The sequence below is a fragment of the Grus americana genome, chromosome Z (assembly GCF_028858705.1).
Source record: "Grus americana isolate bGruAme1 chromosome Z, bGruAme1.mat, whole genome shotgun sequence".
NCBI classification, from domain to species: Eukaryota; Metazoa; Chordata; class Aves; order Gruiformes; family Gruidae; genus Grus; species Grus americana.
Genome location: NC_072891.1, coordinates 40,557,079 through 40,618,026, shown reverse-complemented (window position 1 = coordinate 40,618,026; position 60,948 = coordinate 40,557,079). Strand labels below are relative to the sequence as shown.

General features: G+C 36.8%; 1 protein-coding gene across 2 annotated transcripts; it reads right to left on the bottom strand.

The window, feature by feature from the left end:
• Positions 1–1,805: 1,805 nt before the first annotated feature.
• On the bottom strand, positions 1,806–38,517 carry ALDH1A1 (aldehyde dehydrogenase 1 family member A1). 2 transcript variants are annotated; one of them, XM_054809565.1, is made up of 14 exons: positions 38,397–38,517; positions 38,012–38,130; positions 28,149–28,253; positions 23,783–23,923; positions 20,220–20,349; positions 19,096–19,157; positions 16,964–17,092; positions 14,037–14,150; positions 12,274–12,376; positions 11,535–11,719; positions 8,372–8,536; positions 6,318–6,475; positions 4,722–4,796; positions 1,806–2,423 (listed from the first exon to the last, which is right to left on the bottom strand). In XM_054809565.1, the coding sequence occupies exons 2-14, from the start codon at positions 38,099–38,101 to the stop codon at positions 2,351–2,353; spliced, it is 1,530 nt and encodes a 509-aa protein (XP_054665540.1). In that variant the 5' UTR covers positions 38,102–38,130; positions 38,397–38,517; the 3' UTR covers positions 1,806–2,350. The 2 variants fall into 2 exon arrangements, with proteins under 2 accessions (XP_054665540.1, XP_054665539.1); XM_054809564.1 differs by lacking the exon at positions 38,397–38,517 and having other exon boundaries at positions 38,012–38,200.
• Between the last annotated feature and the right edge of the window lie 22,431 nt (positions 38,518–60,948).

The window sequence follows — 60,948 nt, the reverse complement described above, 5'->3', positions numbered from 1 at the left end:
TACGCTTGCAGGCAGCATAGGCTAGTAGGACTGGATTTGCCAAAGGACAGGGTGGTGAGATGAGAACCAACCACCCACACAGTACACATTCAGAGAGAAGCTGCTTCGGACTAGTCCTAGTCTGCTTCTAAGAGCTGAGTGGTTATTAGTGGTTGGATTATAGCAGACACAGGCCAAGTGTGTGTCTTCTGGCTTAGTATCATCAAAAAGGCACCCAATTTTGCTGCCCTATATCACACTTCCATGTGAACCAAAGAAGGTAAGTGAGGATGATCACGAATATCATTTCAGAAGCGCGCTCCTGATCAAAAGCAAAATGCAAATGTAGACTTACTGCCATTTGGCTTTTCTATCCTCCTTTAAGACTTCTACAATTGACTTCAGCAAAACCAGAATTTGGACAGCAGAGATTTATGAAGACTCCTGCCTGCTCTGCAAACTGCTTTTTATCTCTTTTTAAATATTTTATCTTTCATTGTATCCAGGTTTTCTCTAATACTATGTTCATTACCAATTTAAAAGGCTTTCTGAGTGTTTTCCATTCTTTTCTTCTCTGTAGCTTATTTCTTTATGATTATTTCCTTTATTTGGCATTTATTTTAATTTTTGTGCTTTCTTCAGCACACTTTTCTCTGCTGAACAATCTTTCCTAATTATTGCCACAATACATTTTTATTTTTGTTTCACTCTTCTTTCTTTTCCTTCTCTTATTTTCTTACTTGTTTCTTGATATGGGATCAAGACTGGGTTTGTCTGACAACTGTGGCTAATGAAATTATTTCAGAAGGCAAATGCATGGCATTTGGAATTGACACATTTCAAGAACAGATAATGTAGAGGCCTGTGCCACAAATCTTATGTGCAGTTTTTAACTTCATGAAAAAAGGCATCCAGAGAAGAGTCATAAGGTGAAAGCCTGATCTTTGTTTTGTTTTAACCATCTTAAAAATAAATATATAAATAAATTGTCGAGCATATCCAAATGAACAAAACCTCTTTCAATACTGTGCAAATTCTCCACACTTACTGCTTAAAAATTTGTGGTGTGCTATGTTCTTACTAATGGGCAGAGCTTGTACATAAGGTTGTATGTAAGGCTGACCCTCTCTAACAAGAAATTAATTGTGGCTCTGAATTCAGCCCAGAGAAAATATGACCCTGTCAGTAGCAGGCTACGTAACCACTGTCCCAGAGCTTATCTGGTGGCTGCTGACGGTGAGCGGCCGTCAGGGGTGCTGATAGCTGCCCTGGCAGAGAATGGTGAAACACCGGAGCTGCACAGACTGAGACCCCTTAGAGGTTATGATCAGCCTGGGACACGTGTATCTGCAGAGACCCTTTATGAGAATAAACAACTATATAAGAAAGAGAGGTTTAGGAAAAAGGATGAAGGGAAATAATGGACTAGAGGAGGAAAGAGGGAGGAAAACTTGCAAGTTACAGGCATATGAGTACAGGAAAAACGGAGCAGGTATAAATCATAAAGATTGCTTTCCCTCACCTCCCTTCTTTCCTTTCAATATTTCATGCTTGTTATCTGTTAAGACTTTTTTATATACTGATCACTACAAAGCCAAGAGCTGGCTCTTTCCAACTTGTCCAGTGTTCTATGTGTTCATATTTTTTCATTTATAATAGTGTGAAAGTATTAGGGACTTTAGTCTCCACATAGCTGATACAGTATTCTTTTGATTATCTAAACACACCATTGAGACAGTAGTGCCTCTTTAAGGATATAAAATATGTGCTACATAGCGCTCAGGGTTAAACCAGTGTAATAGAAAAGACTAATGAAAGGAGAAATATTAGGTTTTGAAGGTGGATTTTAATATTGTTTAATATTAACCAGATTACATTTGTGTAGTATGATGAACAAATTCAGTAGTCTAAGACATATATCTCGAAGAAGTCTACTATTTTTGAAAGAGAAAAGTATCTATCTGCTAATTACTCATAAGTGCTTTTGTTAAGGCCACAAAGAATAACAAATGCAAAGACAGCTTGCCATCTAACATTTAGAAGAGCACACAAATTCAAACAGTACCTGTATGATATATTGAAAGAAGAACATTTTCATAGCACTACACAGACCTTCCACTGATAATAACACAGTTACTTCTGAACACGAATTTCACAATTAGTTAACTATGTACCAGACATTAAAGTTTCTTTTTCTCAGTCACATTAAATTTTCTATGTTATTCTTTATATTGTTAATGTAAGCAAGTACCTCTTATACAATCAGAAAGCAAAAAAGGTTAATGAATAATTTGGGACATAGAACTTTTCAGAATTCAGATAGCCTTTTCTGATTCATTTGAAGATGCTTAATTCTGCACCTCAAGCAGCATTACGAGTTCTTCTGTGGGATTTTGATTGTGACAGTCTTAACTTCTGTGTATTCATGAAGGCCATATTCTCCCCTAGATAAAAGAGAACCAAGAACAATATTTATGCTAATGCTTTTTATATGAGTTATGTCCTGGATGGGATTTTCGGTGGTGCTGTGCAATTGGCCAGATGTATAACAAATACACTGGACATATTCGGAAGACATCTGTGCAGCTAGACTACTGCTGGAAGCCTTTTGAAAAGCTATAGCAACTGTCTCCTAAGAAAAGTGGGGGAGAGAGCAATTTCATTTCTGTGCAAAAGAATGACATTTAATCTGTTTAGTGCATTTCCAAACTGGCTTTCTGTGCAGCACATCAGACACATGTTAGGTCTTCACAAGCATGCCCAAGTTATTTGCAAAGGCCTTCCTCTGATGTCAAGAGTTTTCTCCAAAGAATAGATGCTTCATCTCAAGTAAATGGGACACATAATGAAATCTCCCAGACAGTGAAAAACACTTAAATCTTACTGACATTTTATTAGCATGATTCCACCTTTTTATTTTACATGATGAGATGAAGGGTGCTTGTGTGTCTAGATGTTTGACATCTGACTCAGTCAAACTATTTAGACATAGTTGATCGTTTTACAGAACAAGGGTTTGCTACAGTATAATGTTATCCAGTTCTCACTGCCATCTTACTAGATATGTATTTAAGCAAAACAGAAATCTGTGCTTAGGACCCTCATGCTGATTCTCTTTGTTTTTGAAGAGGCATGCTGTTAGTAAGTGACATTCAGTAGCTTAATTCATAATGATATTATCATTCCAAGTATTATGCAGGGAATATTATTCTGGCATTCAAGGAGCTTAATGGCTTGACACATTGATTTCCTGATTATTTCAGTGCAGTTGTTTCACACATATTTCTGCCTCTCCTAAAACTGATTGCCACATGTTTACAAAACTTTTTTCCATGGCGGACATCTATCTGGTGCCGATTCCTTCCTTGCCCTTTAACAGGAATATTTTTATTGGTCCACTAATTGTGATTTTGAACGAAGCATTAGGAAAAACTTCATTTGCACAAAAATTTAACTCCTTCAAAATTCACTGTTCTAGAGAATATTAATCTTTATGATGGCCTATTATTGTTTTCCTGCAATTTCCAGCAACTAAATCCCCAAAATATTTCTGCAAAAGGCTGTAATTCAGAATTGATGATCTCCCAATTTTTGGCACTCAGCAAATGTAGAACAGTCCTTGATAGTAATGGCCTAAATAATTGGGGTTTTTTCATTTTGACATTTTCTAAAGCTCTCAGTATTGGCATAACTCTGTTTCCTTTGAAGTCAGTGGGAGCTTTGCCATCAGGAGCAGATTGAGTCCAGTGATGAGCAAGCATGAAAACCCTAGCCTATGCCTCTGAAAAAGAAAAAGAAAAATAAGCTCTGAAGCACTTCACCTGCACACATATTTTTAATTAATTCCATTATTCATTAAAAGTACTATGTGTTTGGCTTAATAAAAGAGAAAACATACATATTTTTATTTTTATTCATTGCTTTAAAAATAATTTGTTGTTCCCAGATAGATGGCATTTTTAATGGAGGAGTGCTTGTGATTTACATTTTTTAAAAAAAAAAACCAACAAAAACCCCAAACCCAAACCAGAAGACATAATTCTATATAATCTAATGAACATGTACGATATAAAATGTTTCATGATGTAACACATTACATTATTCTCTTGCTAATACGAAGATCAGGATGATACAGGTAAGACAGGACATAGTTCAAATTGAAACTGGACTAAATCTTAGAAGATTGGAAGAATTTGATTGGCTTATGATTTCTGTATACTCTCCCACTTCTAGTTTGGGAGAAGACCAAAGGTCTGAAGACTACAGAGGACTACTTTTGTCATAAATTTTGATTAAGCTGGAACGTACTGTAAAAACATTGTTGTCACAAGACTTTTAAACTGAAAACTCTTGTCTAAATCACGTTTGTGTTTTCAAAAACCTAGCATTTTAAATGGACTCCACAAACTATACACATATATATCTTCATGCAAATGACACTTTCTACATATATGCAAAAGCTGTAATCCATAAACCTAATAATCAGTTTTGCATATCAGTATACTGCAAGCTACTAAAAATGGTGATTTTTGAAAAAGTGTGTATCAGTAATTTTCTTATTTATTTTATAGAGGAATTCTTTACTTGACATTGTTTCTTACAACATGAAGCCTCTATACACTATATAAACTAATTTGACAAAATCTCCAACTGGTCATGCTAGTTATGAATGTTTAAAGTTAGGTTTTAGAATTTCATTTTGCAGTTCCTGTGAATCTGTATTTTCAAAAGTATTTACTTACATTTCTCGTCCATTTCCTGACATCTTAAATCCTCCAAAGGGACATTGAGCAGACATTGCACTATAACAATTAACCCTGGAAGAACAGGAAAATTACTTTTAACAGTATGAAACAACTTTTTCCACTTCTGAAAAATCAATGCTTTTCTGTTGACTGTAAAAAGTCCATGGTGATGTTCACAAACTGTATCTGAGTAATATATTTGCAAAAAATATGTGCAGTTCAAGGTTTAGAGAAACAAAAAGTTACCAGAAACTACACTTATGGTCAGGGTTCTAACACTCATCAAGGGTCTTCAAGCAGAGTGACAGTCTTTCTCTGATAGTTATGACAAAATTCTTTCCTAACTAGTGCATAAGCTCTCAAACCAAAGGCTAGTCACAGTTAAGTCTTCTGCAGGTATACTTCCAATAGTTAAATTTAGGATCACTTCAGTATATATTTAGGAAATTTTGTATGGTTCTACTCTATGTTATATATTCTGTGTTGTGGTTGAGAACAAAAATACAATAATGAGTAAGAAAGGAATTTCACAGGGGAATTCGTAGCATGAAGATTTTTGGCAGAATGTGCATCTTGCTCCCTAGATGAGAAGCTCTTTTTTGTCTTGCAACATTGTCAAATCACATATTCTCCACTTTGATATCTTATAATTTCTCCGGCTGCCAGTGTACTGGTTTCAACAAAAGAGGTTCTACTCTTACTTAAGGATTCCTAGACAGACCAGCTATCACATAAGAGTAAAAACTAAATATTCCACTTTTATTTTAAGCTTTCTTCCATTTTAAGAATATAGCCTGCTAAGTCAAATCTGTTAACTTATTTTTAGGAAACGTATGTTTTTATGTCACAGGACCTGGGCAGGAATTTGTGCTGGTTGCAAGTTCTTTCACATAAAATGTACATTGGACACAGGTTTTGTGTTCAAGTAAATTTATTTTTCTCTTTCCGAGGCACTGTGATAACTGTAGGGAGATACAGGTCTCTGTCAGTGATAGTTATTAGACTCAGTCTGCTATTCCTCCAAGCTTTCACTCTTGTGTCTCTCAGCCTTTGCCTTTTCAGCTCCATGAAAGGTGCCTCTTTGTTTTCCATCTCTGGAAAAATTTGTCTTTGTACTTGTAGTAGTTGTCCCCCACTTGTGTTTCCTTCCTTTCTTCAACCACATTTTATCAATCTTTTCCACCACAGGTGGATGTTCTGCCCAGGTTAATGGCCACAGAACTTCAGATAATTAATTTCTTTACACAATACAGAAAACAATCCCCACAAATTATGTATTGAGCTATCCCCAGACCCTAAATGGAAAATGGCATTCTCACTGTATTTCCTTTTTAGTAAGTCAATTTCCTTTTTCAGACTAAGTTTACAGGACAATTGTGTGAAGACTTACAAGAAGTATTTATTTAATAGCACTTTAAGTACGGAAAAGTGAGAGGAAGAGAGATACAGGAGGATGGCATTAATCTACCTCACTAAAGATGGCAAGGAATTGAAATATAAAAGCATACACCCAAAGAAGTGTTAAAATGTCCTACAGTTACTGCCATTGGCACCTGCAGTTCTAAAGAAAGAATTAAAAAAGCCATTACTTACCACACCGTTCCAGCCTGAAGAGCAGCTGCAAACGTCAGTGCCTTATCAATGTCTTTGGTAAAAACTGCTGCTGCTAAGCCATAGGTAGTATTGTTTGCCCTCTTGATAACCTCATCTATAGTTTTAAACTTCATGATTTGTTGAACAGGTCCAAATATCTGTTTCAGACACATGTAAACATATGAAGTGGACTAATGTAGCTTACTATTGTAATTAATTTATATTTTAAAAATTTATTTCTCTCAGATGGCCTCATTCCTGAATTAATTTAATCAAGAGTGTACATCTCAGAACAGAGTTCTAAAAATGAGTGTAAAGAGAAATGAGTAAAAATGAGTACAAAGAGAAGATTTTTGTAGTATGAAGTTGTGCTGGTTTTGGCTGGGATAGAGTTAACTTTCTTCATACTAGCTAGTACAGGGCTATGTTTTGGATTTGTGCTGAAAACAGTGCTGATAATACAGGGATGTTTTAGTTACTGATGAGCAGTGCTTGCACAGAGTCAAGGTCTTTTCTGCTTCTTGTGCACTCCCAGCCTACACTCTGGTGGGGTGATGTGAGAAGCAGAAGAGGCCTTGAATCTCTGCAAGCACTGCTCAGCAGTACTGCGCAGTGAAACAGCTCACTCTGCTTTCCACACGGGCGTTACGCGAGATAGAAGTCCCTCAGGCTCGGCTTTCCCACTACCCCTGCTCTGTTCTCAGCTAGAGGTGCCTGTGCCCACCACACAGTGCCAAGGCTGTGTAGGGCAAGGTGGGGGGCTTTACCACATCTAATTACTTCTAATTACATAGATCCTGAGCTTTCCACTTTAACTGTACAGTGTTTAGTGCTAGTTTCTAACTAGAGTTGCAGGGGTTGGTTTACATAGATCGGAAAATGACTGAAGGCTACCCCACTATTCAAGCTGTGAGATTCAGAACCTGGATATTCTTTAATTGCCTTGGCTCTCTGCGGTTTCGTTATTCAATACACTCAAAATAGCGTGAGAGAAGCAGTTCTTGCGCTGCTGACCCAAAGGAAACTAACAGATCTGTGAATAAACATACCTCTTTGCAGTTTCCTACCTGCCTCCCAGGCAGGCAGAAACAAACCAGATGATTATTTCTCATACAGCTCTCTCCTGTTTTACAGGTCTCTCCCCTTCACCATTACTCTAGATGATCTGGTATTCATTTTAAGTCAGCCCGTTGACTCTTGCTGAATGTACTAGGTATGTTCAGCAGACTGCATCAGCAGTATGCTGGATATATAAAGCAACATCTAGATTTGTAACAATTTTGAAGAAGCTTTCTAGTATGAAGAAGTATAATGGACACCAATTGCAGCAGTTGCTAATCAAGATGAACATAAAAACCACAGAGAAGAGGTCATGACTGAACTTTGAGGTTGTGTTTATAGAACTGATTTTCCTTAATGACATAGCTGGTCTGCATTCCTAACTCTTTCCCTTTCCTCGCAGATGAACACTGCTGCACAGCGCTGCCACCTTAGTTGGGTCAGTAAAAGCTCCTTCAGTGCTGTGTAGACACTTCTGCAAAATGATCTAGGTTAAGTAACCCTGCAGAGGCAAAACTCTGCTTTGCTGTAATTGCCACCACAAAACGCCTGTGGACACACAATCTATTTTCTCTTATTGCAAAATAGGTCCTTGGTGCATATTTTGTCCAAATCCCAACTTAAGTGGCTCCTTAGGCAGTGCAAAGAGTTCATAAACTGTGCTTTCAATGTTACAGGTTACCGTGACTCTGGTTATGTGAGACATGGGCAGTATGTGGCGATGTAAACAGTCTGAACCTCAACATTCCTTATCTACTGCCAGCTTAAAATGGAGCCCTTGTTGGCAGGCCAGCCTCATACTCCCTTCCCTCACCTCCACTGAGTTGGTGAAATGGGCATCAGAAACCAAGAAAAGCATTTTAACCACCACCAGGATGGAACACCAGATTTACTGAGAGCATTTTTATGTAGTCACTTGACCTTCTAAATGGATATTTTGTACCGACATTTAAGCAGACAATCTCCGGTGAGAGCACTGCCAAGAATTTATTTACCTCTTCTTTGGCGATGCGCATATCATCTGTAACATTAGAAAAAACTGTGGGCTGGATGAAGTAACCTTTGTCTCCCCATGGACCTCCTCCACATTCCAGTTTGGCTCCTTCTTTTTTCCCACTCTCAATTAGCTCCAGGATTTTTTGAAACTGCTCCTTATCAATCTAAATGAAAAGATATTACAAGGATGAAAACAGCACACACTGATAACAATTGCTCTTCTAACTCATTAACCAAAACCTAACAATGTTCCAGCTTTGTTCAATCACATGTGTTGAAGCAGAACAGCTGGGTAGCCCTGAAAATATTCTTGTCGCTAACTTCTCAAAACTTTGCAGGCTTTTCTCAAATAGACCAGTAATCAGAAATTTTGACATAGGGGAATCAGCTGTAGAGGGACCGATATCCTGTTTTTCCTTAGTAAAAAAAGAAAAAAAAATCTATAAAATGAATGTGTTTTATACTTTTCTTGGTACTTTTGCCACCTACAAGTGGTTCATCAAAATGAAAATTGCTGAGCTTGATTCTGAAAAAATAAAAATAACAGATGGCTTGATCTAGCCAGGAAGACTCTTCTGTACTTCACTAGGTCTGGTAGATTGGCCATACTGTTTTTCTAAACCATTAAAGACAGTTAAAAAGCAAAACAAAAATATAACTGAAATTTAATGCTGTTTTCAGTTCATTCTGATTTATCATGGGAATAAAGACATTTACAGTTGTGGTTTGAAACATAGATGGCAGATTGTTTGCAATATGAAGCCAATCTCTGCCCCTCCACTCGCCCAAGCCTACCAACAAATTCAACCAAGCATATTGCACTATGACTCTATACTATAGCAACATGTATGGTCTTTGGCTGGAAAAGGAGTTTATGGTGGCAGTACAATAGGGGATTGTATTTCTCTAACCCCTTCCAATTTTCAGTGAAGAAGTAGATAAAGGAAATAGTATAAATGGGCACTAGAAACAGATCACACATCAGGCCTGAAGGGAAGTTGTGCACAAGATAATGCTTATTTCAAGAAAAACTCAATGGTAAAGCTTGTTTGGTAGAGGCCACTACCACGCTCTTTTTTGTTTGTTTGTTTGTTTGTTTTTGGTTTTGTTCCATTTTCCTGATTCTTTCCTTCACTCTTTCGGAGTTCAGCCCTTCAAGCACTGGCTCAATAAGATACTGAGATTATTTCTAGGGGGATTCTTGCAGAGAAGCTTCTTCTCTGTGACCATACTTGTCAGTCAGCAGAATAGGTGTGTATGTCATTCTCTTACTTGTGCAATAAAAAGCTTGCATTTCAGTTTAAGCAACAAGTATTACCATGGTCACAGAACACAACATTATTTTCAAAGGTTCTGGGGAATCCTGGATGCATGTTAGACTAAACAGCTATTCAGCTAAACCTGTGATAAAAGCTTATATTTATGAGGATATGAATTTATAAGGATGTGATTTTTAGTTTGCTGTGCTCCCTTGGTCATTTTTCTTTCAAACAATTGCCATACTGCGTGCTGAAGACATAAAATTTCTGCTACCTTGGTGGCCAAGTACCTCTTGTGCATAAACATTTTGAAGAGAAGACAAGGTTTAAATGATACAGCTCACATTGTTGTCAGTCTTTCTTTTGTTATTATTATCATCATTATTTTTCTTAATAATGTGTGAATTAGCATATATATGATCTTTTGCATTCCTGGAGGACCTTTGGCTCTTCTTTGGTGCCCACTGTGCAAAGCATTACCCAACCTTGCTGCCTGAGGCACGTGCTGTGCCAGAAAGGCTGTGAACTGGAGGACAAATACCGCTTTCAAGAAGTCCCTATCACAAGACAGCACAGCGCGTATGCCTGATACAGGTTATAATTTTTTGTTTCTAGAAAGAATTAGTCAAAACGCAGCAAGGAATTTGAAGAGAAATATTTAACAATTACCACAAAATGCACCTAAAACACATGTTTACAATTTTCCATTAAATTGGGGTCATACCAGTTCTAAAAGAAAAAATGTTGCTAACCTGTGAAAAAAATTAAGATTTCTGCTAAAGCATGCTGAGAAGAAAAAGAGGTCAAGAAAGGCAAATGAAGACACCGAACGAGAAGAGAGTCTTCATGCTCCTCCAAATGTTTTCAGTAATGCTTTTTTTTCACTTGTTTAACCTTCCTTTTTTTCAGTAAAAGTTTACTTTCATCTTTCATTTAAATTGTTAGCATGAATTTCAAACTCAGCAAAGCCACAATAACATAAGAGTGGATTCCTGTTAGTTTTGTATTAGGTGTACACCAGACACCTGAAGTTTATTTGTTTCAATCTTCCTGTCCTCTGACATTTAAATTTATTCAGCTGAACATATTAGTTTGTTAGCAGGATATCAAAATAGCATCCTTAGTGTTTTTAAATTCTCCAACGCTTGTGTGTCTTGGAATGCAGTTTTGCAATTTACTTGGTGTCTTTGGTTATATAAAATGATTATGATAACCAATGAAGAACATGTTACATTATCAAATATGTAGGAGTTGCTTTGTGTCCAGCTTTTGCTTTGTCTCTAATACAGTTCATTTTTTCTATGACAATCAAATATGTATGTAATAGCTCTGCCAAGAATATAACCTGTAGAACAAGCTAACATGGGAATAAGACTCTAGGTGAAATGCATTCATTTAATGGGAAAGCTATTGGCATAACCTTTAACATAAACAGGAAAAAGTATAAGATGATGCATTTTTATTTTGCAATATTCTAAAACTGAGAGCAGCATAATGAAACACTAACTCCACTTGAAAAAGTGGAAAAGACACTATTAAGTTTTATTTCTTCTAGCTACTCACTCACAGTGGCACTATTTGAAAATAATGTTAGCAATCTCTGACATGGGTGATCATACTTGCACTCTTACAGCAGTTGCATTGGAGCTTTCTCAAAGTGTTTCATTTCTGTATAATTGTTCCCATTCCATAATACAAGGAATAGAAAAGGGAAAGAAATCTCATCCTTAGGCCTATGATAGTGGCACAAGCAACCATCACTCCAGTTTCTTCCTCTTGATACTCCAGACTAACCACTAGACAACTGTACTTTGCCTTGACACTAATGCAACAATAGGTTTAGAAGTATATTAAAGTGTGATGTCATGTCACAATTACATTGGAAACACATAACATTACTTACCTGAGGGCCTTGCTGTACATCAGGCAACAGAGGATTCCCAAGAGTATACTTCTTTGCCCGCTCAATGCTCCGGCGAACAAACTCGTCATAAATAGGTTCTTCCACAAAAATCCTAGATCCTGCAATACAACACTGTCCCTGGTGGTAGAACAGACCAATATGTGCAAATTCCACAGCAGCATCCACTGCAAAGAAATGAGTTCATCAGATCATAAACTTGAACAATCATGTCATAAATTCTTTACAAACCTTTGTTGCTGCATCGTATTTCCCTTTTTAGCACTTTTTGCATTTATGGACCTTTAAAACACAGATATTAATCCCTTTACTATGTCCAACTCTACTCTTTCAAGAGTAGCATGGTACACCCAGACAAACACACATTCAGATGTTCTATGTGAAATATAGATTCAACATTATTTGCCCTATCAGCAGTACCAAGAGGAGTATTCAGCTAGAAAGTTAATAAACCTGCACAAGGTCCATCTAGTATCTGGTTCTGCATCAATGTTGCATAAGTATGATCCTTAAGTACAGTAAGGGTGGACAGGTTGTCAGAGGTTCATACCTGTTCAGGAGCCACCAATTTTTGATGGCAATCTAACTTAAAACTATGGCATGACCAGAAAACATTAAAAACTAGTCCTTCATTAAATGGGGACAAATAATTTACTGACAAAGAACAAAGAACATGGGACTTGCAAAAGTAGTAGGTTTATATAGTAAAAATGCTACTAACAGTCTGCATCCGCAAATATAATGTTAGGACTTTTTCCTCCAAGTTCCAATGTAACTCTCTTCAGATTGCTCTTCCCTGCTGCTTCTTTGATCAGTTTGCCAACCTAAAATGTAGGGAGAAGACAGCTTAATCTCAAAAAATTGATTATGACCTCAATAACATTTTTCTGAGTTTCTCAAAAGTGAAAATCAGTTCACAGTTGTCTACTATCCTAGTAATTATAGAAATGAAAAATAAATTTAAAAAAAAGAAATTTGAAGAGTCAGGGTACAGGGGACTTGCAGTTTACAAACCAGGAATTCTTTCCAGAAGAATTTCCCCCTGGACACACTCATGTTAACTGCCAAAAATTCTGGTGCTTTTTTAGTTACCACCACTCTACTTGCTTGTATCTGTAATTTAAAGTGGATGCTGATTTCTGCTCTGCCAGTTACTTCCATTAAGTGGAAATTCCTCTCTTTTATACATGAGAAAAACTTTTGATGCACAAAGTGTATGAAAGAAAAAGTAGATATCTAAACTGCCTGCATGGCCAGGCCTTCCTCATTCCAGTTTCTCCCTGAGAAGAAAGAAGACGAAATGGACACTGTGAGGCAGAACCCCTACCCTGCTTCTTTTCCTTGATGGCATAATTAAAGGAACTACTTAATATGAATTTTCCTGGAAGAACTGTGAAGGGAAAACCTGCTTGTAGCCCTTATGGCTTTGGTCTGTAACTGTTCATGTGTAGCAATCATCAGGTAGCTTCCTTCCTCTGCCAGCCTTCCTGCCTTCGTTTCTCGCTGCTAAATTACACTACCAGAAGAAGAGGACTGTCACCAAAGTCTATGAATACACCCTCTGGTCCACCTGCCTTTGGAGGGACATGGGGCACTGGGAATCGTAGCTGTTCATGTCCATTGGGAACATCTGTGAGATATTTTTCAGATGTCAGATTTTTGGGTTGTTTTCTTTTCCCGTTACTTTAGAGATAAAGATTTCTAAGAGTAAACACAGCTCTTGCACTCTGTGTGTACCAATCCTTGACATGAGGCAATGATATTTATCTTTGGAGTGTACATCCAAGAAGTTAAGAGATGATTTGGCAGCTCTTCCATGTAGCATGCATACAGACAGATAGTACAATGTCCCGTGTTAAGGTTATAGTTATGTAATGCCTGCACCGAGTAATCTTCAATCATATCACTCTCAGTTCTTCAGAGTGAAAGTTAGGGAAAATTAACAGTGACCTTCCTTTCAATTATTAAACTGATACATATTCAAATGTATCTCTTCTAAGACCACCCACCAAATACCAAAAAGCCATCACCGCACCTCAGTGTGTGCAGAACAAGAATGAGATTTCTGAAGTACCTTCCTAGCACCCTGTTGTTGTTAAAATTAAAGAGAATGCAGCACAGCCTGTTTGATTTTTTTTGCATTTTTCAAAATCATTATTCTTAAAAACAAGACACGAACAAAAAGTTATGAAAATGTTTTCTTTTTAAAGGACAAGACTTAAAATCGCTTTGATATACTAGAACCTATTGTATCTCATGGAGTGCCTTTGTTTGAAGGGCTTTCCTGCAATACAAACATTGTTTAAATATGTTTAAAGTTAATAATAACCAACAAATCATTAAACAGACTTTGTTTAACAAACCAGCAGCCAAAAGAAAGAAAAAAGTTAAAATAGTTACATAGAACAAGTTAGACATTAAATCATTACTGGGAATCAGAGGGGCACAGTTCCTGCTTATATTTTCTTGCATTCATTATAGTACCTCTGTAGAGCCTGTGAAAGCTACTTTATCTACATCCATGTGGTGGGAAATTGCTGCTCCAGCGGTGGGTCCAAAGCCTGGCACAATGTTCACAACTCCAGGTGGAATTCCTGCCTGAATTGGAAGAGAGACCCTTGTAAATTTGGGGAAGGATAATGACTAGAAGAACATGTGTCATACAGTCTTACTTCCTTTTTCGATTCTTGAGCCACCTTTTCTCAGTCATTCAGTTATTCTCAGCCCTAGAGCCCCAAATGTGTTTATTCTCACGTGATTTATGTCCTTTTTCCCTCACCTGTCTTTTAGGCTATTGAACTGGGTCTTTGTTTTTTTTAAAAAAGAACATTTGATTTTAGTTTTTTAGTTCTTTTTCAGTGCCTTTGACAAGGAATAAATTTATTTTTCTTTTGTCCCCCAGTCAGATGTGTAGAGATTGCTTAATTTCGTGTCTGCTTCGTTAAAGCAGTTTGAATCATCCTGTGTGCTTGCTGACTTCTGCTCATTATCCCTCACACTAGATAAACGTAATTAATGATCTGCTGACTTACATTGAAATTCTGTAAAGAAAAATGATGGAAATAGTACTTCAAACTCAGTATCTTTGCTTCCTCCTCTGGACTGGGTTGAAAGTAGAGAGTAGGCAAGATGAGAGTTTACAGCACAAAAGAGGCAAATCAGCTACCAAGCATGAAAAAGCTGGCTACCTGAGATATGCACTGTTCCAGTACCTTGCAAATTTTCTATTTAAAGAGGCTTTTCCTGTGGGCCAAATCAAACCTATTGTTATGTTCCATTCATAGGCAAAATAAGTTATTTTCTTCCAACAGATTGATAGGTAAACTTCCATGGATGTGTGAAGTGCGGCTGGATTTCCTGTCGGCTTATCAAGCAGCTATGAGATCTCAATGGCACTTACGAAGCACAGCAAGCATACAATTAAAAGACCAAAAAGATGCATATTGTGTATTATCACTTAAATGAGTCTATTTTTAGCATTAAACAGGGCTTTGGAATTACATGCAAAAGTTCCCATTTAATTTGGAAAATGGTGAATTTCAGCTGATGAGTTACAGCTTCTAAACCTCATCCTGCATTATGGACGCCAGACAATTACTTTTGTTCAAGCAAGTTTAGTTCCTCACGAGTTCATGCTCAGATATATTCCATCAATGCATTTTATGCTCATTTAATATTCTAGATTAATATTTACCCCAGAACTGATGAGATAATGAGGTTTCTTCAATTTGCTTAGCATTGTTTTTCATACTCAATTTGTAGAGAAAAGTAAGAATATATTTATGGGACTAATCCACACGGTCTTAGATGGCATTTAATTTCCATGTCTGTATTAAAAGCTATACTCTACATATTAGCAAAGGAGCCTTGTGAGGGCTATTGAGAAGGACAGTGAGGATTACCAAAAGTGACTTTTTTTTAAAAATGTGGTCACTTGAGAAGTAGAAAGTTAAATTAGATCTTCAGATAGTTTCACAACAAGTCTAAAGCAGCCTCTGAAGTGATCACTGAGGTTTTGATCACTATCAGGAATTTGGGCTCCAACTTTATTTGAGTAATCCGGGTGTAAATTAAAACAGCTAGATTTAGGTGAATCAATCTTGAAGGACTTGATAAGATAAATATTTGTCTTTTTTAAAGCTCCACAATATCTACCAGATAATACACCAAAGATATTTAACAATTATATACTTAAGCTTCTTATTCACTTGAACACTGAATGAATAGGTAAAATGAGAATTGCCTTTCCTTTTACTAAAAACGCTCTAGTTTTGTACCAGTCATTATCACTCTGTGTGCATACAAAGTGGGCTGCTGATCACATTCCCACTTATAAGCTCTCCTTTCAGGAAATCAGCGTAACAGAACAGATATTTCATGAGCAGATCTGAGTTACTTTCTCTCTAAAGTTGTTTTTTTTCAGAGAACTATACTTTCTGATACTTATTGTTAAAAATTAATAAAGAAGGTATCTCCGATATTTTTTAAAAAGAAATTCCTCCTCTTCAATATTATCTAATAGCATTTACTATGTGATGCAATAAGAGCAGGACTTGGCTTCTTACTGATAGTCATTTAGTTTCTGTGAAATATTAACGCATAACCAGTCAGTATGCTCTGCTGAATCATTGTTTAGAAAGCAGAATAATAAAATGTGCCAAGTCATTTCCGTTAACACTCTGCAAGGTTTCTGCACTGGTGATTATTGACTTCTGTGCCAACTCTTCAAACATGATACATTACATTTGTTGATTTTATTGGGAAGCAAGATAGCTAAACTATTTAACTGTTCTTCTTTGGGTGTTTGCTGGGCTGGGCACAATAGTAAAGGTAACTTTGGAGACACTGGAGAAAGTACCACACTCCTTGTGTTCAAGAGCACAAAGTGCGTTCTCCCAGTTTCTGTGCGTATAGAGTTCACAAGTTTGGCAGCAGTCGCCAGTTCAATTTTACAGCTCTCTGTTAATAATAAACACAGGTGGATGAAAAGTTTGTTCAATTAAGAAATAGTAGTAACTAGTGGTACAAACAGGTCATTTTCTGTGATAACTCTGTTAATAAAGTATTTGCCAGTGAACTCTTAAGTACTTTGCTCTTGACTCCTTGTTTGCTTTTGACTTTGAAAGGTACTGTGCTTTTGTAATACAAAGATGTTTGCCAAGGAATGAAGTTTACTAAATTGCTATTGTGGGGTAGGTTTTTTTATTGTTTGTGGACTAGGCTGAAAGATATGCATGCTTTTGCCCTGGATTTGCTTCACTGGTTTACAGTAAGTTCCATAGTACAAGGCTAGACATGCAATGAGAAGTACTTGCAGAGGACAGCCTGGCTTGTATTACCTCTGTGGCACTTCAGCTGCAGTATACTCTTAAATTTCTGAGAAGGGCAAAAAACTGCTGTTGCTGACTTACCTCTTTAATTAAGGATCCCATGTAAAGGGCAGTCAGTGGAGTTTGTTCTGCTGGTTTGACAACCACTGTATTTCCACAACAAAGGGCAGGGGCGATCTTCCAGATGAACATAACCAATGGGAAGTTCCACTGAAAGACAGACGAGAAGGTGTATACTATTTCTAATACATCACCAAATGCCTTTGCTTTTTCTATGATAATAGCGCAAATTGCCAACTGGGTGGTTGAACTCTTTGTCGAACTCTTTCAAGAATGAAGATATTTCAAAAAAGTAACTGGCAAGCTGTGTTATACAAAGACCAGTGATTTGGGTATATGTGAGTCCAAGGTTTTACTTAAAAGCTCAAGAGACACTAAGGGTACTCCTTCAACAAAGCCTTACAGAAAGTTACTGGATTAGTGGTGAAACTGGGAGTTTTGCTATCCTAAATGATCACATCCATCATCAATTCAGTTTTCTAAGGAAGACAAGGTAATAACATGCAACACTGCCCCTGCCCTTTTCCCTGGAGGTTTCACTGGCAGATCTCTATTGCAGTCAGTCCAGCCAGACTGCAGGGCAGCTGACTCCTTTAGACCCCACATTCAGCAGTTTGAGGGACAACGTGGCTGGGGAAAATTGGGTTGCCCCTTTGTGAATATATCTAATGGTTTTGGAAGCATTGAGTCCATAAGCCTCAGCACAGAAGATGCAGTGTGCCTTACCTTTATGAAAGTGAGGAAAAAGGCTATTAACAGTTATCTATTATGTCAGAAAGGCTTGGAGGAGTATATACGCAACTGTTCTTTATCTTTCTCCTGATCTCATTTCAAACTCATCCCATCCCCAAAAATAACAGGAGCACAAATAACGCAAAGTAAGGCATTACAGGGTTTTCTGGATTTTCATCATTAAAGTGGACTGTGTGAGTAGAAGGGAAATAGAAATGCTGAGCTAGCACAAGTGTTTTGCAGCATTCATATAGTCCTCAAAGTTTTTTGTTTGTGTAAAACCCTCCAAATTGGTGGCTTCACATTTCAATGGAGAGAAAATAAAGATATACTCAGAAGTCCTTAAACAATTTTTAAGAGAAGCCAGTGTTTGTAAGTGCTTATAATTCCAGGATGCAATGTTATTTAAAGTGGCCACATCTAGGGTGTCTAGTTCTTTAGCATATCTTGACTCTGAGTGCTTTACTTGAAATATTTCGCACTGACCTACAAGAGAATCTAAACCAGCAGATTCCCAAGCTCTTCTAGAGGCTGGATTCATACTCCAGTGATGTTCTCTAAATCAATGTGGTGGTATAAAGAGATAGCAAATCTGCAAGCTCAACTGGAACACATCAGAAACATGTGTGGGACCCACATGTCTGAGCAAACCTGATAGACAAGCTATATCTATTTCAGAATCCGGTAAGCTGTCGAGCAGGTCAGGTCATGCTGCCCACACCTACCATGTTCAAAGATGTGGGTGGATTAGGAGTGTCTAGTGCATATAACCATTTTCACAGCAACCCATGAAGCTGTGTAGACTGCACAAGTAAGTTTAAAAGTTGAGCTCCTCAATGTTTTGCATGTTCAGACTCAGGCAGATCTTTTGAATCTTCACTTAAAATAAGTAACTTTATAACTGGGAATTTAGACACCAAGCAGGAGCTTGGGAAAATACGGGTCAGTATCACTGTGCTTGTTGGACATGTTCTTTTTGTTGTTACTTGCACCATCAACCATGGTGAATGACACTTTGTCATAAAGAAAGATCCAGTTGTCAGGATGCTGTGTGGAGCAGAACAGATATTCCAGGTCCTAAGGAGATTATTGCGTATAGGCTGTAACTATTACCCTCTCCTACTTGTTTATTTCTAATTCTTTCAGTTCCAAGAAAACACAGTTCTGTCTTTCAAACTAATCCATCAGTCAATATTTTGAAATTTATTTTCCCTCCTTATACAGGGAGGAGATAGACAAGGCTGTACTGGACTGACTCATCAAAAACTCCCTGTTGGAGAATTTGATGAGTACTCAGGATAGTATCTGTCTTTCAGGACCTGAAATTTTCTGATTGGTAATATTTCACAAATGTGCTTGTATAGACACAATTTCAAAAGCATTTCCATTTGTAACAAGAATATTTGTGTTTTACAACTTACCGGAATAATTTGGCCACACACACCAATAGGCTCATGTCTTGTAAATGTAAAAAAGTTTCCATCTAAGGGAAGAAGAAATAAATTAGACATTCAGACAAAGTATTTGTGAGAAACAGTTAAATCAGAAAGAAGATAAAGTTGGATACTAAACTTATCTGGATACAATTTTACTTATAAATGATATTTTCAAAATCTTAACTATGCAAAAAACCAACCATAAAGTACATCTGGATTCAATATCTACTTTCTTCATAGCTCCAAGATTTCATTCTGCCAGTCTGACTGACTTTTTGTAGTGATAACCCTGCTTCTCATTATGGTACGCACAACACACCAATAAGCATTCCTCATTTCTTTTTTCTTTTATCACTTTTTTTTTTTTTTTGAAAGTGCTCTTTTAAAAGCTACTTGCAATCCTAGGTACATATCAGACATTTTTAAATATTGGATCTTAGCTTAAATCAAATCCATTAAGTATAAACTTCTCTTTGATTCAAATAAACATGTGTTCCATTAAGCCTAGTATAGAGATCTACATGACGCAAAAAGTTGGAAGTATTTATCACTCTAGTTTTCCTTAATTCCTTCTTTATTACCATTCTTTTCTTTGTCCTGAGAGAAGGCATCTAGAAACAATGTTTACATAGAGCTGCTTAATGGGAGAGGGAAAGGAATGAAATTTCAGCAAAATAGAGGAATGTTTCCTCATTCCTATCTTAGTAGTCTTCCTAATACATTATCCAATAACTGAAACAAATATTACTGTTTGTGCTAATCTTAGCTTTAATAAGCAAATGCCTGGTTTACATTACTGTACCTTAGCATAAATTATATATTACTATGCAAAAGTAACCTACTACACTTAGATGTACATACAGGCTAAAATCTTTTGGTCAATAAATAGTACTTACTAGTAGTGTATAGAACAAGAAATAAATGTGAATAATGGCACTAAATGTTTAATCCAAGCACTATGATAAATCTTAAATAACTTATATTAAGAACTATCCAAATTATTTTCCATTTGAGATATTTTTCGTATTGCATAACTTTTAGAAAAAGGCATTTTTTTACAGATCACATTGGCTTCAGTTCTGTACTTTTGTTATCTCAAAACTACTCACCCATCGGAACAGTACGCCCATGGATTTTATCAGCCCAGCCTGCACAGTAGCGTAACGTTTTGATACAGGCACCTAAATCCATTAGGTAAGCAGTGGAAAAGAGTTTCCCCCCATTAATGGCTTCCATTGTCTGCAGACAACAGCAATTAAAAAGTTAATATCAAATATTGATAATGGTTCTCATGCTTGTACTTTGTCATTTAGCTTTTGGCTGTTCAGTTCAGAGGTTTTCAAATTTAGTACAAATATTTAGATTAATTCCACTCTGAAAGACACTTAGCATTTGAAAAAAAAACAAGGTAGCAATTTACAAATGAGAAATTTTTGTGATGGTTTATTCACAGTGAGCTATGCAGTATGATGATCACGGGCCCATTTGCAATGGTGAGATATTCTGAAAAAACAATAGCATTTCTCCCATCTGAATCAGTTACACTGTTCAGGTTTATAGTAGATATTCTACCAGTGTAGATGAAAAGATCAGCTGGGAGTCTGCACTAATAACTGATGCAAACAAAATGAGTAGCCTCCCTCAGCCACTAACACCGAAGGTAGGCAGTAGTTTCCTGGAAATAACTGTCACATTAACATAGGACCCTGCGATTTTTAGTTATTATAGAACATCTTTCTAGGTGGTTAATAAATGCATGATTAGCAACTGATATGTGCAAGAAGACTCAAAGCATGGAATAAAATACCCCAAATATACCTTAAGTGTTTGATGTGCAAAGGAAAGATCTGAGCTATCAAGAAGTCTTAACTGAAAAAAATCACTATGAAAAATAAATATTTATAGAGAAGATACTCTCTTTTACTGGCTGACTACTAACTGAGTGAACTAACTGGTCTTATTTGAAGCCAGGCCTGACTCTCCATACCATGGATCTCCATGCCAGGCAGATACAAACCTTGAGAATAAAAATCAGCAAATATTCATTCAACATCTATTACTTTTCAGATGACCAATTCTGTTCCACCCACAGTGCTTTAATGATCCCACAGAGACACCAACACTAAGCAGGGTTGATTTCCAGCCAAATCTAGGGAGTGTGGTTTGGATTAATGCCATTTTAATACCTCTAATTGTTGGAACATCTAGTTAAAGACCATGTGCAATTCTTAAATAGTGTCACCATCTTCTTGAGACTAGTAGAATTTTTTTCTCAAGTTTTCCAGCACAGAGACACTGTGGACCTTCAGCTTTGTCAACAATCCTGCTAGGATGCTGAGTAGAAAAACCTCAAACTATAGTTTCAAGATCTAGTCAGATCTTAGAAATATTATTTTCTTTTCTAAATTTGTAATTTTGTATGTCCAAGGTTCTTTAGCATTTCAGGCTGAGTCTACAGACTGATCCTGCAAGTATAGGGTTTCACCAGCAACAGCCCTGTGAGGTCCGCAGTTTTAGTTAACTGGACACATTGCAGATATACTTGGGAAGAGAACAGAACGGAGAAGCCAGCAATGCTTGATGGCTTTCATCAAGAAGGAACTGATTAAATGAGATATGCCCTTGTCATTCCAGGCAGCATATCCAGCACTGTGTTGTTCTGTTTGGACATGGGAGAAAATTCTTCCCTGGCCTCAAACTTATGAACTCTGTAGCTCTGAACATCACAACAGACTAAAACCTAAGAAACAGAATTCTTAGTGGCTCTTTCAGTACCTTGCTTTGACTTTTTCTTCCAGTAGTCTACATATATGGCTGTTGAGCCTCTGGAGCTTCAGCAGAGGCATCTTATCATTATATGAAACACTGAAATAGTATAATTTTGATCCTAGCCAAGATGCATGAACACAGGAAAATGCATTTGCAATGAGCTTTGGGGGTCTATTTTGATGTCTAGTGTTTACAAGGTTATTTGCTATTCTATAGTACTAGTTCTGCAGTTAGGATACGCTGTGAGTGAAGAAAATCTCTCTTAATTTTAATGAAGACTGGAAAGCACTTCATTCAAACACACCTCATCTAAAAGGGAAAAGTAGTTAATAATGGGAGTAAGGTGTAGGAAATAAAAACAAAGTAAAATAGAAACTTGGGAGGGGCCCCAGAGAAAAGCAATACTTTCATATTATGAAAATGGCAAGTAGGAACAGAAACTAACTTAATACTTCAGCTTTCCTGTGGAAAAAAGATTATTTCTCCATCCTCCTTGCATGTGTAATGCCTTAGGCTGTACAATAGAGAAGCAAATGCCAGCTTATCCAGTATTTAACTGACAAGGGGGCATACTTTTCCTATTAAAAATGCAACACACTTAAAATTTTGTCTCTCTCAAATCCAATAAATCTAGCATTGTTAAGAACATAAGTTCTTGCCACTCAAGTTTTCTCCTGAAAAAGTAGGTGATTATCAGTCCCTATCAAAATGACAAGATTCTTTTGGAGAATTGACTGTGTTAAAGAAAAGTGTAAATTTGACAGTTGCAGACTTTGGAGTTCAGGGAAATAACCTCAGTTCCTTTGAATTTTATTTTATTTTATTTTTTTTTTTAAGAAACCTGTTTGGGACATATGCAAATGTCTTGCTGTACTACAGCCATAAGGACAACAGAGTGGGCAATAGATTCTTTGCAGGTTTTACATATTTTGGAGCTTTAAATATTATAAGCTTATCAATGGTGTGGTTTGTAGCTAATGGCTAAGTACTTCAAATTGTGACTAGATCAGTCTGAGTGGTGATCCTGAACGTTGGATACTCCTCCTGCTCTCTTTAATTTTTGGCACTGTTTGCAGAAAACCAGGGTTCATCTTCAGGATAGTGCAAACAATTATCCTGCCTAAATGTTAATTCCAGAAGGTGCTTGAAATAGCAAAGGGATCATCTTAATAATAGCATCATATGTGCAGTTTAAAACAAGAGGGGAGACTACTACACTTTATCAAACTGGTGGTACAATTCTATTTTAAACGTTCTTTCTTGCTTTGGTGCATAATTGGTGTGTGGTAGTGGAATAGCTTATGTGTCTGCTCCTAAGAGTGGTAAAATGGCCCATACATAGTAGCTGGTAAAAGCAGGACATCATTCCCCATCCTCCATGTTCTTCCTGCTAATAAGCGATTCATTGCTGCTTTTGGTTCTCATTAAGGTTTTTCACTCGTTGGCGGTTGCAAGCTGAAGTTAGTGAAGGACCAGTGATAACAAAATATATAGCCATGAAATTCAAAATTTCTCCCAGCTCTGAATTGTATCATGTGTAAGCGCTGAGACAGGCTTTGAGTTTAGGCCTTGATTCAGGCCTTGGTTTAGACAAGTGTTAAGCACGTGGTTTATGTTAGTGTGTCCTTAAAATTCAACAACTGAAATTACATTGATTGTAGGTGGCTTAAGTATCATCTTAAAGCTAATAAAATACTCAAGTACTTTGTGCCTGTGGGGTGTTAGTAGACCCGTGTGCAAGCCAGTTTATTGAGGTCCATTTGCAATACAGATGAAAAACAAGTATTGAGACAATCTGACTTTCCAAGGATTTAGCATGTTATGCTTGCTTATATCTTTCTTTAAAAATCAGGACATAGTTGTTTTTTTTTCCCCCAGTCTTTTGTTCACGTATCATACTCACAGCTAAAATCAGCCGATCTCTTTCAACTAAGTCAGCTAGTTTATTCAAGAGTCTTCCTCGCTCTGAAGCATCCATTGTACGCCAGGGTGACCCAAACTCAAAAGCTTTTCTAGCTGCTTTAACAGCCTTGTCTACATCTTCCTGTGGGGAAAACAGAGAAACTTTTATAATCAATAATTGATTCTGTCATCAGTCTTGTTGGTTGTTAAATGTGCAAGGTGTTTTGCAAGGCAAATACGTGACACCAACCCCAATCTAATCCGAATTAGTACAGTAGTTTTAGATACATGGGTTATTTTCTTTCAAACACTTCTGCTATCATTTCAGCAATATGAAGTTGTATGAGAAATGAATGGGCTCTCAAAGCTTCGAAAATAAAAACATATTACGGAACTCTGTTTTTAACATCTAGTTTTTCAAACCGTTTGCCTTCTAGTGTCTGCAATTGGGGATACACCCACCAATTACACTGCTGATGCAATTTAATCTCTTTTATGTACAAAGAGATGCCCAAATATGTAAGTTAAATATTTAAGTACTCAACATTATCTAAAAGTATCTGCTGGTGTGATGAAACCAGGTTAGAAAAATTTGTTCCTTAGAATGTTTCATAAAGTGAACAAAAATTTATTACTGAGGATGACAAATCAATGCATTTATTTTTTAAAGTTTCAAGGAACATTTTTATTTAAAATAATTTTAACAATTGACTAATTTACCAGCTTTAAAATGCTAAGCCTAAATGTTCTGAAGTCTAAGCATTGTCTTTGCATTAAGCAAACTAATTTATCAGTTCATTTTTTTTTTATAGCATGATTTATTATGTATCCTGTGGCTTTCGCTATAGCAGGAAAATGTACAATGAATTATATGAAACTTTTTTCTGTGGAAGGATGTTCCAGAATATATAAAACTCAATTAAAAATCTCTTGAGAAAAAACTTCTAGTACTTTGAATTCTCCTATATTTCACAATTCTTGTAAAAGTTTTCCCAGGAAAGCAATGACAAAAAAGAAGGAAGTTTATTCTAGTTGGGTTTTTTTTAGAAATTAGAAACAAATTTCAAGAAAAAAAGAAAGAGGGATCTATATATGGCACATTTCCCTCAGCAATTTGAATGCATTGTTTAAAGGATTTCTTTAATTTTTTTTTTTTCCTTTTTTTGTACTGCTGGTTGCTAGAGTATCCTCCAGGGAAATCACTATCAAGGTTAACTAAGTCAGCAAAGTTGACGAAGTCAAAACCAAAGTCAGTTTTTCTAAATTGGAAACAGATTTTGAATCTTTAACTGATGTTGGTAGCTGACAACTAATTTTTAAAACCCAGGATTAGGATGGGTAAGTGGCTTGGAAAGCCCAGCACAGACATGCTAGGCAGGAGGCCCACAGAATTTCCCAAAGTTCTTTCCAGTAAGTGTGCAAAAAAGATAAGAATGATATCTGCAAATAGCACAGCCATTACTATACGATAATACTGACTAGTCACCTGCATCAGGTAGCAGAAATCTACCATATTAAAAAGAATTACTTTTCTTTAGAATCTGTCAGAATATCATCAAGTACCTCATCACTTATCTGTGACCTAAAAAACTGCATTCAATTAATATTTAATTCATTTTTTTCTCATCTCTTTCTATCATAACTATTTTACAGCTTTGCAGTATGACTTGGGGTGTATGCCTTGGCCTTTACTGGAAAAGAGACAAGAGGAAACCAGAAGACATACTTGCATGAATGATGTAAATTAAAACTACATACAGTGCCATGTGTTCTGTCTACTACAAGTGCAGAAATAATTAAAACAGAGAAAAATTATATAAAGCTAATATAGGGCTGTGGATGAAAAGTAAGAAAAAAAAAGATCTTCCACTGCATGAAATTTAATTTGGGTATGTAAATCTACACCATGAGTGTAAAGACTGATAGCTCCTTTCAGACCTAGTTTAGACTTTTTACAGAAGTACGTTTACTTCGCATCCCAATGACCATTTGTTGAGCTGCTTTATTATTACTAGGGGCCTTTAGGATTAGTGAATAGCTTGAAAGAGCCATCAAACTGAAAGGAAAACAGTTCCCACCCACATATGTGTCTGTGCTTTGTAATCTCCACTTGTTTTTTTTAAATACCACTGCAAGGCAGTGTACAGCCCTTTGTCAACCCTATTGTACACACAAATTAAATTCCTAAAATCTCTTGGCTCATTATCTAAAGACTAGGCTCTAGAATATTAGGTTCACAATGACTGTGCAATTTACTAGATTTGTACATTTCACTTGGCAATTTAGTTAATAGCAGTTGTCATTACACATTAGTTTGCAAAATTATTGGAGAGAAAGCAAACTTGTGTGTGGAACGGTATTATCTCTTTAGTTAACGAGTTGTTAGATTGCTCATAAGGAGTGAAAGCTACAAAAATGCTGATGGTAAGTGAACAGTTGCGGGTCATGAGTAATTTAATTTGAGGATGATCAAATGTCAGGCCAACCTGATTTGCAATGTAATTTGTTTTTTAAACACTGAATAGAGAAGAGGTAGAAGAAGTAACATTTTACATTAAAAGCATGTATGGTTCTAGTGAGGTATGATTCAGAAGACAGCAGCATGCTTACGAAATTCTTTGAGGACAATAAGAGCCTGAAATAATCTCAGTGACGCTGAGCACTATACACAAATAACTGGGACTAAAGAAAAGGAAGAACAAGGCATTTGAAGAACTCATGATTCATAGATTATGAAATTATCAAAAGGCAGATTCATGCAGACTTTCTCAGCCATCTTTGCCTTACAAAAAGTTCAAAATGTGTCTTTGCTGTGACCTTATAACGTGTGCTCACTATTGCTCATGTGCTAGACAGATGGCATTTGAGCCAAATGTATCAGGAGATTCATGGTGAAATTACAGAACAAAGCAACTAAGATTCAATGAGCATAGGATGTTGAATGAACTGGGTTTCTAAGTATTTCTCGAAAGAGCATTTAATTTCAGACAATCTTTGTAAATTCAAATATTCTGAAAGAGATTGTGCTTATTACATTGGCAGTAAATTTTTGGTGAACTTATAATACAGTTAAACAGCTTATAGGTTTTATAGCAGTTCTCATGGATAAAAAGGTGTTTAATGGACATTTCACTGCTAAGCTTAAAACACACTTTTTATACAGATGATTCTAGATATGCATATTTCTTGACTAAAATGAACATCAGATGTCATTTTGTGAGAAATATGAGAAAATCGTCTCACTTTTAGATGCAAAAATTTGACCTTGAAGGGGAAAGTGTAGAAAATGAAATAAATATTTGCAAGAACTAAAACAGTAATTGTGAAACCAATTTAATTTTCAGTCACAGTCATCACTTTTTTTATACCTGTGAACTGGAAATAGAACATTCACTTCTCATACTTAGAGTTTATAAAAAAAATTTCTTTAGTAATCAGTTTTAAAACTGTTTAAACAACATTGTCTGTTCTATTTAAAAAACTAACTCCCCTACTTGATAACTTACATTTAAACTATATGGTAGCACTAGGTGTATTCTTCTCAGCAGAAAAATAGATAATATAACAAAAATACAGAGCTGTTTGTCTCAGGGCTTATGTTTTCATTATATCTTTGATTACCTGGCATGTATCTGTAATTTTGCACTAAGAAACCTCATAAATATAAAAAATAAATGTATATTTACAGATGTCAACAATCTTTTTTAGTCCTCTGCTTAAATTAATCAATTCAACTTGCAGTAAGGAAACCAATTTTGATGGAATTAGTGTCTATTTGATAGGTTACCTTCAGCTCCAGAGTCTTTTTTAGGACTATGTTCCAATATATTTTTCATAAAACCAAATTTTTGAACTGGGCAGTATTGAGAACACATGTTCATAGCTTAAAATGCTGATGGTAATGATCATCTACACAGAGTCTATGTGGGAAAATATCAGTATTTGCCCACTTCATGTTATCTATAATGAAAAAGCCTTGTATAAATGTGTAATGAACAGATTACATCACTGTGTGAGGAAGAGCCAGGAATAAATAACAAAAATACTCAATTAAATTATTAAATGTCACTGATCAAAAATAACAAAAAGAATCAATATTATAAAAAAAAATTAACAAAAAATGTTTCTTCAGAACTTTCTTCATATGAGCAAGATCCTAAGAGTAAAGCAGTTTTTCAGTGTCTGTTTACAAACAGCACCAAGGCTTAGTAAAAAAGGTAAGAATTATGTGTGCAGAAGAAGGTATACGGGATGAAGTAGGTACGTGTCTCAGGTGATGTGTTACATCAACACAGATGGATGCTTGCCTTCCTGTTTTTAAGATGAAGAGTTAAAGCAAGGGTTAAAAGCAGGAAAGAAAACTCTACCTTGTCGCCTTCTTCAACCTCACAGATTTTCTCTTCATTTGCAGGGTTAAAGACTTCAAATTTTTTACCACTGATAGAATCATGCCACTCATTGTTTATAAATATCTGCAGAGGAAGAAATAGCGCAACAATATTAGTAACATATATATAGCTGTTGTTTGTTGTCTGTTTTAGTGAATAAATCTGTCTTTCATACCTGACTGATAGGTACTGGAATTAAAAATGGAATAGCTGTTTAGACATTATTCTGAAGAGATGAGTAACCACATATGCACTTAACCAGTAACAGCTTTATAAATTTAACTTCCTTTGGAGAGGCAAACTTTCTCTACATGATATTTTCACTTTGTTTCATATCATAAAAAGGTACTGTTACAAAGGGGTCCCTCCTGTCTCAAACTGAAGTCTGTGATGTACAAGGGAGGTGCAGTCCTAAATGACCTACCTAAAACTACCCGGGTTTCCTACGCTCACAGGGTTGATTATGATGGAGGGCCTTTCTGCTACACACCCCAACAGAAGTCAACCCAATCCTGAGGTTTAGTATATATAGTATATGTAGTATCTTGGAGAACGCTATTTTATTTAGCTTCACTTTGATTTCTCTTGACTCTCTCCTGCTAAAAGGGAAAATCCTAACAAAAAATAACCAACAGTATGTTCTTCTGAAATTAAAGTCAAGACTAAAAAAACCCCACTGCAGTCAATTGAATGAAACAAAGAAAGAACCACTTAACCAGAGTAAGTATAGTTAAGCAAGCAAGGATAGTTCTCTGTTTTCATGTTACAGGAGAAAAATAATTAGAGATTAGGGAGAGGCTTTTTTATTTTTCATGAAGATCCTCTAGCTTTGTGGATTGGTGCTTCATTGAATGTGATCCTAATCAAGGACATTAAAACCAAGTAAATGACCTAAATTGTGCTTTCCTCAATCTTTCTAGAATATTCTGTCTTTTATATAATATCTTTCTATTCCCTAAAGTCCCAAACATATAGCTAGGTATTAAGAAGCACAAAAGAACAATTGCATAGCGGCTGGCCTACACTGAAGTTAATCATAACGGCTTACTGAGCAGCAATGGAATTGATAGCCAAGTTCATTTAATAAACGTTAGGAACTGTGTCCTTCCTCAAAGATTACACTTTTATACTGGCTGAAAGCACATTGTATACTGAATTTACTTTGCATGGCTGGAACAAATACCATCAACTCTTGATTTCAACATTGCTGGCACACTAAGGAAAGCAAGGCCGGCATTGTTGTTTCCCATTGTTTCCCATTTTTTGGGTTTGCATGGAGGACCCCATGCCAGAGCAGGTGGATTCACCTGAAGGAGGCTGTGACCCTGTGGGAAGCCCATGCTGGAGCAGGCTCCTGGCAGGACCTGTGGCTCCATGCAGAGAGGAGCCCACGCTGGAGCAGGTTTGCTGGCAGGACTTGTGACCCCATGGGGGACCCACGCTGGAGCAGTCTGCTCCTGAAGGTCTGCACTCCTGGAAGGGACCCACTCTGGAGCAGTTCATGAAGAACTGAAGCCCGTGGGAAGGACCCAAGTTGGAGAAGTTCATGGAAGACTGTCTTCATGGGAGGGACCCCACATGGGAGCAGGGGAAGAGTGTGAGGAGTCCTCCCCCTGAGGAGGAAGGAGCGGCAGAGACGAGGAGTGATCAACTGACCACGACCCCCATTCCCCGTCCCCCTGTGCCACTGGCGGGGGAGAAGGGAGAGAAATTGGGAGTGAAGTTAAGCCCAGGATGAAGGGACGGGTGAGGGAAGGTGTTTTAAGATTTGGTTTCATTTCTCATTAGTCTACTCAGTTTTGCTTGGTAATAAATTAGATGAATTTTTTCTAAGTTGAGTCTATTTTGCCTGTGACGGTAATTGGTGAGTGATCTCTCCCTGCCCTTATCTCCACCCACGAGCCTTTCATTATATTTTCTCCCCCTGCCCAGCTGAGGAGGGCAGTGATAGATTGGCTCTGGTGGGCACCTGGCCTCCAGCCATGGCCAACCCACCACAATCCTTTTTGGTGCCCAATGTAGGGCATGAGGAATTTGAAATGAGGATAGTAATCTAGCAAAACCTTCCATACAACTAACTAGTCAATGTGGCTTTTTCCGTAGCAGCCAACGCACATACAGTATCTGTAATTTCATCTTACCAGATGCTGTTCCTTACAGGATGCTGTTCTCCAGTTGCTTATCATATCAATGGAGAGGGACTTTTTACAGGGCGAAAGCTGGAGAGGGACTGTTTAAAGGGCAAGTAGTGACAGGACAAGGGGTAATGGGTTTAAGCTGAAGGAAGGTCGATTTAGATTAGATGTTAGAAAGAAATTCTTTACTGTGAGGGTGGTGAGGCACTGGAACAGGTTGCCCAGAGAAGCTGTGGATGCCCCATCCCTGGAAGTGTTCAAGGCCAGGTTGGATGGGGCTTTGGGCAACATGGTCTAGTGGAGGGTGTCCCTGCCCGTAGCAGGGGGGTTGGAACTAGATGGTCTTTAAGGTCCCTTCCAACCCAAACCATTCTATGATTCTATGATTGGAAGAGGTAATGGGCAAAACATGGGCTTATCATAGCTAGAGAGTGGAATGATTGTAAAGAATTTCTGTTGTTCTAATTGTGGTGAAGGGATGAGGGGTGAATTTTGTGTGTAAATTGTTCACTTTTGTTTGGTGTTTTGATGATGTTATTTTGATTTTGGTGTGGGGAATTCCATTTTTTGTTGATGTGATTGAAGTTTGTGAATTTTGTGTAATGAATGTGGATTTTAATGATAATTCTTAAACATGTAATTCACAGAGGCGAGGGGTGGAATATTTATTTCTAATTATTATATTTATAGTTTAATTATATATTAATTATATTTATAATGATATATTAGGATTATATTAATTATATTTATTATTTTATATTTATTTATATTTTTAAAATAATGATGATATAATATTTGTGAATTTTCTGTCATATTGAAGATGACACAAAATGAATTGATTCAGCAATTGCTCAGTGACAGAGAATCATAGAATCATTTTGGTTGGAAAAGACCTTTAAGATCATCAAGTCCAGCCATTGAGTAAAACAACGTACTAAAAATATCATCTACTTTAGTTGTAATTATTGAGAAGTTATATGATATTACACAGCTGTGAAAATTTAGAAGAGAAGCAGAGAGAAGGCTAAGGACCTCTGAGTGAAATTTGAGGTACTTACTCCTGTTCACAAATGCAAAATAGAACCTGGGCCTTACCTGTAGGTGCACAAAATCTGTGCTACCCTAGAGCCTGCCATCTCCGAGCCACTGCTGGTGAAATTGTCAAAGTGATTTAACTTTTGATTTTTGACTCTGTAGGTTAGCCTTGAAACTGAAAGGAAAACTTCATTGGAAAGATCTGACACATGGCACAGATATGGAAAAGAGGAGGCTATGTTGCTACCAAGCGTTGTGTAGGTTGTTCTTTAAAGTGGACGTGATAATGTATCCAGTCCAATGTTACCAATACCTGTCATCCTCTGTCTAACCATATCTGTGATCTCTGGGTTCAGGTCACTGCTGAAACGGGGTCGCTACCCTGAGCTGCCCTCCCAGTGCCTGAGCTCACCTTCCTGCTGCGGATGGGCTGGTACCCTCCCTTCTTGCGCTCTCCCAGTGCCACTGCGCTGCTGGCACGCATGTGAGATCTTGATCATGCTTGTCATTGAGACCATGGCAACGTCTGACTGACTGTACCAGGTATTTTGCATTCCAACCGTGCCCATGTTTAGGGTCATGGCATCTTACCCCACCTTTAGTCGCTGGGGCTTAGCTGACAGACCAACTAGCAGAAAAGATGTGATTCCTGTTTCCTCGCCATTAGGATAAAGGACCCATTGTTGCTGCTCAGAGTAGCAGGAATATTTAAATAGAAAACCAAAAAATACTTCAGGGCAGGCACATCAAAGCAAATGATGGCTGACTCAGGACAGGACAAAGCCAAAACACCAGAACTGTAGGGTAAATGCTTTTTGTCACAAGGAGCTGGGATTTAAACCCTACCACCACAACCACATACGATACCAAAATGTGACGGCTTTCAGGGAATAAATTTTTTGCATAGTATGGGAATTTCTTACACTGTCTGTCTGACTGGTTGTTAATAATTGGTGAATAGTTTGGTAATAACTATCAAGATCAATAAAAATATTATCTCTAAATGGTTATGTTAACAATTTGCCATTAATATATTCCTCTATGTTTCAGCTTGTTTATATGTGCGTGCCATATATAGAGTGTCATTGCTGCCTCCGAGCATCAGGACCGACCAGCAAACTCCTGAATTAAAAAAAACCTGTCGGGGAAATAAGTGTATAAGTCCCTGGAAATTTCAGATATGTGATAAAGTTGATTATAGGAATATCCACACAAAGTTCTGACTGTTATGAAAGGGCAAAGACAGCAGTTAAATGGTTAATATGAAAAAAGCCATCTTTAGTAACTATCTACATTGCCAAGAAAAGAGACAAAGTAAAAGGTAAATATTAACATAACACTGCTATGATGTTACAGTATGCCAAATTCATATCTGTCTGTGAAAGGAATAATAGCAAAACATACCATTTTTGGAAGTTTTTAAAGTATTTGTTTAAATACTACATTTATTGCACCAACCAATATCACCCTTAATATTAGTTTAGAATATCTTTCTTATTAATGTTTCTAATACCATTCCCATTTAAAACATAACTTCATTATGTGAAATATATACACCACATTGTATCAGGGCTGTATAAATCAAACTATCCAGACGTCTTCCGTAAGCCAGATAGCAGTCTTGCATATGCAGGTATGAAAGACAGGAAAGAGAAGGAAAAAGTCAGAACTCTCCCTGTAAGCAGTGTTACATACTTTGCAGGCAGTTGCACTCAGAAATGTGTGTGCAGCCATGCTCATTTAATGCTGTGGAGTATATGCTGCAAACAAACAGGAGGATGTGCATCTCCAAATCCAGCCAATGGCAGCATTCTGCAACTCCCCTGCCCTGCTGAAAAAAAAACATTTGGGATCATCTTGCAATAGGTTACAGTGTTTGGTTTGTCAGGCAGAACTCCACTGGCAGCTTAGATATTTTTGTGCTGGTTTGTCAGACATAAATGCAAAAGACATACCCATCTGTGTCACGTGCTGTGCAGGGGCTTGTCTGTGATGACTGACTGTGGTCCACGAGTTTGGGGCTGCAAATTTATTTTGTGAGGATTTATAAATGTTGTTGCAGGCATTTTGTAGCTGTTATTTCACTGGTATTTTTAGGAGAGAACATGGCTTTTTATTTCAACAACCCGAAGAAGTAATGACTTTCAGAGTTATTTGCACTAGGCCTGGAAATACGTATTTCTTATAGGTGAGAATGTACACCACTAAAGCTCAGTATTTAAAATAGACCCCAGGTAACAGGCTATTGCAGTCAAAACCCCTCTGACTGGCTTTATTTCCCAGTGTCAGAGTGCAACAAAATATTGATTCTCTGAAAGAATTTATTTCAGTTCAGATAATCTGATACCATTCACCATTTGGGGTTGAAGCTACCTGCAAGACTACAGTATTTCTGTCACGGTTTAGACAGTTGATTTGTTCACTCAAATGACCTGAGCAGAGAATGGGGAGACAAGACCTGCTTTTTGTGTTAGTTCATCATCCCATTGTTTTTTTTCCCTTCAGACCTTGAGTATTTTGAAAGGACCGTGAGTTCATTTTATAAAGTATCTGCTAGATGGGAAGTGCCATGTTTGTGTCTGTGCTGCATGAGGAAAGAAAGCACTTGACTCCAGACAGCTTTGTCTCAGATGGACCACACCATAGCTCTGCTGAAATAGATTTTAGGGCCTCTACGTTAGGTGCCATCACTTTATGAAACATAACTTCGTGCTGCACCTTCCTTAGAAGAAGTATCCCCCTTTTGTGGGTTCAATGTCTGTACAAGGGTTTCAGGCCTTAGTGTTTCTTGTAGAAATGACTTAAAAGTGCAGTTTAGAGAAGAAAAGACTTAATTTCTGATGTTGCAAAGATCTTACCATGATCCCATATTCAGTATCTGTCTATAAACTCATTCTTCGTCAGGGAAGAATATTTACATAATTCAATATTATTGTTATAAACCATAATCCATACTACAGAGATATAGTCAAGAAAAGTAATAGAACTAGCTAAAATGTGGACTATCCCAAACTTAGCTACTAAGGATAGCTTTAAAAATATGGAATGAAATGTCTAAGCTATCTTCTTTTTAGATATCAGAAACTCTTCCAAACTTATGGTACAAGAAAAAGCATAACCTCTCCCCACCATAAATCTGCCCCCAGATAGCCTACAACTCTTGCGATGATAAAGCTTTTCTTGACAATGCTCTTCAAATGAGCCCAGCGGCCTGTTTCACAGAGCTAAAAGTGATCACCGTATTTCAGCAGCTGCTCAGCTGACTGCTCACAAGCTTTCTAGTGAGGACAGTAAACCAGGGAATGGTATCACCAGTGGTTTTTTAGAGGCCAGGAACAGTGAAGAGACACCAGGGCTGTGATTGGGCTCCTGCATACCGGGGGCAATTCAGCATCACTCAGGTGAGGTGATGCACAGTGCTGAAAAACTGCTGGCCCCTATTCACACTCTCACGGACTATGAGAATCATTCAGTTAGTCTTGAGTTTGATGGTGGTAGTAAATCTTGCAGTTACATCTAAACTTGAAAGAGATTTGTGGCCCAAGAGGAGGCTCACTTTCAGTGCTGTAAGTTCTGATTTACTAGTCTCAAAATGTCATGGAGTCTCACTGTATTATTTAAGCAATACAGTTACAGTATGTGAAATTATTGAAAACTATTAAAGATTGAAGTTGTAAGCTTTAAACAAATATATCAATATAGAATACCTGCTGTGAAATCTCTTTTTTCCCCAGTTTTTTCCATACAAGAATTTGATATTTGGCTGATATTTCACGCAAATTCCCCCCTCCCCCCTCGGAATTGTATGTTATTTTTGATGCAGGAATTACATTTTACTACTGCAATGAACTAATAATCAGATAACATACTCTTTCTATTCATTATTTATTTAAACTTTTTGATTTGTCAGTTAGTGGCTTTGTATCTACAAAGCCAGCTGATCTTAAAAAGAGTATGTTTCTGTAGTACCTTTATAGCTGATTACCTTTCCCCAGATATTCTAATTAAATTTTTGGGGTTTTACCCCTCATCTTTGTGAAGCTAGTGGTTACAACATATGTGATACTCAGCTACAATTTTTCTTCACTCAGAGTGGCTTACTCTTTCACACTTTTTGATATTCCACATGCAGCTTAGTGAGAGAATGTGCTGCCATTTTCTCCTCCCTGCCCTGCCCCCCCATGTAATTTGACAACCTAATAATTAACTAATCTGAGTTTCTCTGATTAAAGGAGCACCACAGGGCTTAGTGTATGTGAAAGCATCATGACAGAAATCATTTGTCAAACAATCATTGTCTAATTCCTCAGTGTTGACTAAAGTAAAATATTTACTAGTACATTTTTAGCCAGCTACCAACACTCACTCAGTTCACTGGAATATCTTTAAAGGACATTCAGGTATGAAACCAATTCAAGATCACTTTGTGGTTCAACATCCAAGCCAATTTAACTGTTTAAAATGCATTTAATTTAATTCTTGAAATTCAAATTCCCTGAAGAGTGCTTAGTTTTATGAAAAGCATGGTGTGAAATGTAGCTATACCAACCCATAGATCCATAAACATATGGAAATACTTATTTAAGTGATCTCTCTAAAAGGCCCCAAATGATCCCTCTCATAGAAAATAAAAAAAAAAAAAATAAATAGAGAGAGTGTTAAGTAAAGAGAAAAGTCCTTGGAACATCTCCTGTAGACCTTTCTTTAGATCTTTGTGTGATGGCTGTTGATATTATGCCGTGGTAGAAAAAGAGAAAAATGAGTTTCCAGAGCTGAGAGATCTGCTGATATCCAAGGTGCTTCAGACAGAAAGGTTAATACATCAGCAGTAATTAATACTTCCCTCATGTTGATGCCTCTAACATAACTAGTCAAAACAATCCCACACCTCACGTTCTAACATGTATGGGACAGGAGAGGAACAGGACGGGTAAGAAGACAAGAGTGGAAAGGCTTTATTAAATTGTGGGATGACTGCTGGTTATGGGATGACATTTCTATTATCCCATCTCCCTGTCCTTCAGTACTCTGTTGTGGCTTTCAGACAGGCCTGTGTGATATTTGAAGAGAGGAGGAAAGCATTGCAAAAATCAAGCCTTGGCAAGGTTGTGTTGGATTTGATCACTTGTAGGTACACACTTTTGCAAACAGATGCATTGCACTTCTGCCTACTTACACATTATAAACAGTTTTTAAGGAAATGGTACCTACTGTCAAGGCAAAAGAAACATGCATTGTGACAATCTCCTTAATGGCACACTATAAACACCTCAGCCAAGCAGGCTGTCTTGTTATTGTTTTTTGTATTAATGGAATAGGTATTTTGCTAACTAAATATTTTAGAAGGATAGCAATGTTTACAGGAATTTATGTCTTGCATATTCAGTTACATCAGATTTCTGAGCTGGCATTTTGCTCATATCAGTTGTTTTACATTGGAAAAATAAAATATCAAACAAATAGCATTGTAGTTTCTGGAACACCGCTGTGACTTAGGAACTAAAGTATCTTCTCTGAATTAAGCTGAGGTTTTTGTTTGGTTGGGGTTTTTTGGGGTTTTTTTTTTTTTTTTTTAGACAGGAAGAGCAGTAGAGAGCTATCACATGGCAGAACTACACAGCTTTCGTAGCCTGTTAAATATTTACAAAGTGAGGTCCTGTGTGATTTATTCAAGAAAGATATGCATTGAAATCTTGTTAGGTTTTTTTCCATTAAAAAAAATAGGATAGAATGGAATACAAAAGGACTAATCTAGATAATCACTGAACACCTTGCTTTTGGAAAAGAAAATAAGCAATGGTTTTAGAAAATAAAATCTATTTCCATTGCAATGGTAATGGTAAAAAAAATGAACAGTAACCGAGGAGTTTCCAAAGAGAAGAGGTCCTTTCTGATCAATTGTTCTACCTGAATGGTTCAGAGGGCAGTTTCAATATTTTCTGCCAACAGTTTTTTCAAAGTTCTTGCAGATATCTGTGTACTATGATATAAAACAGGCAAAGAGTCTTTTCAAGCTGGGAACACAAGTCTGGATTCAGACCTTCTTTATCTGTGTATTTCTAACTGCATATGGAAAGAATTTTCTATTACAAAAAGTTTATGGTAATATTGAGTAATTAGTGATGGCAGACTTTTATCTGTTTTATTGATAGTTACTTGTTTAAGCTGAAAAACAGATTCATTTTATCTAAGAAAAATATGTGAGTGGAATGAATTTTATTTTAGTTTCGTTTTCACACATCCCTTTCCACATAAGCTTATTTGGTATAATTATTTAAATCTGATTTTAATACAATGAAATATGCTAACATTTTAATTTGTTCTTGCTATTCTGAAAAATAATATAATAATAGAAACTTTTCCTTCTTTTCTCCATTTATACTTTCTGAAAAACTTATTCCTGCAGAAAGTTTGTTTCAGGAGAAAAACAACACCCACCCCAAGTGAAATATGAAATGATTCTATCACACTTGCACTCTTCCTGAAATACTTAGGTTAAAAGAATCACTGAACATTAACTGCTAATATTTGTGATATCAGAAACTGGTCAGAATAAACATTTTAAGCCCTGATTTACAGTTGCTTCCATGGTTCATATAAGATTAAAATGAGCACATCCTACTGTCTGAGCTGAAAGCATAAGAAAAATTAAGAAACACAAACGCTACTAACCTTGGTGTACTTAATTTTCAGATCTTTGAGTGGTTCTGGCAGTGCTGGCAAAACTGGAGCAGGATTGCTGTCTGAGCCTTGCTTCTTCATATTTTCAGTTGAGGAGTTTGAGGACGTTCCTGGAACACAGGTGAAATGAGGTACAAGTGAAAGGCAGTGATTTTTGTCCTGACTGAGCTCTTAGCTTTATTTGTGCTTTTTATCTGTACCAGCTATGGTATATTTGCATACAGGAATATGATTGGATGAAAGAATTCATTGCAAAGAGAAAATGACACTACTTATTTTTAAGACCAAAAGCAACAGCCTTTTCACTGAGCTGAGACCTCGATGAAGCAAATGCTGCTGAAACAATCTGCTTAGCCAGACACTACGAATTTCTTACTGGGGTACACAGTTTAAGACCTCCTCGTCTTGTCTGTAAAATTGCTTTCTCTCAGTGGGCAGGTTCCCAGATTTTAAGAGAAGTTCTTCCTGTGCTTGATGGCAGCTCTGAAGGTAAAGACAGACTTGTTAACTCTGGAAACAAACTAAGCCCTTCTCATTGGAGAGTTGATGAGAATAATTCCCAGAGCTGGAAAGCGTTCACTAAAAAACAAGCCACCTTAGGTTACGCTTTAATATGTTCCGAGTACATTATAATTCCTGTAATTAATACCTGCTTTGTATATCACAGAGATAAGGGATGACTGTGGTGATACATAATCCTTCATGTGTTTTTCAAGAAATATGAAAGTAGGACAAAAATTGATCAATCCGGAAAAAATACTCTGTGAGTAGTACCAAGCAAAAGCTTGTTGTTATTTTCCAGATAGCACCACAATTTTGTGGACAAAATTTTTACTACAGTGTCATTTGGAAAATCTGAGTTTGTGCCTTTCAAAACAAATTATTTAATAGACAGGACTTTTCAATCCAGGGTGCAAAGCACTGATTATTCAGTGAGAAAAATATCTCTGGTACTGGCAAATCATTTTATATGGCAAAAGAAACTCCTCTCTTCATTAAGTCTTACCTTTTCCGATGAATGATATCACAGAACAAACTGGGACTGAATTCGCACTTGGTTTTTTATGCTAAGATTCTGATATATACACAACTGATTTGTGCCATAGAAATAAAGAGAAATGATCTTATTGCTTTCATTGAGACTACACAGATGCTTAAAAAATTCACTGAGCTCAGTTAATTCATGTATCAGGCATCATCTAAACCATCTGGCAATGGAGGCTTTGTTGCTTTTAACTGATGGATGACATAGGACATATCATGAGATTAATCTTATGATGCATTAGTTATATGTAACATATTTTCTGAATTAAAGAGCATGTTATAATTATCATTGATGATTTTTGTGTTCAGACATATGGTTGGAGCAAGAGTTTCTGGCCTTTAGAAAAGTCCAAGTAATTTCTGGATAAGAGAGAATTCTTTTCTCACAATAGTCATCTCTCAGTGAGATGTAGAGAGCAGTGTGGACTTAAGTTTCAACCATTCACCCTGTCCAGTGAATGGTGGGGGACCAATTCCCATTGCTATAACACCATGATATCCAAGGTTACCAGCTCAGTTACTTCTTTTTGGATGCATCCTTCAGCTATTCTGCCTCAGCTGGCTGGCTCAAGACATCCCAATGTAGAATGGTATATTTGAAAGTTTTGTGAATAGCACCTTGGGTTATAATGTTTGCCTGCCTTAGAGAATATCTTTGATTCTCATGAAAAAGGACAATGTCTAAATAGGGTTCGTTCACTTTTATTAGGAATATAGATTTCCAGTGCTATCTTCACATAGCAAATTTTTGTGGTTTTCTTTTTTTTTTTTTAAATTTCCATATAATTTTCTGGTTTAGACACTAAAGTCTACTCTGTTTAATAATCTTCCCACCACTCATTTCTCCATTAAACCACAAAGAGTTTGCCTCTAGTTAATTCACCTGCTAATTGCTCAGATTTGCCTAACTTAAACAGAATTTAAGTGGAGCTGTAAGACAGAGACCAGTGGAACGGTCTGGTTTCAAGCAAAACAAAAAAATCTTTCTCCCAAGCAGGAGTGTTCTAAATATGTTCTCATATTTAGGTACCATTGTATTCCTGATTTTGTTTAAAATGATTAAGCTAGAAGTGAATTATGATAACTTCTCTGGAAAATGATATCTTTTATCCTCTTCCCATGTCTATAAGGACAGCCTGAAATCTGCTCAGACAGGCTATAGAGATACTACCCTGGGTGAAAAGTTTCAACTTTTCCAAACATGCTGGTAATCATTGCTTTATTTTCCACACCATTCATTCATTTAACACATCCTTTACCCTCTTTTTTCCTTTCTGTTTCCCTCTTTCACTCTTGGATTGCATGAATCACCTTCACTACCATGCTTCCTGCAAGTCCTTTCTTTTCTCTCTAAACCTTGTGTATTGTTAAAAAGATTACTAGTTATCTTGAGCAATTTGCTTGTCCTATCTTTGGGCCTTATCTGCTGAAACTTGTTCCAAGCATTACCATTAATGTGAATAATTCCTTTAACTTCTCTGTGTTCTCATATCTATGAATGCCTGACTCCCCTCTCTTTTTCTAGGAAATTCTAACTATAGCTTCGACTAGCAGTTCATGACCATCCCAATAGTCTCCCATCCAATAGCTTTCCTATTCACTTTCAGCCTAGGATTCCTTTTAGCCTAGTGTACAGATTATTTCTTTTTTCTCACATCCCATGTTCCTCTTTATTACAGCTTCCTTCTATTTTCATTCTGTGACTTTTTTTCCCTATCCTGCATCACTGCTGTTACACATTTCACCTAAATAAAGATGTACACTTTAAGCACTATAACTTTAGTGGACTGTACTATTCTTTCAAATAGTGGATTATACAATGCTGGGATACTACAGATATTTTACATGGAACTTTACATAGTTTTGTTGTTAATATTTTCTTGGAAAATGTTAGATTCTATCTAGCTTTTTTTCCTTTCTTTTGGCCAATGATTTGATTGTTACTTGTTATCTTTTCACTGCTAAGGAATGAACCTTAGCTACTTCACACCTTGGAGAACTACATGATATATTATGTGACTATGTGATAGTGCTTTCCACACTTTAATGCATAACATTTCTCCCAGTTTAAATCTAATGAGTTCCCCTACTCAATACAAGATTGAAAAGGAACAAATGAAAGGTAGTGGTTCACCATGCCAGTTTTAAGCTTTGAGATGCCTTGCTGCATGACATTGGCAGCACTAAAACACAAGATCAAGGGCAGCATGAACTTTAGGTCTGATATGTCTTTCTATCTCAGTAAAAGTTAAATGAAAGTTTTATGCTGAAAGAAGCTGTAAATAATTTGTCCATGTGTTTCTTCACAAAGATTAAAAAAAAAAAAAAACAATTAATAACTAACCAAACACAACATCCCAGAGTACAATTAACCTTTCTCCTCAGATGTGATCATACAGTGGGATATTGCCAAAGCTGTTAGCAGTTACTTTTTGACTGGGTTTATTGTAGTCTAGGATGCCGAACTTTTTGGTCTATATTCTTGAGATTCATTGCAGTCGCATATTCATTACATGAGATATAATTTAATAGCCAGTAGCAGACAGACGAAAGCAAAGCTTTTCATTGGGCTAGCTGGCAATCCAACTAATGAAATCAGTGTGTCACAAGAGTCAGCCTGTGACTGGATTCACTTCCTTAAACACAATACAGGCACTATCTGATATGCCCTGGCCCCTCCTAGCTGCCCTGAGGTGTCAGTCCAGGAGAGTGCTGTAGACCCTATCTCACCTTGCCAAAGGCATATCAGTGTCTTGAGAACCCTTGTGCAGTTCAAATGGCACTCAATGCCTATGTTGAAGCAAATGACTTGACCAGAAGGTTTATGATTCTCCTTAGTACTTCTGTGTTACTGTATGATGGGCTAATACAGTCTGAAAGCCATGTATGTATTATAGAAATTCCCCTTCCCACATTTAATAGAGAAATATTTACTTTACATTGTAGAAGATGATTGTTCTGAGAATAAAATTATCTCTTATCCAGAAATGACTTTGACTTTTGTAAAGACCAGAAACTGTTGGGTTTTATTCCTCAGAACTAGGCTTGTATATTTTATAAGCAGTCTTTTTTTTTTCTTTTTTTCTTTTCTTTTTATTTTCTTTTCTTTTTTCCTTTTTTTTTTTCTTTTTCTGAATGACTGCCAAACTATCTTCCCATTTCCCGCAGTCTGGATGTCTCCATTCTCCAGCAGTAGGGGACAGGTGACTTACTTCCTCTTTGTATAATGCTGAGATTGTGATCACAGCAGTGAGAAATTCTGGTCCATAGGTTTCCACAGAAAGCAGACTTTGCCCTTCAAAGTACATATATTTGATCATTAAATATATCTAATTATCATCTTGTACTAGACATGCTCAAAGCTACATAAACCAGATAAGACTGCATATGTTTAGCTTGGACCACCTCTAATGTAGGACAGTGCCAGAATTTTATTGGAGGTAAATAGACAGTAGATGTTCTCTACTTTTGTTTTTGTCATTTACAGCTCTGGGTACACCTTGAACTGCACAACAATTATGCCTTCTAAAAAGTGGCATAAAAACTTAAGTAACCTCCAAAAAGTTAAAATTGCCATAATTCAAAACACTTAAGGGGAATAATCTTCCATGGTTACTTAGGGCACTGTTGTGAAAGGTTTCCTGGAATAGGAGATGAATAGAATAGGTCGCTGTGCTCCACAGTTTGGTAGCTGCATTATATCATCTGTGCTGAATTTAGAGAGTATTTAATGCTTTGGTACATGTTTACAGTTTATAAAAGCTTATCATAAAAAAAAAAAATCACTTGAAAAATCTCTGGTACAAGCTCTAATAACTCTAATTGTGAAGCACTGAGGTCAAAATGACAAGATGTTCAAGGCTACCGAGCAAATTCCTTTGGCTTTGGCAGTACACTGAGTATCCTGCATTTCTGAAAATCCAAGCGTTCCTTTTATATAAATACAGGTATCTCTTTAGTTCTTTAGTCATTATAAAATTTCTCTGAGGTATAAACTCGTGGAGTGATGCAGCTGACAGATGTGTAACTATTTATTTGAGTTTGAAATTTGAACTCACTTTGTGAAAAATCTTTTGCTACATGGATGATAACAGTGTATGAAGAAATATCCCGGAAGATATTTCTCCACAATGCCTCCACAAACAAGTCTGAACACACATCATAATAGTAGCTCCTGTTTGACTGATTCACGCAAACACCTTTGCTCCAGTAATGGCCAGATTTAACCTGAGTTTGTTCACTGCAACAAGGGCAGAGGCAGAGCAAGAGGTAGAAAAACTAGTGCTACTAATTTTGTAATCTTGATACCAAAAGATATTGAATAACTCCTTGATATCAGTCCTTGGGCTGACAGTGGATGCTGTCATGAGGCCTATTCTCTGCTGAAGCCATAATGACACTTTCTTCCCCACAGACTTTCTGCAGGGAGGGACAGTTAACCATTTCCTCTGCTCCTACACAGAAGCCTGTGCAACCACAAATGGGTGGGTTTTTTCATTCCCATAGGGCCCCACCGGCTAGTGGAGAAAATGATTTCTTCTGATTTCACACACAGATCAGACACTCTCTACTCGATTATATGCTGAACTCAGACCTTCGTGACAAATTTCAGAATAATCTGATTTTTTCACCATAATTCCTTTCACAACAGAAAACAAAGTATGACAATAGAGCAAGAGAGAACAGAACACCTAAAAAGGAAGCTTGGGGTGCAGAGCGGAAAGTCCACACCACCTTCTCACTGTTGCCTGGGCAGCAGTGCAACAACCCATAATCCCTGAGATCAGGGTACCAAGGTTAGTCCATTGACCGGTGGCTCTGAAAACCAAGTTTGCTGAAGAAAACTGGACAAAATCCACTGTTAGAAAAAGTGTCATATTTTCACTCTCGCATTTTGATGGGGTGAGACAATGCAATATATCATGATTAGCCCAATGGAGTGGGGCACACTTCAACAAATTTATGTCGCACCCATACAGCTATCTATGTCTGAGTGTCTGAGCTAATAGTATAATGACTCTCCATAACCAGTGATGAGAAAAAGGATATTTTGTAGCACAAATCCTCTCACTCACAAGGAGGTATCTATAATAGCTCAGTGTCCCGGTAAACTGAACAGTATTCTATAGGTGAATAACCATTGTTGGTGGAGTCTACTTACCTACCTCTGATAGAAATACCTTACTGGAGATATGTACTGCCAGGTGAGATGGCTTTCACTTCCCCTACCCTCCCACCACCCCCCTACAGGGAGAGGGCTTCCTATCTATCATTTATGAACTATTATATTGCTTCTGGAGTGCAAATAAAGCTTAACAATATCCTTCTGTGGATAGCAGGCCCTCAGGAGAAGATAAACACATCCTCTCTGCCGAAGAGTCTTTACTCTTTAAAAGATTGACTAGGATCCTAGGAATATTTATTTAAAATCTAGCTGGGTTTATCTAGAGCAAAATGCTTTATTAGAAGCATGTACATCAGTTTAAATACATTTTTGGAACACTCATCTGTCTTTCTACTACTTGGACATTTACTCTTTGTGGCCTGTATTTTCTGTAGCATATTTCATACTGTGTATTGATTTGGGTACAGATGTTTTATCTTTGTATATAGGGCAATTTGTATGTAAAATAATGACTAAAATGCAATCATAAAAGAAAAAAATAAAGGAAATGTTAAAGGAACTGGATATATTGTGGGACAATGAGAGAGAGAGCAGTGTTTCAGGAATTATTAACACCATTTTTATAAACAGCTGTAGAACCTATTTCAGCCACAGGAAGAAATTTTCTTTGTAACACAAATTAGAACACTAGGTACTAGCTATTTCAGCATTACAGCATTTCCTCAAAATTGTAAGAATATTTGTTAGTGTAATATATTTCACTTCCTTAAATTGAAATGACTTGTAACTGTTTTTCTCTCTTCTTGAATTTATCATCAAAAAATTCAGAAAAAAGTAAAAGAGATGACAGTTTCTGTGAAGAATGCACTGAAATAAAAAAAAATAAAAACTTGTTATAGTCTGATGCATCAAAAATATAACTACATTTCTGGAGAAGAAGTAAATTCTCACAAAACTGGGATAAATCATATCAAAAAATGTAACTCTGACTCATAAAGGTCTGTATCTGCATATGCCCTAAAATATAGACCATAAGCAATTGTGGTTTACTTATATCAGTAGAATTTTTCCTACTCTACTAATTCCTCCTTGTTATTCAATCCTGACATCAAATATTTGCAAAATTAAGGTCATAGAAACAATATTCATAAATTAGCAACTGGCAAAAGTATATGCTTTTCGCTCAGGCTAAACTAGTTTTCATGTGAACAGGATATTATTTAATTAAAACATTAATAATGGTCTATTGCTTTTCTAACTATTTGCTAAAAGTTAATGGACATTTATATCTCTTTTGCAATACTGCTTTGAGAAAACTGGGAAAAATATCTGGGTTGTAAAAATGAGAACTGAAAACAGAGCAGTATTATCACAACAACATCTTAATTAATAAATGACTACAATTTTATTGACTATAGTTTCAGTCGTGGTAGTCTTGGAAGCGTAGAGTGACTTATATTTAGAATATCTTTTTGTGATACTGTTATTTTTGGCTCTATTTTATGCTTAAAAATTGTGACATTAAATAAAGTCCATTTTGCATGTGTCAGAACAACAAATTTATTCCTGTTTTTTCCTATTAAAATTAAACTAAAATTTTGTAAAAGTTTTTTTCAATACACAGGTCAAATGAGAGCAAGTAATAAGTAATGAAATAGTTTGAATTTTCCTCAAATAATTGCTTATGAATAAAGCGGTAGATTTTATGCCACAGGTCACAGATAAAAGCTCTTATCAGTGAACATCATGAATAATTTGGTGCAAATCAATAGAGTTCATGGAAGTGCAAAACTAGTTAGGGTTAGATCAGAATCAGACCCAACACTAGTTATTAACCTGCATTGTTAGCAACAATTACTGCCAAGTAATTTTCAGCATTTCCTCCATGAACCTTTGTTTCAAAGCCAAGTTTTAGACAGCCTCAATTGATTTTACATAATTGCTATGTGTGCTTTATAAGCTTGTGTATAGTGATTGTGTTCCTCAGTTATGAAAGCCTCACATGTGAAAATAAGCTTCTTTCTAAAAGTAGAAAGTTTTAAAGATCATCTAGAAAAAGTTATTGCACAGCTAAAAGAAAAAAAAGTCAGAGGTATATTTAATCTACCTCTTTTTGATATTTAAAAATAATTTTCTAAATGTATATTCCTTAATTTCCTTGTATCACTTGTTATTATTCCTAATGAGTATTTGATATTAATAATCAGTATGATTATAACTACAGTGTTTTTGAAAGATTTATTTTTGCATTTTTTGATATAGGATGTATTGGGCCCTGAGATCTCTCCAGTGAAAATAAGAAAAACCTCCTCTCTCAAGAGCCAGTGTGCATTTTCCATACATCATGGTAGTAAACTACTAGGATATGATTTGAAACTTGCTATTAGTAGAAGAAATCAAAAGGATGTCTACTGAAGTTACAATTAAACTGATGTAAAACTAATATGAAATCAATAACAGTTCGTTTGTGTCATCTTGTTCCCTCCCTTCCCCAACTTACTTTTATCATGATTATTCCCAGAAAGTTCCTACAGAGTCGACTAGAAACCACCTATATGAGTAAGTAATCTTGGGGTCAAAACTCACCTTTATAACATTTGAAGTGGAATTAGAAATGCTAGGAAAGAACCATATTTGCACCAGGAACATGAGTTATTAGAAATAAAAAAATAACTTGGCACAGTGATTCGTCATACAGCATTTCCAAATTAACTGTGACACTCAAGTATTTTCCTTGTATTGTAATGTCAATGGAAGATTTTGATAGATTTCCAACTCCTTTGTTTCCCAACTGTTTAGTTTAACTTAAACAAACAAACAACTAACATGAAGCAAAAAACCTCTCTTTGCAAATTTCAGGAAGGTTTCTGTGGTTGCTGTCAGAGGTTAGTGTTTCTAAGGAAAAGTGGACTTCAACCAGGTTGTAGATCTGTGCATACATGTGCTCTTGGGGACTAGAACTCAGAATTCAAATCCCAGTATAGAATAAAACTTTTGCAGCACATTATGAAGAGCCTGTTTTTCTGCTGGTAGGATCTACTGTCCTTTTAAGGTAATTAGCAAGATTGACATTATCATCTATCCTGTAGCTTATATCTTAATTTCAAGTTTAGATGCAGTGAGTTGACTGCATTAGCCTGTCTCTTGTAATTCCCATTTTTCTCTACTTTGTCATGGTTATAATCCAGCTCTCATGTGTTTGTTGATAGAAGTATTGTACTAGTGTACATATGCTACTCATTAGCATCACTGGTAAGTGAGAATTAACAGCTAAAACACTTGACTATGATTTTTAGAAAGATGATGTGATTAGGCTAGCTTCCACTGAATGCTGTCAAGAGCTTTCCCATTGTCTTGTGAAGGAGTAGTTTTAAGTCCTGTGTACCATTTAATTAAATAATTTCATTTAAAAAGGAATATGTGTTGTGACAAACTTGAAGTATACTAGTAAATTCTGTATGATCCCTTGAACTCAGGATTGAAAAAAGATGATAACATCCTACTACAAGAAATCAGATAAATAACATACACCCTGGGAACTAATTTTCTGCTTTGTTACAGAAACTTGTTAGCCAGCAGATTTACAAATGCAAACCTAGTAACAGTAAATCTTGGAAGGAGCCAAACTTATGGTGAAAACCACATCTCTGCATGTGGTGTGTGACATTATTCACTTTTCATCTAAAATTAGAAGTATGTTTTGTGGATGTGTTACATGTGTGTGCATGTGTGTATATATATATATAGGTTATTGGAGATACTAACAGAACTAGATCCACTTTTTGAGACTGATTCAAGAAGTATGTTTCATGTCCTTTCTAAGAAGAAAAATAGAAAAAGACTTAAACCCTCTTCTCTGAAGAGCATTTTGACCTGGGAACAGTGTAGTCCAATAAAATGTACCAGTACTTAACCACTTGATTGTAATTCTGAGAAAAAATATATCTGCAAATATTTTCAGATTGTTACACAATTTCTGAGAAAACAGGAGCAACAAAACCATTTCTCTCTCTAATTTCTTTTTTTGTTGTTGCTGTTGTTGGTGAGGTGTACATTGTGTTCTGCTTTTCATTCTATGAACACATTAAACAGTGAAAAGTATCTTTCAGTCTCATATTGCTTTTCATCTTGTTTGATTTCATGTAACTTTAGGCTAATGCTTCAAAGCTTGCTCTGACCATCAGTGGATCAAGGCCACTGGTAATCTACACAATTAAGAATGTAAATAAACCCCCCCCTTTTTTTACACCATTTTTGTGTAACAGAATCTGGCTGCTGCTGCCCAAATTCAGATCCTTAAAGCAAATCTCTGAAGAGTTTAATATATTTTAAAATTTTTAAAATAAAATGAGGTCTATTTTGGTTTGACTGCTCCATTTACTAGACAGGGAAGTAATTAAAAAAAGTTCTTGGTTCTGTCCCTTTGTGTAAGGAAGAATACGAGCACTAAGTACATCAAGGTTTCTTATTCCCAAGAAAAATCAGTACATGTTTATAACATTTCAGTATATCCTGCTGAGCCTTGTCAAATACATATACCCTGACATTGCTTTGGTGGTGAGAATGATAAGCTTTATACACAATAATTATGCTTACACTAAGCACTGTATATCTATGAATTATACATTACCTGGATGATAAACCAAAGCTGTATTCTGTAGTGGTGATAATGATAGGAATAAACTGAAATTTACCTGGACGATCAGCAGATTCTGGAGAAAGCAGAGAGGCAAAAATGAGACAAAGGCAGGAGACAGTGGTTGAAGGCAGAGCTACTATTTATTCCTTACAATTTTTCCCTGAAAAACAAGTTGCATATAACTGAAGTTATATATTTGACTTGAACAATTAAAATACTGCTACTCTTTCTTGTTTAGTTAGCTTGCCAAACTCCACTGACACAGAAGTTTTGCAGGCCATGGGAGAAAGTATTTAGTCTTTCACAACCAACATAAATTCACATTTTTTTTTTTCCTCAGGATGAAGTTAGCATAATACTATTCCTTTCCTATCATTGCCAAGAAAGATTTATAATTTCAGCTCTAAAATAAGTAAAATTCTGACATTATCTTGATGTTTCACCTTGAATTTTGTATTCATTCAGCATAAGCAAGTATGAAAACCTTTACCAAACCAGAAGGTAAAAAAGGAGATAGATTGAAGGGAGAAGCAGTGGAGAAAGGAGAGATTATCAAACAACATACAAGCTAAAACTTACTAATGAAGATAAAGAAAGGCTTAATGAGATAAAGACTTAACTACTGTGGGCTAAGATATGCATTAGAATCAAAGAGAATTGCCTATATCAAACTAAACAAGCTGAGAAAAATTTTGGGTTCTTAGTTTGCACTATGAGTATTTTTCCATTGTAGGTTAATGATGGCCAAATCCTCTTTTCACCACCTTAGTGAAAGCACAAGCAGACAATTCACCTTTTCTTTTAGTGCATAAGCATCCATACCTCTGTGATGTGCCTTTTGAAGAGAAATATTTCTGAAGCTGCTGTAAAATTTGTCAGTTGCTGGGAGCTGGGGCTCAAACCGCAGCAAACACATTTTTAAAATCAATTTTCTTCCATTTTACTCTAATCCGTTAATCACTGTGGTTGAGGCCATTCAGGGGCTCTTGAACTTCTTTATAACACTGAAACTTCTCACTTTCTCTTTCATGGTCCTTTAACAAATCTGCTTTTACACTGCCTTGTTTTAAATCATTCCACAACACTACAGGTATAAGTGGTAAAGCTGGCAGCTAGAATATGCTGTACTCTAGAATATGTTCCGTTTTGTTCTTCTCAAATAAGTAACTCTATGCACTAATGCAACTGCAGTATTAGGATGGAGTCTACTGCCTATGAATGCTTACACTTTATGGTCTGTTTTTCACAAGACTTGCTTTCCTTTTTCAATCTTCCATCCTTCAGTTTGTCAGCAAAATCCACATAGCTGATTTCTTACCAGAAATCAAATTTAAAAAATAATAATTAAAAAGATACTTGTAATAATTGTGTAATACCTGTGTGATATCTGTCTAATATTGTAACAATGTAAGTTCTTAGAAATGTTCTTAACATTGTAAGTTCTTAGTAACATTATTTTGTAAAGTGGCCTGCATTGCAAGGACACTTAATTAAAAGTAGAAGAGAATGCTGTCTTATTTCTGCAAAAAGCAGAGAAAATTCTGTTTCCACTCAAGACGATTCCTAGAAAAACTATAGAATATCTGTTCTCTGAGGGGAAATTACATGACATTCAAGTGCTGTAACTTGCAATGAAAAGGAAGAGCAATTACAAGATGGGAGCAGGCTCAACTATCTAGAAAAGCCATGCAAGTTCCTATTATGTCAATGGGGACTATTAAGAAGTCACTAAGTATGTAAGTAAATTTATCAATACATTTAGTACTCACAGTTCAGAAATGTTTGGAAAATTGCATTTTCAGTTCACCTAATACAACTAAAAACATTTAATCATAGCAGTTTTTGGATGGAAGGATAATCAACATAAGAAGCCCTGAAAGACAACGTGCATGAGTTGTTTTGACAATATTAGTCTCATGATTTTTATTTATTATGTAAAACATAATAATATGTACATTTTATTAAATAAGACTATAGTGTCTTTTCTGGTTTTAGTGTAGCTACAGTTGTAGAAATATATTTAAATGCAGGTCAACAACAAATCTACTAATTTTCGTGGGTTTTTTTTTTAATGAGGATAGAGGAATAGCTATCTGGCCATGCCACGTTTGTGGAAACTGCAAGAGTGAACTTAAAAGTAATGAATTTTTGATAAGGCATTTCAAATCCAATCCTTTTGTGTTCTGTCCAATACCTAATTTTGTCATGAACTGAAATGTAGTGTTAAATAACATACACTGACAACATATTCTTAAGGCTATGTATTTTTGTATAACAATTCATTGTTCATTTTATACAAAGACCACAAAGAATATTTCTTAAAATAAGTCATGACAATTTGTTTTGGAAAAAAAATTAAAATTCCAAACACATGAGATTATCATAACTTCACAAATACCTCCAAATAAATGTTCTCTGAGTTCTTTTTCATTTTTCCCCAGACCTGACCACAAAATAAGAAAAGCTGCTTCCTTTGATCTAAAAACATAGTACTTCTTAGGGCTCTAAACTTTCTGTACTACTTTTGGAATAATTATTAATGCTAATAGAAATTAGAAAACACAACAAATTAAATTAATTTACTGAAATTAAACTTTAAGCAATATGCTAATAATCAACAAAAGATACTAACCTCAGTATTATGTAAAAACATTTTGTCAAATAGGTTTGTGCTTGTAGCTGGACAGCCAATACGGAAAATTCAGCATGAATATTCATGGTAGAAAGTGCTTTGCCTGATGGTGAGCATTTGCAGAAGCAGGGACTCTATGTAATGCCATGCAGTGGATTAAAAAGGGAGTGTTTTTGAAAAGGGATGGTCAGGGTTCAGAAGGAAAGGAAATTTTGTGTGGTTGACTCCATTACAGTAAGAATCTGTCTGCTTTTTGTCCTAATAATTGAAGATATCTCTCCCCATGATTAAAATATAAAAGCACTCAAATATCTCTGGATAAAAGATGAAAGATTTTCTTTACAGATTTTTTGCTGCTGTACAAAGATGTAAAAGACAATACCGTCAGCTGAGACACAGGCACCATCCAAAATCTTAATGTGAGTTTTTACCTAGATTCCTCTGGGGTTTTTTCAGTCAAAAGATAGGAAAACCCCCCCCAAAACAAAACAATAACAAAACCCAAACACCCCACAACCCCAACAGCAAGCAAACTTCATTTAACAGTGAGAATAACCACATCATATTGCCTCAGGTTTAAAAATAGAGATCTGTCAGGCACATTATTCCTTGAAATAAGGGTTTGCTTTACAGAAACAAAACATCTTTCAGAAGACAGTACCATGCCATGTGTCGGTGAGACTAAATTACGCACAGTGGCAGGGTCTGTGCATGATGTTGTCAGGCACATCTTCCTCACCTACAAGTGTGGGTGGTTCCCCTGTCCGCTGGGACCTTGCAGTCTTTTCTCCATGTTCTCCGTTTCATTTATGAAGCTGGAGGAGGACATGCATATTCCCAACTCTGCTATTCTCACACAGATACCAAAAATAATCTGTTCAAACCTAAATCCCATGAAGCCTTTGTCTTATTTAAAAGCGTGGAGTTAACTTTTTACGAGAAAATGTTAGATTTATAACATTTATATGGGTGCTTCTTTGTCCAATACGTCATACTTTTTTAACATCAGTCCAGCAACACAAGTGGATTTAAAGGTACAAATCTAATCTATCTCTGAATTTCTCGCCAAAGGCACCAGTAAGCCAGGATGGAATACACTGCAGGAGCATACCCCAAAATTGTAGCACATTTCTATATAGAGCAAGCTGTCCTGACTATCTAAATCCTTTTCCAGTGTCCTTATTAACACATTAAAGCTTATTAACCACCAAAATTTTCTGCTGAACCTCTGGCCTCTGAGGAAATTAGCAATCTGATTAACATTCTACATGTTCCTGACACAGCATGTAAGATGATTCTATTTGATCGTAGTTAATATTCTTCTATAGTTAGCCTAAATAAATTCTTTGAGATCATGAATTATACTGCTACAGCTTGAACATTTTGAGCCTTATTGCCTTTATGGTTTCAGTACCTCTTTTCTGTTTTCCTGGATTTCTTTGTCTAGGTAGCAGTATTAGTTTTAATGTATTAGCAATTTGTCTAAACATATAAAGTAATGCATTTAAAAATATTTCTTATCTAAGTTTTAGTTCGGAGGTGAATTTTAGCATTACATCAAATCAAAAAATACCATGGTTTCAAGTGCCAAAATACCCTTGTTTCATCCTATATATATATGTGTGTGTATTTATATATTTATTTTTCTGAATCTAACTCTATATTTCTCAAGAAAAAGGCAAAGTCAGCTGCAATACAAACATAAACATTGATGACATGATAAACTATCATCACACCACAATGTTTTACAGCAGTTTTTAGTTATTCATCCACTTGAAGCAGTGTTTCTTAAAGGATAATTTCTAAAACCTTATGGTTTTGTAGTATTTTGGGTTAGATAACCACATGCATTAATAGCTATGTGCCACTAACTCCCACCAGACACAGCCACCCCTGCACTGCTTGTGCGTTTTAAAAGTTACTTTGCTCTTGATTCTGTAGCTGATTATTAGCTGATCCTGCATTCTGCAGCTTTGACAAAGTTTCATATCCAGTACAGCTGAAACTGAGCTTGCTGTGGAAACTCTGTCCAGGCTAAATTTCGTAGATAGCAGTGAATTGAAAACACTCAGGACTGTGGATTCCTCTTTGCGTTGCATAACAATCTTCAGTCATTCCACTCAGATCTTTGCGAATACTACTCCAAAGTCATTACACACTGAAGTGGTTCCTTTCAGACCACAGCACTATCTTTCTCCTACTCTTGCCATACCAGTATTTATGTTGATGGAAGACAGGGGGTTTGTGTGCATTGCACTGAAAAGTGTGCTGTTATAAGTATGGAGCATTTTCAGGGGCTTGCACATCAGTTTTAAGTGGTGAAAGCAATGAGGAATGACAGAAACTGTGGTTCTAATCTGCTGCAAGTGGGGGGATAAATATGTTTACTCTTGTAAAATCACCAGTATGTTTGCTATATATGTGATAGAATGGCAATTATTTTCTGACTTTCTAAAGGTATGCAATTTCTAGACAACTGTTGGATAGATGTTAGATTAATTTAGTTTTACTATTTTTTGCTACTATTTTACTTTCTGACTAAATAATGATTTTATGTGTGAGTTCATATGTGTGTTATGGCCTCCTGAAGATGCTTCAGCATCCATGTAGAATTGGAATTGATATAATCTCAGATGTCAAAACTCCATAAAATTATTTATGTCATCAAGTGTATAGATTTATAATGCCTTGGATTTTTATTAAATCACATGTTTATACCTTTCTCTTATGCAATCTCACATTATGATCTATAATGCTTATAGAAAGAAAAAGATGTGTAAATTAAACAGTCAACACCCATCAATGCATTTTTGCATTGCTATATAAAATAGATCAAACGGAGGATCATTATAAGGGCCAAATCTGTCTCTCCTTGCTGGATCTAATACAGTTTGCACATAAAAGTATAAATATTTGTGGAAATAAATAATCAATATATTAACCATAAACTGTAACACCACCACCACCCCCCAAATTTAGTGCAACATCTCCTTATTTGGTCTCATGTTGATTCTGTCCAGCTAAAAATTCCCTCACACAAAAGAAACTTCCAAGGTTATCTTTTAGAGGGGATATTATCTTCTCCAACTCTTTAACATTCTTGTATGTTCTGATAATCAAGCTTGTACTTTGTCTTTCATTACACATTCCTTTTGTGTCCCATTAGTCTGATGTTTGTCATAAAGAGATGTTTTTGGCAGAAAGGAAATTAATTTTTCTTAACATATATAACAACATTTTGATTGCAGTACTTTCAATGTACTTCCTTCCCTTTTTTCAAATAGATTTTTCATTCAGTTTCCTGGATATCAGATTTCAAAAAGACCACTGGAATTCTTTTAATTTCAAAGCATATTTGCATTAGCATTGCTAATTAATGGATAAATTATTAACACTAATTACTGCCACACATCTTCATATGCATGCGGGCACATACATACAAAATTAGCAATTTAATGTAACCGTTGCCGTAAATTTGGCTGTTGATAGTCCGTGAATCTTATACAACTCTCTTTGAAGACCTAAACTTTATGTATTTACATATACATATATAAACATACATGCACACACAGACATAGATTTGTTTTATACAGGCAGGTACTTTTGTATTAGTTGCACAGTTATACCTGTCTTTCCTGAGCATGCATTTTATCCAAACAGTATCATATGTAGACAATCAAAAATGCAAGGCCTTACCTTTATAATCAGGTCTCGATTTCTTAGATCTGTTATATTTCACTTCCACAGCACACTCTGCCCTAGGGTCTGTGATCAGCACTACAGTCAGAGTACCAGGCATGACCTCTATATATACACAATTCTGTAAAAGCAACAAGTGAATACTTAGATTCTTACTTCAGTTCCACATTTATCAAGTTATATTATAGAAAGAGATCTTTCAAGCAAAGACTTAATCTGCATTGAATTGGGAGTGATCTTGATGATACACTTGGGAAAAAAAAGGAGCTTATTGTACAACACAGCAGATGAAAATACCCACAGCCATTGCACGTACCACTCATTCTGTTAACCATGTAATATACATTGTCATTTTGACGTGTAGACTATTTCTCTTCCTCTATCACCTCCATGTCAATCCAATTCACTCATTCTTGCCAATGATGAAATGAAAAAAAAAAAAGAAAGAAAAGGAAACACGGAAAGATTGTTATCCTAGATCTGCATTTGCGGAACGTTTTAAAGCCAGTTAGATTAACCATCGGGAAGATGTTAGTCTAGATAAGAGAATCCCCACTGGTTTTCTGTCTCCCGTAGACAATGAAATCACATAGTTGTGTCTGTGCCTCTCTGTTTTGGATTGTTCTATTTTAACACATAACAGATTGAGGGCTGCCTACTATTCCTAATTAACTCAAGTTAAACTAATGAGAGAGAGAGGGTGGAGGGAGTGCCAAAAAGAGAAAAGAGATCATGAGTTGGAAGAGATTGAATTACAAGTTAAAGGGGATGGAGAAAGGAAAAGAAAAAGGAGGGAGGGGGAGGAGATCCAGATACACTTAGGCTGAAAAGTAGGGGAGAAGAAGGGCCTGAGAACAGATTCGCCCTTCATTTCCAAGAAAATGTGGATTTTCTGCGAAAACACCAAAGAAACATAAGCAATTCAACATCATACGGAGGTCGGATTCTTGCTTCTTGTTAGGAAATACTTCAGCACCCACTAGAGAACAGCTCAGATTCCAAAATGCAGCTATTGCTCTGCTATCAACAGCTTTCTCTGGCATGTACCCACAATTTATTGATGTAGTTATTTTTGCCAATGAAATACCATGTAAACTACTCATGGAAGAAAGTGGTCTGTTCTTTCTAAGCCTCACAAAAAATGCCAGGGAAATGTCAGGTTTTGTTTTACTGTACCAAACAAATTTAAATATAGTTTTCCTTATGCAAGAGTTAGAAATAGGCACACACGCACAAGGAAGAAGGTAGAACTGAATGATCCGGGTGTAAAAATAATGTGTTATTTTCTCAGCTTTGAATAGAGTAATTTCTAGATTTTTTGTTTGTGCGCAAGAGGTTTCGAATCTTCACCTTTACTGTTATAAATTATTTCGTGTATAGACATGTTTATATGGAATGTATTAAAACACATTTCTTGATAGACCTTCTTTGGAAGGTTTCCTATGTAAAACCACAAATCTGAATCTCTATCTGAATACATTCAGGGCTCTCCTGATTCTGCTCTCACACCACTCTTACCAGTAGGTTATTTGTTTGGCTTGATAATACTACGTATCATAAAATGGCAGTGACCAACTTTAATGTAGAGCAAGTATGAAATAGGAGTCGAGTTTCAGGTGTGCACATACTGTCATGTTTAGAGCGGTAACTTTTTGCCCCAGCCCCAGGAGAAGACTCTGACCAGTGATCCCATATTTCTGTGCCTGGAGTCTCCTCTCTCCACAGGCAGGGGTGGGGATGGAAGCCCGCTGGAGGCAGCCGGGACGACGGGATTGTGCTTGGCGTAGTTGCAGCTGAGTCTGCGGGGCTGGTCGGAAGTGAGACATCACCCCTTCAACACATGTCCACACTCCAGATTCGGGCTGGGCAGGAGGAAAGGGGGATGATGAAAGCTAAGGAAGCAATAGAAGTGGAGGTGGAAAGGGAGAGCTGGTGGTGACAGGGAGGAAGGCAGGCTGGGCTGGGGGCGGTCACTGTGTCAGGTGGAAGGAAAGAAGTGCAGAGAAGAAAACATGGTGTCTGACTAAGGGAGGGGAAGGGTGGGAAGGAGTCGAACCTTCATGTTGGAGAAATGAGGGAAATACTGAGAAAGCAACAATCAGAGAGGTGGGAGAAGGAGAAAACAGAGCGGGGCTGGGTGAGGAGGAGTTTCTGCAGGCAGCTTGCAGCGGGTAGAGGAAGGGGAGAAAGGAGGCAAGGGCTGGGGGTGTAGCCTGGCCCCCGCCACCATCAGCCCAGAACCAGAAGCTCTTGTTGGACTTCATGCCTGCACATGCTTGCACATGCGTGCACAAACGCGTACGTGTGTGCGCTTGCCTCTCTATGGCAAGCCCAGATTGCAGTTAATAAAAGTGCTGGCTGGTTTAACAACAGCCGAGGGGATGTGACAGGTAAGTGGGAAGGAAATATCTGGCTTTTTTTTGGCCGGCTCTGGTTATTTGCGTCTAACGAGGCCAGCTCATCGCCAGGCTCTGTGCAGATGAAATGAAGCGATGGGCTGAAGCAGGGCAAAGGAGGCGCCGCGTCCTGACAGGCCGAGGTGTGACCTGATGAATCCTAACCGCCCCGGACATCTTCGGGAGAGCGAGGGGAGGGACGGTGGGAGCGCAGGGTTCCGGGACACAGCCCGGGCGTGGGCCCAGGGGAGAAGGAGCTGGGGAGGGGGGACGGGGAAGGGGCCCCGCAACACCTTGCTTCAGACTGAGTACAAAAGCGAGTTTAATTACAAACTCAGCCCACAGGACACAGAACTTTTTGCAACAAGGTTTTCTTTGATTATTTATTTTTCCCCAAGGAATTTTTTGACACATGCACTTAACATAGAGAAAAATAACTTTTTCTCGTTAACAACAGAGGGTGGGGGTTTTTTTGCAGGAAGGGGCATGCGCTGTACGAGGCAGACGTAAACATTAGCTTTCAAAAAGCGTTCAGCAACAGCCAAACAATAAACAGCCTGACTACTGGGTCCTAAGTATATAAGCACCTGTATCTTTGCAATCACTGAGTGACTTTGGGCATCCAAAGACATTAACATACAGCATTGGCAAACAGGTATGGCTGCAATAGATAATAAGATAAACGTGCTGTTGACCGTGTGTTTCTACAATTATGGGAATATTCTTTCTGTAGACATGTATGCATATCTGAGTCCACATGGGCCAGAGAATTTACTTATGTACAAATGTACCTCGCTTGAAAACTTTTATGAGAAGCTGCTGAAGTAGACTTAGGGACGTTCTGTTTTAACCTATGCCTAAGTCTAGCTGTTTGACAAAGCGAAGAAAAAGGAGAATGTGAATTGTAATTTACAAATCAAAAGTAGTGGAAGAAATATCCTGGTTACCATTAAACAGTTCTCCCCATAGGAATTACAAACCAACTGCTGCTAGGGTTTAGAAACAAGCAAAGACAGATCTGGAGGAATACATATGTAGATATAGGGAAGTTGCGTTTTACATCCCCTGCTACTGTAATTTCTTAAAAAAGGAAATAATAAAAGAAAATTATCACTGAAAAGAAAAAAGTATCTATACTACAGTGTCTTGCCCTCAGTAATGCAAAACCAGTAGAATATACTTTTGTTCTGACTAGGGTAGATTTGACTTTCATCTTATTGTGATGTTTCTAAAATAGAATATGAATGAGCGGTAACAGTGGGTAGTTTTAGGCTGCTGCATTTCACTGTGCAAATCTCGCACTAGGGATTAGTATTTTACAGAAGCCGTATTATGGTTAGCATACAGTGCTGCTTGGAGTCAAAGGCAGTCAACTGGGCGCAGAATGCCGAAAAGGCAACTGTTTTACTATTTTTATACTAGATTATCTAGAACATAATAAAACTTTGCTCATGCCAACATTCTTTCCCTTCACACTGGAAAACACGTAAGTTAGAAATCAGTTGTTCACAATAATTATTAAGAACACACAGATATTTTTAAAGATAAAAAAAGAACAGTTTCTGGTTTTGACAGTTTTAAGTGGCAGACCCTTCTGTATTGCACCTGTGTGCGCATTAGTAAATGAGAAAGATCAAATTTACAAGGTTGTAAATTAACATATTGTTCTGAAATGGGTCTTCTACAGTGTATAATCTTTTTTTCCCCTTATCAAAGAAAATTTTAAACACATTCATAAATCCAGATGAATATTGTATGTCACCTGAAAAATTGTATTAATGAGAAAACAGAGAAAAAGGGAAAAGTGATCACAATTTGGCTGAAGTCTCAGGACAAATAGGCAAAATTCTGTAGAGAACTAACATTAAACCTCTTGCATACCCACGTCACGCTGTATATTTACACAAAGTTAATGCAGGCACTCCTGTCTCACTAGACTAGACTAGTGTATCACTCTTATTTGACTAAGAGAAGCTGTAACAGACCACTCCAACCATAGTTATCCTGGCACAAAAGGCTACCAGAAATGTAGGTTTAGGAGTATTGTGAGACTTTGGAAACTAGCATGCGATGGGATTAAGCATTAAGCGTTTGGTCTCTCCAGCTCTCAGTAAGCCTGTAAGTTTGGTGTCATAGAATCATAGAATGATAGAATGGTTTGGGTTGGAAGGGACCTCAAAGACCATCTAGTTCCAACCCCCCTGCCATGGGCGGGGACACCCTCCACTACACCAGGTTGCCCAAAGCCCCATCCAACCTGGCCTTGAACACTTCCAGGGATGGGGCATCCACAGCTTCTCTGGGCAACCTGTTCCAGTGCCTCACCACTCTAACAGTAAAGAATTTCTTTCTAACATCCAATCTAAATCGACCCTCCTTCAGCTTAAACCCATTACCCCTTGTCCTGTCACTGCACTCCCTGATAAACAGTCCCTCACCAGCTTTCCTGTAGGCCCCTTCAGGTACTGGAAGGCCACAATTAGATCTCCCCAGAGCCTTCTTTTCTCCAGGCTGAACAACCCCAACTCTCTCAGCCTGTCCTCATAGGAGAGGTGCTCCCTCCAGCCCTCTGATCAGCTTCGTGGCCCTCCTCTGGACTCACTCCAACAGGTCAATGCCCTCTGGGTCAAGCTTAGGGAAGACAGAAGATTGTGGATATAAGGAAGAGATACAACCTTAACTTGCACCTTCTGCCAGTCCGCTTGTTGGAATAGTTTGCTAAAATAAGGGTTAGATTAGTCTGTCCTTTTCCAAACTGACACAGTAATGGGAATGATTGCAGAAAAATAAAAATCAGCTTCTTGGAGAACAAAAGGTTTTCTAAAATATATAGAAGCAAACCTCAAATATAAACTTACACAAAGTCATTTCATGGCAAGAAAAGAAAAAAAAAATTGTGCACTTCTTGTATGATCCTGATGTAGAAAAAAAGGAAAGACTTATATGACACAGTGTAAATAAAGAGAAACAACATTTAGATTACCAGTATTAGTTGGAATCAATGAAGTTGCACCAGCTAAAAACTTTCTATCACACTTACCTGTAGCAGTCCTTCATTACAGCTGAATGATATAGAATTACTCATTCCTCTCCTTTATATCAAAGTACTTTTTTATGATTTGTGTAATTATCTTCAAGTTATTCAAACAAAATTTTTGTTTTGGGAAGAAGTGTGCAAAGTGAAGCCATTAGTAATGTTTTCTGCATAATATTTGTCATAGACTTCCTAGGCAATTCACTTCAGAATTAGATTTGCTTTTAAAAGGCAATACATATTCTAACTGTATTAAAAGTTTCTCTGGAAATCTGTTATGAAAAATGTCCATCTTAACTAAAAAAGACTTTCAACATAGAATCAATCATAGAATCATAGAATCATTAAGGTTGGAAAAG

Excerpts from the sequence above, each read along its gene's own strand:
- ALDH1A1 (XM_054809565.1), bottom strand. The coding sequence starts at position 38,101 with ATGAAGAAGCAAGGCTCAGACAGCAATCCTGCTCCAGTTTTGCCAGCA. Across the intron at positions 8,537-11,534 it reads ATGTACAGCAAGGCCCTCAG|ATTGATAAGGAGCAGTTTCA; the intron begins GTAAGTAATGTT and ends CTTTTCATTTAG. Across the intron at positions 6,476-8,371 it reads TGCGCATCGCCAAAGAAGAG|ATATTTGGACCTGTTCAACA; the intron begins GTAAATAAATTC and ends TGTCTGAAACAG.